The sequence below is a fragment of the Heteronotia binoei genome, chromosome 8 (assembly GCF_032191835.1).
Source record: "Heteronotia binoei isolate CCM8104 ecotype False Entrance Well chromosome 8, APGP_CSIRO_Hbin_v1, whole genome shotgun sequence".
NCBI classification, from domain to species: domain Eukaryota; kingdom Metazoa; phylum Chordata; class Lepidosauria; order Squamata; family Gekkonidae; genus Heteronotia; species Heteronotia binoei.
In genome coordinates, this window is record NC_083230.1 from 119,421,527 (window position 1) to 119,484,553 (window position 63,027).

The 63,027-nt window shown below is 47.6% G+C and overlaps 1 protein-coding gene across 2 annotated transcripts; it reads right to left on the reverse strand.

Moving 5' to 3' along the window:
• Window positions 1-11,955: 11,955 nt before the first annotated feature.
• Window positions 11,956-59,614, reverse strand: RBM17 (RNA binding motif protein 17). Of its 2 annotated transcripts, none has more exons than XM_060245997.1 (12): window positions 59,393-59,614; window positions 52,961-53,101; window positions 50,877-50,993; window positions 50,185-50,351; window positions 44,975-45,072; window positions 40,694-40,750; window positions 36,175-36,316; window positions 34,853-35,004; window positions 21,599-21,672; window positions 19,763-19,861; window positions 15,762-15,834; window positions 11,956-12,280 (listed from the first exon to the last, which is right to left on the reverse strand). In XM_060245997.1, the coding sequence occupies exons 2-12, from the start codon at window positions 53,081-53,083 to the stop codon at window positions 12,177-12,179; spliced, it is 1,206 nt and encodes a 401-aa protein (XP_060101980.1). In that variant the 5' UTR covers window positions 53,084-53,101; window positions 59,393-59,614; the 3' UTR covers window positions 11,956-12,176. The 2 variants fall into 2 exon arrangements, with proteins under 2 accessions (XP_060101980.1, XP_060101979.1); XM_060245996.1 differs by having other exon boundaries at window positions 21,599-21,675.
• Between the last annotated feature and the right edge of the window lie 3,413 nt (window positions 59,615-63,027).

The following is a 63,027-nucleotide window of genomic DNA, read 5'->3' on the forward strand; positions in this document are numbered from 1 at the left end:
GCCTCCTGTCTGCGGCATGCAAAGGGTTACTTTTTGCATAGGGTTTCTAAATCCCCAGGTGCAATCGGGATTCTCCAGTTTGGAGGCCCTCTCCGCCTTCAGGGTCATCAGAAAGCGGCAGGGGGGGGGGCGGAGGGAAATATCTGCTGGGAACTCTATTATTCCCTGTGGAGACATTCCCATAGGAATTAATGGAGAATTGATCCACGGGTAACTGGGGGGGCCTGTATTTTGAGGTAGGGGTATCAAATTTGCAGCATAGCATCCAGTGCCTCTCCCCAAAATAACCTCCAAGTTTCAAAAAGATTGGACCAGGGAGTCCAATTCTATGAGCCTCAAAAGACGATGCCCCTATCCTTCATTATTTCCAATGGAGGGTAGGCATTTAAAAGGTGTGCGATCCCTTTTAATGTGATAGCCAGAACTCCCTTTGGAGTTCAAGCATGCTTGTCACAAAAAAAAAAATTAAAAAAGCAATTGCCCTCAGTCGATTGCTTAGGTTCCTCCCTTTTTTTGCAAAAAAAAAAAAGTTAGAAAAAGACTGGACCTCGAGGGCATGCAGTTAAGCTGATGGGCAGTAGGTTCAGGCTGGACCAAAGGAAAGACTTCTTTACGCATTCAGGGGGCTAGCCGTGTTGGTATGAAGCAATGAGTCCACCCAACACCTTTAAGACCAACGAAGTTTAATTCTGGGTATAAGCTTTCGTGTGCATGCTCGCTTCTTCAGATATCGGTATAGTTTCAGATAGCCTCTGAAAAGGGATTGCTGACCAAGTATCCCTAATGACAGCTTTCTTTGCCCAGAAATAAAATAATGGACTCAGAAGGGACCTCCAGCTTATAGGGTTGCCAAGTCCAATTCAAGAAAAATCTAGGGATTTTGAGGGTGGAGCCAGGAGACTTTGGGGGTGGAGCCAGGAGCAAGGTTGTGGCAAGCATAATTGTACTCCAAGGGGAGTTCTGGCCATCACCTTTTAAATGCCTTCCCTCCATTGGAAATAATGAAGGATTTCATTTTATTCGATTTATATCCCGCCCTCCCCACCGAGGTGGCTCAGGGCAGCTCACAACATAAAATTCTAACAATAAGATTAATGAATATTAAAATACATTAAATAGTTTACAGCAGTTAAAACAAGAAAACGATCTATCGATGTGCTATCCTACAACCTTCCTTTGGGGTTTTTCAGGTACCGGTCAGTTATATGCCAACCGGAAGAGGACTGTCTTACAGGCCCTGCAGAACTGCCCAAGGTCCCACAGGGCCCTCAGCTCTTCCGGTAGCTGGTTCCACCAGCAAGGGGCTGTAATCGAAAAGGCCCTGTCCCGGGTTGACTTCAGAAGGGCCTCCTTTGGCCCGGGGATTGTTAGTAGATTTTGAGAACCAGATCTAAGCACTCTCTGGGGAACATGTGGGGAGAGACGGTCCCTAAGGTAGGCAGGTCCTAGGCCATATAGGGCTTTAAAGATAATAACCAGCACCTTGAACCGAACCCGGTATATTATTGGCAGCCAGTGCAGTCCCCAGAGCCCCGGCTGAATGTGCTCCCACCTGGGGAGCCCTAATAACAGCCGGGCGGCGGCATTCTGCACTAGCTGCAACTTCCGGGTTCGGCACAGGGGCAGCCCCATGTAGAGGGCATTACAGTAGTCCAACCTTGAGGTGACCGTTGCATGGATCACTGTTGCCAGATCCTCGTGTTCCAGCAAAGGGGCCAGCTGCCTTGCCCACCTAAGATGAAAGAATGCGGACTTAGCAGTGGCTGCTATTTGGGCCTCCAGTGTCAGAGCAGGCTTTACTAGTACCCCCAAGCTCTTGACCCTGTGTGCCATTGTCAGTGGCACACCGTCAAAGGCTGGTAGGGGAATTTCCCTCCCCAGACCACGGCGACCCAAGCAAAGGACCTCTGTCTTCGCTGGGTTTAGTTTCAATCTACTCAGCCTCAGCCATCTAGCCACGGCTTGTAACACCAGGTCCAAATTTTCTGGGACACAGTCAGGCCGTCCATCCATGAGTAGATAGAGCTGGGTGTCATCAGCATATTGGTGACAACCCAACCCATACCTCCCGGCAATCTGGGCAAGGGGGCCCATGTAGATGTCGAACAACATCGGGGAAAGCACCACCTCCTGAGGCACCCCACAATCAAGCGTGTGCCTCCAGGACAGTTCACCCCCAATCACCACCCTTTGCCCCCAACCATCGAGGAAAGAGGAAAGCCATTGTAAAGCCAGCCCCTGAATCCCCGTGTCGGCAAGTCAGCAACCGATGGTCAACCGTATCGAACGCTGCCGATAGGTCTGACATCAGTACCACCAAGCCGCCTCAGTCCAGATGCCGCTGAAGGTCATCCACCAGAGCAACCAGCACTGTCTCCGTCCCCTGACCCGGGCGAAAGCCGGACTGATAGGGATCGAGAATGGAAGCATCCTCCAGAAAACTCTGTAACTGCAACGCCACTGCCCTCTCAATGAGTTTACCCAAAAAGGGTAGATTCGAGACCGGCCGATAGTGTGCCAATTCGATGGGGAACCTACTTTGGGGGCTCATAGAATTGGACCCCCTGGCCCAATCCTTTTGAAACTTGGAGGGTATTCTGGGGAGCGGCACCTCAAAAAAACAGCCCCCCCCAGAGCCCTAGATACCTGCAGATCAATTCTCCATTATACCCTATGGGAATCTGTCTCCACAGGGAATAATGGAGTGCCCAGCAGACATTTCCCTCCCCCCCCTGCTTTCTGATGACCCTGAAGTGGGGGGTAGGGCCTCTAAAGGGCCGCTGACCAGTACTGGTCCACGGCTTGGGGGTTGGTAACCTGCTCTAGAAGGTTCCGCTGGTCTCAAACTTTGATCTGCTGCTTCAGACCAACACGGTTGCCCCCCTGATCTATCTTAATGGATGCTATGCCTTATGCTGACAAGGGGAAATGGCACGGAGAGGTGAAAGGTTCAATACTCCCATGGGGCTGGGTGCAAACAAACACACCTCACCCCACCTGTTATTTAACCAAAAACACCATGCAGGAAAGCCGTATCAGGTGGAACCCGATTCTTAGCTAAACCAGCTAAGAACTTGAAGAAAACGTTGCAGTGTGTACGCATGACGTGTGATGTGTTGTCATGCCGACTTCTAGTAACCCAGGGGAGGTTTTCAAGGCAAGAGACATTGAGAATTGCTTTGCCCTTGCCTGCCCTGGACTTCCTTGGTGGTTTTCCATCCACATACTCAGGGGTCGTTTTGTAAAAAAATAAGTGGTGGAGCTCATTAGCATAACTTATTAGCATATGCTGCCCCCCCACCAGCCAAAAGCAATCTGACGCAAGAAAGGAGAGCCCGGGGCGAGTGAGGCCTGCTTGGGCTGGCTCACTCACCTGGGGCTCTCCTTGGCCATTCCCACTCCTCAAAGGGCCAGCAAATCACATAAGAAGTGGAGAAAGGGTGGCGTGGGCTTCTCCAGGGGTTAATGAGGGCTGCTGGGGGTGTGGCAAAGCCCCTGGTGGCTGGCTGGCTGCCCGCTCTCCTAATCCAGGGATTGTTATGCAGCTGCACCTACTATTCAATGGACAAGGTAGGTGGGGGAGGAGGAGGGGGAACCCTCAGAAAGGTTCAGGTGCTGTGCTCCTGTGAGCTCCTGCTGAATTCAAGGCCTGCACATACTAACCAGGGCTGATTAAACTTGGTTTCCAAGATCTGAGGAGATCAGGCTAGCCGGGGCCCGCCAGGTCAGTGAGAGACGTTCAGAGATGGTTTGCCGTTGCCTGCCTTTGTGTAACCAGCCTGCCCATATAGATCAGAGGTCCATCAGTGGCTTTTGGGCACAAGGTATAGATCAGGGGCGGGGAACCTTTTTTCTGCCAAGGGCCATTTGGATATTTATAACATCATTCATGGGCCATACAAAATTATCAACTTAAAAAACAGTGCTCCGCCAAGGGAGAATAATTCAGGCTGACACAATTAATGCAAATATTTGGGTTTTTTTATTTGAAGTCATGTGGGGAGAGCCTAATTTGGCGCGCACACACACACAGCCTGCTGCCCTAGGCAAATGCCTATGTCCAGGGCTTTTTTTGTAGAAAAAGCCGAGAGGGAGGAAGGAAGGGAGAAAGAGGAACAAAGGGAAAGAAAGGAATGGGGGAAGAAAGGGAAATGAAATGGTGGGAAGAAAGGATAATAAAGGAAAATAAAGACACGGGAAGAAGAAAGAGAAATAAATGGAAATAAAGAAATGGGGGGAAGAAAGGGGCCAGAAATCCCTGAGGGCCAAACCAAGTGATCTCGAGGGCCGTAAACAGCCCTCGGGCCGGATGCTCCTCCCCCCGGGTATAGATGGAACACTCTGTCTGGGGCAAGTGATGCTCTTTCTTCTTGGTGCTTGGGGGGCAACAGTAGGAGGGCTTTTGGAGTTCTGGGTTTTGGCCAGTGTGTGACATAAAGTGTTGGAAGTGGATGGGCCATTGGCCTGATCCAACATGGCTTCTCTTATGTCCTTATGGATAAGCTGCATACCCATTACGGTTTTCAAGACAAGAGATGTTCAGTGATGGTTTCCCACTACCTGTCCTTGCCTAATGATCCTGGATTTGCTTCCTGGTCTCCTAGCCGTAGGATTGCCAATCCCTAGCTTGGAGGTCCTCCCCCCGCTTCAGGTTCATCAGAAAATGGGGGGGGGGATGTCTGCTGGGCACTCCATTATTCCCTATGGAGACCGATCCCCATAGGGTGTAATGGAGAATTGATCTGTGAGTATCTGGGGCTCTGGAGGGGCTATTTTTTGAGTTAAAGACACAACATTTTCAGCATAGCATCTGGTGCTACTCCTCAAAACACCCTCCAAGTTTCAAAAGGATTGGACCAGGGGGTCCAATTCTATGAGCCCCCAAAAGAAGGTGCCCCTAGTCTTCGTTATTTTCCAGTGGAGGGAAGGCATTCAAAAGGTGAGCTGTCCCTTTAAATGTGATGGCCAGAACTCCCTTTGAAGTTCCATTATGCTTGTCACAGCCTTGTTCCTGCCTCCACCCCTAAAGGTCTGAGATATTTCTTGAATTGGACTTGGCAACCGTAAAACCACTTACATAGTGGAAAGACAAAGGGGGCATTTGAAGAGAGCAGTTGTGTGGATAGGAGCATGAAAGAAGCCAGGTAGGGCCAATGGCCCATCCAGTCCAGCACTCTCACACTGTGGTCAAAACCCAGGTGCCATCAGGAGGTCTTCTAGTGGGGCCAGAGCTCCAGAAGCTCTCCCACTGTCCCCCCCCCCCGCCCCAGCACCAAGAATACAGAGTATCAGATAGGGTTGCCAAGTCCAATTCATGAAATATCTGGGGACTTTGGGGGTGGAGCCAGGAGACTTTGGGGGTGGAGCCAGGAGCAAGGGTGTGACAAGCATCATTGAACTCCAAAGGGAGTTCTGGCCATCACATTTAAAGGGACCGCGCACCTTTTAAATGCCTTCCTCCCATAGGAAATAATGAAGGATAGGGGCACCTTCTTTTGGGGCCCATAGAATTGGACTCCCTGGTCCAATCCTTTTGAAACTTAGGGAGTATATTGAGGAGAGCCATGGGATGCTATACTGAAAATCTGGTGCCTCTACCTCAAAAAACAGCCCCCCCCCAGAGCCCCAGATACCCGCGGATCAATTCTCCATGATTTTCTATGGGAATAAATCTCCATAGGGAATAACAGAGTTCCCAGCAGACATTTCCCTCCCCTCCCCCCGCTTTCTGATTACCCTGAAGCAGGGGGAGGGTCTCCAAACCGGGGGATCCCCTGCCCCCACCCAGGGATTGGCAACCCTAGCATCAGAGCCCCAGACAGAGCGTTCCATCTATATCTTGTGGCTAAATTTTAATAGGTACCAATGGACCTCTGCTCAGAATATTTATCCAATCCCCTCTTGAAATTGTCTATTCGTGCAGCCGCCACCACTTCCTGCAACAGTGAATTCCATACTCTTTGGGTGAAGAAATACTTCCCTTCATCTGTTGTAGGGTTGCCAAGTCCAATTTAAGAAATATCTGGGGACTTTGGGGGTGGAGCCAGGAGACTTTGGGGGTGGAGCCAAGATCAAGGCTGTGACAAGCATAATTGAACTCCGAAGGGAGTTCTGGCCATCACACCTTTTCAATGCCTTCCTTCCATAGGAAATGATGACCCTTCTTTTGAGATTCATAGAATTGGACCCCTTGGTCCAATCTTTTTGAAACATGGGGGGTATTTTGGGTAGAGGCACTAGATGCTATACTAATAATTTGGTGCCTCTACTCCAAAAAGCAGCCCCCCCCAGAGCCCCAGATACCCACGGATCAATTCTCCATTATTTTCTATGGGAATAAATCTCCATAGGGAATAATGGGGTTCCCAGCAGACATTTCCCTCCCCTCCCCCCACTTTCTGACGACCCTGAAGCAGGGGGAGGGCCTCCAAACCGGGGATCCCCTGCCCCCACCTGGGGATTGGCAGCCCTAATCTGTTGAGTGCCAACCAGTTCTGGCGTTGTTATGAAAAGTACTTCTTTCTCTTATCTCCTCCCTCACTCCCATGCAAAATTTTGTAAACATGTCGTATCACCACTCAGTCATTGTTTATGCAAGCTAAAGAGCTCTAACCTCTTTAACGTCTCCTTATAGCGGTGTTCCATCCTCTTACAGAGCCCCGTGGCACAGAGTGGTAAAGCTGCGGTACTGCAGCCCAAGCGCTGCTCACAACCTGAGTTGGATCCCGGCAAAACCTGGGTTCAGGTAACTGGCTCCAGGCTGACTCAGCCTTCCATCCTTCTGAGGTGGGTAAAATGAGTACCCAGCTTGCTGTGGGGAAAGGGTAGATGACTGGGGAAGGCAAGGGCAAACCATCCCATAAAAAGTCTGCCATGAAAACGTGTTGTAACGTCACCCCAGAGTTGGAAATAACTGGTGCTTGCTCGGGGGACTTACCTTTACCTTTTCCATCCCCTTAAGAGCCAGTTTGGTGTAGTGGTTAAGTGTACAGACTCTTATCTGGAAGAACCAGGTTTGATTCCCCACTCCTCCACTTGCACCTGCTGGAGTGGCCTTGGGTCAACCGTAGCTTTCACAGAATTGTCCTTGAAAGGGCAGCTGCTGTGAGAACCATCTCAGACCGACCCACCTCACGGGGTGTCTGTTGTGGAGGAAGAACATAAGAAGCATATGAACATATGAAGCTGCCTTATACTGAATCAGACCCTCGGTCCATCAAAGTCAGTATTGTCTTCTCAGACTGGCAGCAGCTTTCCAGGGTCTCAAGCTGAGGTTTTTCACACCTATTTGCCTGGACCCTTTTTTGGAGATGCCAGGGATTGAACCTGGGACCTTCTGCTTCCCAAGCAGATGCTCTACCACTGAGCCACCGTCCCTCCCCCAATAAGGTAAAGGAGATTGTGAGCTGCTCTGAGTCTCTGATTCAGAGAGAAGGGCAGGGTATAAATATGCCGTCTTCTTCTTCCTAATCATTTTAGTTGCCCTTTTCTGCACCTTTTCCAGCGCTAAAAGATCTTTTTTTGAGGTGCAGTGACCAGAACTGCACATGCTACTCCGAACGAGGCCGCTCCATAGATTTATACAGGGCCATTATGATACTGGCTGATTTGTTTTCTGTCCCCTTCCTAATAACCCCTGCACAGCATTTACCTTTTTTTTTAGTGCAGTCAAACACAGTACATCCCTATTCATCTGAGGGGCCAAAGTTCGTCTCCACCTTCCAGACGGTACTGCCTCTTTGCTTGCTGCAAACAGTTTATTTTAAAAAAAAAAGTTTATGGATGCAATAAACTAAACAGGGGTTTTTAAGAACCACTCTCTATTCTACTTCCTGGTGTGATGTTTTGGGAGTGAGGGAACGGAACCCTGGGATGACTTCCTGCATTCCATGTGACCGCAGCATGCACCCGGATCAAGAACTTCCGGTTATTCAAATTTCCCCTTTTGGGAAAAGGCACTTTCTAGTCCATAGAATCATAGAGTTGGAAGGGACCTCTGGGGTCGTCACTCAGCACAGTCACTCCAGCCTTAAGCCCGCATGACCAGAGTAACTCTGGCTGGCGCATGTGGAGAGTGTCATAAAGTTGCCGGAGACTTAAGGTAACCAATGGATTAATGCAGGGGTGTCAAATATGCAGCCTGGGGGGCCGAATCAGGCCCCTGGAGGGCTCCTACCATGCCCCCGAGCAACTGGCTCTTATCTGCTTCCTTCTGCATCGCAGCTTGCTTTGCCAGGCTTGCTCAATCGCACTGGAGCTGCAGAGCAACACCTCTGTTTTCTCCATTGTCTGAGATTTCTCCCTTGGGGAGGGGGAGGCAGAGATTGTTTTTCCAGGCTCTCTCTATCGCACAGCAGAGCTACTGAGCCAAGCCTCTCTTCCTTCTATTGGCTGAAACTCCTCCCCCACCGGTTCCCTGGGGAAGGAATGAAAGAGCCAGAGCTTCCTTTGCCCAGTTCCCTGGGTCCCATGGGAGAAATACAAGGAAAGCAGCTTTAAGACCAATGAGTGCTAACGTTTTAAGCATGTTTTATTTTAAGGTTGTTTTTAAAAAAAAAAAAATCTTTAGTCATGTTTATCTGTGTTCTTTTAAAAGTTTATACCTCTGCTACCTAATCTTAAATAGGTACACACATGGCCTGGCCTGACAAGATCTCATTTATGTCAGATCCAGCCCTCATAACAAATGAGTTCGACACCCCTGGATTAAAGTGCTCCAAAATATCCTATTGTTAACAGCCTGGCTTAGCTTCAGGCTGGGGCTTCCTTTAGAGCAGGGGTGGTCCCCAACCTTTTGGGCCCTGTGGACACGTTTGGAATTCTGACCTGGCCTGGCAGGGACAGCCGCAAAATGGCTGCCGCAGGAGGCAGAGCCAGCCGCAAAATGGCCGCCGCAGCTTAACTTCAGTCGCGCAGTGCAGATCTTTCTGCTGTGGTGACAGCTGCCGTCAAAGCTACGTTTTAAAAAAACCGTTTAGCCAATCAAATCTCCGAGTCAATCAGAACCCTTTCTTTGAAAAGCTCGACCCGCTTTCTAAAAACACCTGGTGGGCTCCAGAAGAGGTGTCAGCGGTGTCCTGGTGCCCATAGTAACTACGCTGAGACCCCTGTTTTATAGAGACAATCCAGCTCAGGAACACACATGGAGCTGTCCTGGGAATTGAACTCGGGACCTTCAGCTTGCAAAGTGGAGGCTCTTCCTCTGCGCCACAGCCCTTCCATGTTGGGTCTTCCTCTTTTCCTCTGCACTGCCAGCGGAAGGGATACTGAAGAGCAGAACAAAGCAAGGGGGATGAAAACCCTACAGCTTGTCCTCCTTACAGTGTGGAAGGCCCAGAATATAGCCACAAGAGGCAGGAAATGCACGAGTGATCTTGAGCGCGCGGAAAGAATGCATTGGCTGCGATCACACACACTCTGTAACGATTATATATTTTTCAGTTCCAAACATTCTTAAGGATGTTTCCTGCTGACATTTTGCCGATAGAAACGGGGGGGGGGGGGGGGGAATAAACAGGTTGCTTACCTGTAACTGATGATCTTCGAGTGGTCATCTGTGCAGTCACTGCATAGAGACCACGAAAAAGATCTTGCCTAATTCTCTTCTTCACTTTTGATGCCTGACAATCTTCTTTATGTCCACGAGGGTCATGCCACCCAGCATTAGCTTTTGGGGACTGCATGACGAAAAGCAAGAACTGAGTCCCTTCTGCTGTTGGAAAGGTGACAGAATGCTATCCCTTTACAATATTTTGGCTGTCATATCATCACTTAAACTGAAGATGGACCACTGGTCTGATCCAGCAGGACTCTTCTGATGTTGTTAGGATGCTGGACTAGATGGACCCCTGGTCTGATCCAGCAGGGCTCTTCTGATGTTGTTAGGATGCTGGACTAGATGGACCCCTGGTCTGATCCAGCAGGGCTCTTCTGATGTTCTGAGGATACTGGACTAGATGGACCACCGGTCAGATCCAGCAAGGCTTTTCTGATGTTCTTAGGATGCTGGACTAGATGGACCCCGGTCTGATCCAGCAGGGCTCTTCTGATGTTCTGAGGATGCTGGACTAGATGGACCACTGGTCTGATCCAGCAAGGCTTTTCTGATGTTCTGAGGATGCTGGACTAGATGGACCCCTGGTCTGATCCAGCAGGGCTCTTCTGATGTTGTTAGGATGCTGGACTAGATGGACCCCTGGTCTGATCCAGCAGGGCTCTTCTGATGTTGTTAGGATGCTGGACTAGATGGACCCCTGGTCTGATCCAGCAGGGCTCTTCTGATGTTGTTAGGATGCTGGACTAGATGGACCCCTGGTCTGATCCAGCAGGGCTCTTCTGATGTTGTTAGGATGCTGGACTAGATGGACCCCTGGTCTGATCCAGCAGGGCTCTTCTGATGTTGTTAGGATGCTGGACTAGATGGACCCCTGGTCTGATCCAGCAGGGCTCTTCTGATGTTGTTAGGATGCTGGACTAGATGGACCCCTGGTCTGATCCAGCAGGGCTCTTCTGATGTTCTGAGGATACTGGACTAGATGGACCACCGGTCTGATCCAGCAAGGCTTTTCTGATGTTCTTAGGATGCTGGACTAGATGGACCACTGATCTGATCCAGCAGGACTCTTCTGATGTTCTTAGGATGCTGGACTAGATGGACCCCTGGTCTGATCCAGCAGGGCTCTTCTGATGTTCTGAGGATACTGGACTAGATGGACCACCGGTCAGATCCAGCAAGGCTTTTCTGATGTTGTTAGGATGCTGGACTAGATGGACCCCGGTCTGATCCAGCAGGGCTCTTCTGATGTTCTGAGGATGCTGGACTAGATGGACCACCGGTCTGATCCAGCAAGGCTTTTCTGATGTTCTTAGGATGCTGGACTAGATGGACCCCTGGTCTGATCCAGCAGGGCTCTTCTGATGTTCTGAGGATGCTGGACTAGATGGACCACCGGTCTGATCCAGCAAGGCTTTTCTGATGTTCTTAGGATGCTGGACTAGATGGACCCCTGGTCTGAACCAGCAGGGCTCTTCTGATGTTCTGAGGATGCTGGACTAGATGGACCACCGGTCTGATCCAGCAAGGCTTTTCTGATGTTCTTAGGATGCTGGACTAGATGGACCCCTGGTCTGAACCAGCAGGGCTCTTCTGATGTTCTGAGGATGCTGGACTAGATGGACCACTGGTCTGATCCAGCAGGGCTCTTCTGATGTTCTTATGACGGGGACTGAACCTGAGACCCTCAACATGGAAAGTTCTCCCCCCCACCCCGAATCCGAAAGGGACTGTGATAATGTTGCAGACTTCTGTAGGGCCAGGCCTCAGATTCAGCAGGAGTTCACAGGGGCACAGCTCCTGAACCTTTCTGATGGCCCCCCTCCTTCTCCCTCCCACCTCGTCCCTTGAATAGTAGGTGCAGCTGCATAACAATCCCTGGATGAGGAGAGCGGGCAGCCAGCCAGCCAGCAGGAGCTTTGCCACACCCCCAGCAGCCCTCATTAACCCCTGAAGAAGCCCACACCACCCTTTCCCCACTTCTTATGTGATTTTGGGTGGCAGGCAGCTTGCTGGCCTTTTGACTGGGAGGAGGCAGCCCAGGAGAGCCCCAGGCGAGTGAGGCCTGCTTGGGCTGGTTGGATCTCTAGTCAGCCCAAGCAGGTCTCGCTTGACTGGGGCTATCTTTTCTTGGATTGGGTTGCCTTTGGCTGGGGGGGGGGCTTATATTAATGAGTTCTGCTAATGAGCTCCTTCACCTATTTTTCTACAAAACGACCCCTGTCTAGGGCCAAAACCAAATTCCCATCAGCTTTCATTCCTGCTGCACCGATGTTGCCAGTAGGAACAGAGAAAGAAAACAGGGGACCGAGATAAACCACTCCCTCATCAATACACTGCAGAGAACATTCCGAAGCCGCCGAGCAAAATTCGCCAGATCCTCAAGAACACAGAAGAGGCCGTACTTTAAAGGAGGTTTATAGTACAGTGTAAAAAAAAAAAAAACCCGTGTCCATCACAACAAATAGGAAAAAATCCATTCAGGGGTTTCTTTTCAGTTTTTAGGAGAGAAGCCGCCCCCTTGCTCTGTTCTCAGCACGGCAGATAGGGGGTAGGGGGAGAGAGAGATTTCCAATAGTGATGTGTCCTTGTCGGGGCGGAGGCGGGGGAGGGGGAGCGGGACTCAGGCTTGCTCCGCGAGGTCCAACACTCTGAATTTGTCCAGGTTGTAGAAGCAGGCTTTCACCACTCGGCCCCCGAAGTACCTTCCGTTCAGGTCTACCACAGCTAGAAATAAGGCAGAAAACATACCGTTAGACCAGGGGTCCCCAACTTTTTTGAGCTCACGGTGGTGGCTTCGGCCACAAAATGGCTGCTGCAGGGGGCGGAGCTAACCGCAAAAATGGCTGCCTCAGCTTCCCTTCAGTCACACCGTGGAGATGCTTGCGCTGCGGTGGCGAATACACAAGGACGGACCGTGGCTGAATGACTAGAGAGTCGACTTTGAACTGTTTCCAAAAATATATTTGGAAATAGTTAAAAGTCAAATCTTTAGTCATTCAACCACAGTCTGTAATTGTGTATTCGCTGATCATCCTGGGGTTCTCTGTGCTGTGGTGGCGGCTGCTACTGAAGTATTTAATTTAATTTTTGGATTTATATCCCGCCCTATCCCGCAAGCGGGCTCACGGCGGCTTACAGCAGCAAATTTCAAAACATATTACAGATTAAAAATTAACATCATAAAAACAGATAATATAAAATCTATGGCAATACAGTATCTCAGACACAAGCAGCAGACACAAGCAGCAGAACCATAGTGTATAGGCTGATGACTATCGACACAGCACAGTCACCACGACGGTGAGATGATGGGGAGACCAGTAAGTATCAAAAGGATGCCCGCCGGACCAATTAAAAGCCCAGCAGAAGAGCTCCGTCTGGCAGGCCCTGCGAAACCTTGATAAGAGAACCCATGTTGAATCAGGCCAATGACTCATCCAGTCCAACACTCTGTGTCACACAGTGGCCAAAACAGGTGCCATCAGGAGGTCCATCAGTGGGGCCATCAGAACACAAGAGAAGCCAATGGCCCATCCAGTCCAACATTCTGTGTCACATAAGAACATAAGAGAAGCCATGTTGGGTCAGGCCAATGACTCATCCAGTCCAACACTCGGTGTCACACAGTGGCCAAAACAGGTGCCATCAGGAGGTCCATCAGTGGGGCCATCAGAACACAAGAGAAGCCAATGCCCCTTCCAGTCCAATACTCTGTGTCACATAAGAACATAAGAGAAGCCCTGTTGGATCAGGCCAATGCCCCTTCCAGTCCAATACTCTGTGTCACATAAGAACATAAGAGAAGCCATGTTGGATCAGGCCAATGGCCCCTCCAGTCCAACACTCTGTGTCACATAAGAACATAAGAGAAGCCATGTTGGATCAGGCCAATGGCCCATCCAGTCCAACACTCTGTGTCACATAAGAACATAAGAGAAGCCATGTTGGATCAGGCCAGTGGCCCATCCAGTCCAACACTCTGTGTCACACAGTGGCCAAAACAGGTGCTATCAGGAGGTCCATCAGTGGAGCCAGGACACTAGAAGCCCTCCCCGTGCCCCCCACCGAAGCACCAAAAATACAGAGCATCATTTGTGTCTAAGTGTGCAGACTCTCATCTGGGAGAACCGGGTTTGATTCCCCACTCTTCCACTTGCCCCTGCTGGAATGGCCATAGCTCTTGCAGAGGTTGTCCTTGAAAGGGCAGCTTCTGGGAGAGCTCTCTCAGCCCCACCCACCTCACGGGTGTCTGTTGTGGGGGGAGAAGATATAGGAGATTGTAAGCCGCTCTGAGTTTCTGGTTCAGAGAGAAGGGCGGGGTATAAATCTGCAGTCATCTTTTTCTTCTTGCCCCAGACAGAGAGTTCCGACGATATGCTATGGCTAATAGCCACTGATGGACCTCTGCTCCAGATGTTTATCCAAAAAACAAACCTATTGTGTCAAAAAACAAACAGACAACTTACAAAAAATCAATGCATTATATTATGAAAAACATCCAGACTTAATACCAACATTTAGACATTAAAGAACAATATCCCATATAAACAATATCAAAGGATGACTCCGAAAACCAGTCTTCATAAAGTCTATAAGGAGTGACAGGAATAATGATATCCTGAATGCGCTGTGAGAGATATTGGTCTGAGGACCTTTTCAAAGTTGGCTTATGAAGAAGCTGTAAAGGCAGCGGAACGCAATTCAAACCGGTGGTTGCGTGAAGGAAAGAATTTCTCCTTTGAAGCCGACGCTGTGGAAGGACTCCGTTTGAAACTTTACACTGGAGTCATGGCACTCCTTACAGACTTTATGAAGACTGGTTTTCGGAGTCGTCCTTTGATATTGTTTATATGGGATACTGTTCTTTGTTCTTTAATGTCTGAATGTTGGTATTAAGTCTGGATGTTTTTCATAATACAATGCATTAATTTTTTGTAAGTTGTCTTATTTGTTTTTTGACACAATAAGTTAGTTTTTTGGATTTTGGCTTATATTGTGTCGCCATTGTTCAATTGCTTTTCCAGATGTTTATCCAGATTGAAGCTGGCTATGTCTGTAGTCCCCGCGGTGCCTGGGTCACCAAGGTAATAAGCAGCGCTTTTGGGGTAGAAAAAGCCCAGTAGGAACTCATTTGGATATTAGGCCACACCCCCTGATGGAAGCATTGTTTCACATAGGGCTTTTCTGTAGAAAAAGCCCAACAGGAATTCATTTGCATTTAGGCCACACATCCTGACAACAAGCCATTCGGAACTGCATTCCCGTTCATTCCTGCCCCCCCAAAAGCCCTGGTAACAAGTGTTACGTGTCTACCCCAGTCTAGATCAAGGAGGGCAGAAAAAAGACGCAGGCCTCATTTGGGGCAGGCGCTCACAGGAGTGGCGCTCCGGAGCCTCTCGATTCGATTGTGCTCTTTCTTTCCTAAACCCTCCCCCCCCCATAAAAAAAACCACTTGCTTCTGAGCTCCATTGTTCAAACCCCCCCCCTGTGAGAATTTTGCTGAACTCTTAAGATTGGACACACTTTCTAATATTTTCCCTCACAAAAAAGAAAGGGAAAAGAACCAAAACGTATCAAGCGGACCGATGGAAATCTTCCTCATGCCGCTGGGGCCGTACAGGAGAAAGCACTTCAGAAAGTATGATGGGAGTCAGGTTTTATGATGACCGTTCTAATTCAAGAAGCATTTTAAGGTGGCTGCTGAGCTGATATAATTTAGTCCACCTTCCGGTGATGTCAGGGTGTGTGTGGCATAGGCAAATGAGTCGTGCTAATGAGCTCCAGCGCCTCTTTTTCTACAAAATGACCCCTGGACAGAAGCTACATTCTTAAGAAGAAGAATTGCAGATTTATACCCCGCCCTTCTCTCTGAATCAGAGACTCAGAGCGGCTTACAATCTCCTATATCTTCTTCCCCCACAACAGACACCCTGTGAGGTAGGTGGGGCTGAGAGGGCTCTCACAGCGGCTGCCCTTTCAGGGACAACCTCTGCCAGAGCTATGGCTGACCCAAGGCCATTCCAGCAGATGCAAGTGGAGAAGTGGGGAATCAAACCCGGTTCTCCCAGATAAGAGCCCGCGCACTTAACCACTACACCAAACTGGCTCTCCAGTTAAGAATTACATTTCCCAGAAAACAGCAACCACATAAACCTTCTGGCCCCAAGGTTTTTGAAACCAAGAGCTTTATCGTCGGCCGCTTACCTTTAATTGCCGATTCCACTCTCTCGAACTCTAAAAATATCCTCACCGCCTCATCGTCGGGAGCGCCTGGAATCTAAAACCAGATGCACAAATCAGTATGGAGGACCGCTTGGATTAGAGAGACGGCAAACAAAAGCAGACTCGGCCTGAAGCTGCCTAAGTTCTTTCCCTACCAGGAAGGACCCCAGGATTGCAAGAATCGCTGCTAAGGAGCATTAAATCAGCGGCTGGCCCCCAACATTTCCGAGCCTGTGGGTGCAACCATAAAATGGCTACCGCAGGAGGCGGAGCCAAAATACGCAGGGAGCCCAGGCGCAAGGGAGGAGAGGAGCAATTTAAAAAAAATACGCTGGGGAAGAGGAAATAAAACCGGTGGACAGCTGCCACTGAAACTTCATTCATTCAATCTGCATAGCCAATCAAATCTTTAGGGGTGATACAGAAGCCCCTACTACTGGGCAAGAGTCCTGCCTGACCCCACCCACTTTCTATAAACATTTAGCGGGTGCCAAGAAAAGAATGGCACCCACTTGAAATACCTGCATCATCACATGCAGGAGAATGAGGGGATAGAATGGACTGGACTAGTCCAGATGGCAGGTGGTAGAGTCCAGCTCTGAACGGTCTTGTGTTAAGAACTCCCCGCAAGCAGAAAATAAACAAAGCAAGGGAAAAGATTATCTTGCCCCCCCCCCTTTTTTTTGTTGCGATGGTTTTGTTCCCGGGGTGTTTTAAACCTAGCGTCGAATTTCAAAAATGCGTTCATGGGATGCCTTTGTTCCCCTGCATAGGTGAACTGGGCCTAAAACCAAAAGCAGCGCAGGTGATCTCAATAAACAAGGAACAGAAAGGATGATTCACGGTTAGGAATACACAAGCCTGAAGGGGCTGGGGCAGGTTATAGGATCGCACTATATAAAATGGTTCACTAACTCACTTGGATAAATAACTAGGGACTGCGGTTAATACTCCCTCTAAGCTGTGGATTCTTGTGAGCAAAAATTCTACTTTGTGAGCTACTGGCATTAAAGTTGTGAGCCACTGCGTAAATTGTTGTGCTCTGGGGCCAGTTTTCCTGAGCCGAGACAAAAATGTGTGAGCTGGAGGTTAAAGAACTGTGAGCTAGCTCACGCTAACTCAGCTTAGAGGGAACACGGACTGTGGTTTATACTTCTGTGTATAGCTTCTAGTAAGGTGCCTTCTTTAAGTTAACAGCAGTGGTTCGGAGCAGCAGACGCTAACCTGGAGAACCGGGTTGGATTCCCCACTCCTCCCCATGCAGCCTGCTGGGTGACCTTGGGCTAGTCCCAGTTCTCTCAGAACTCTCTCAGCCAGTCCCCACCCCCCCTCACAAAGCGCCTGCTGGTGGGAGAGGAAGGGAAGGTGATTGTAAGCAGCTTTGAGAATCCTTAAGGCAGAGAAAAGTATATTAAAAACCCTTATTCTTCTACCTCTTTGAGATTGTTCCATTCGAAACATAAATCTGATCCTTTGTGTCGGGAGGGTGGTAAACGAATAGGTTCGGTTCAGTTTGCTTTATTACGGTCCATGACCAAATACACAGCACAACGCAACGAATAGGTTCCTTTAAGCACTGCTGGTGGGATTGTCCCACGATTCAAAACGTTTGGAATACAATTCTCCCAATTATTGATGATATTCTCAAAATACTTTTCTCAAGAATGCCTGAATTCGTTCGATTAAACTACTAGTCTCACTTAAAATTATTAGGAAGGGAATTGAAAACAAATCAGCCAGTATCCTAATGCCCCTGTATAAATCGATGGTGTGGTTTCATTTGGAATACTGTATGCAATTCTAGTCACCGCACCTCAAAAAGGATATTATAGCATTTGAAAAAGTCCAGAAAAGGGCAACTAGAATGATTAAAGGGTTGGAACACTTTCCCTGTGAAGAAAGGTTGAAACGCTTGGGACTCTTTAGCTTGGAGAAACATCGACTGCTTGGGACTCTTTAGCTTGGAGAAACATCGACTGCGGGGTGACATGATAGAGGTTTACAAGATTATGCATGGGATGGAGAAAGGAGAGAAAGAAGTCCTTTTCTCCCTTTCTCACAATACAAGAACTCATGGGCATTCAATGAAATTGCTGAGCAGTCAGGTTAAAACGGATAAAAGGAGGTACTTCTTCACCCAAAGGGTGATTAACGTGTGGCATTCAATGCCACATGAGGTGGCAGCGGCTACAAGCATAGCCAGCTTCAAGAGGGGATTGGATAAAAATATGGAGCAGAGGTTATATATATATATATATATATATATATATATTGGCTACTGTGTGATACAGAGTGTTGGACTGGATGGGCCATTGGCCTGATCCAACATGGCTTCTCTTACGTTCTTATGTTCTAAAGCTCGTTTCAAATAAAAGGGAACTAGCTTTTTTGCTCCAAATCTTCCCAATTTTATTGGGAAAACACTACAAACGTCACTTTGAATAAATGGTTTTTAAAGGTATGGGATGTTTTAATTCTAGACAAGCTGGCATACCAAATCCTACAACAGGAGGTGGCATTAACTAAAAATAATGTTGTTGGAAAAAAGGTTTTTTAAAATTATTATTATTATATAAAAACACTCTAATAGGGAATACTGTAAGGTACCAAAGTACCTTTTTTTTGAAGCGTGGTGATGAGTAAACAGTATTCCAAATAAGGCCACAACGTCAATTTAATACAGGGGCATTACTATACTGGCTGATTTGTTTATAATCCCCAACACGGCATTTGCCTTCTTTATTATTGCAGTTGCACAATGGAACACATTTCTGAGGAAGGAAGAACAGGAAGGAAACTTCCCCAGGAAATGCTTGTTGCAAGAAGCCTGGATGCTGCTCCCGCTTCAGACTGGTTGCTCCCAGCACTAAATTCCCACCTGCTGACTCACCGGTGTCACAGCCAAGCTAATGCGGGGACCAGACCCTGACTCATCCGACCCTTGGAGGAAACTGATAAAGAGCACCCGCTCTGGGCATGTCTGAGAAGCTTCAGGCGCTGTAGGAAGTCATCGATTAGGGCACTGTTAATGCCAGGAGGGTTCACCTGTGAGCAAATATGGGTCCAATGGATGCTTTCTCAGGTAGAGCTTTCCACTTAGGTTCCTGATTGCTTGGCCCGGGTGACTCCATCTTTGTTACATGCTGGCGCTCAGTCGCCCTGAGAGAGCCAGTTTGGTGTAGTGGTTAAGTGCGCGGACTCTTGTCTGGGAGAACCAGGTTTGATTTCCCCCTCCTCCACTTGCAGCTGCTGGAATGGCCTTAGGTCAGCCATAGCTCTCGCAGAGTTGTCCTTGAAAGGGCAGCTTGTGGGAGAGCTCTCTCAGCCCCACCCACCTCACAGGGTGTCTGTTGTGGGGGAGAAGATATAGAAGATATAGGAGATTGTAAGCCACTCTGAGTCTCTGATTCAGAGAGAAGGGCGGAGTATAAATCTGCAGTCGTCTTCTTCTTTTAAAAATCACAGTTACAGCCATTAGTGAACTTTAAGAACTTAAGGAACCAGTGTAGAAAAAGATGATATTGGATTTATATCCCACCCTCCACTCTGAATCTCAGAGTCTCAGAGCAGCTCACAGTCTCCTATATCTTCTCTCACAGCAGCTGCCCTTTCAAGGACAACCTCTGCCAGAGCGATGGCTGACCCAAGGCCATGCCAGCAGGTGCAAGTGGAGGAGGGGGGAATCAAACCCGGTTCTCCCATATAAGAGTCCGCACACTTAACCACTACACCAAACTGGCTCTCCTAGTGTCGTGCTGTGGTTAAGAGCGCTGGACTAATATCTGGGAGACCTGGGTTCAAATCCACACTCACGCCATGAAAGCTCACTGGGTTGTCGTGAGAATAAAACAGAGGAGAGGAGAACAATGTCAGTGTTGCTCCCCCCGGGGAGAAGGGTGGAGAATAAATGAATTAAATCAACCTGTAAAATTAATAAGGCACACGAGCACATGCTGGGAGACAACGCTGCTGGTGTTTCTTACCTCGAAGATGACACACTTTCCAACTTTGCCGTATTTTTCACACTCCTCCTTGGTTTCCCCTTCAAGTTCCTCGTCGACCTCCCCAGCCCCCACCATGTTCTGCGAGAAAGATAAGAGAATTCGACCGTGGATTCTGAAGCTGAAAGCAAAGCTGAAGTCATATGCTGTCGAAGGCTGAAAGCCGAAGCTGAAAGCAAAGCTGAAGCCTTTGAAAGGTCGTCACGCTTAGAGGAGGGCAGGGAGCTGTTCCTGCTAGCAGCAGAGAAGACTTGCAGGAATGGGCTTGAATTATGGGCAGAAAGACACCGGCTGGATATCAAGGAGAACTTTTTTTTCCCCAGTCAGTTGTTCAGCCACCTAGGGAGGTGGTGAGCTCCCCCTCATGGGCAGTCTTTAAGCGGGGTTTGGAGAAGATGGCCTTTAAGACCCCTTCCAACTCTGTGGTTCTATGAGCTACAGGCAGCTGCCCAGACCCCCAAGAGGAAAGCAGATGGTGCAAAGCTGGAGCTCAGACATTACATCTGCCAGGTATGGCCACCTCCCCCCATTCTGCGAAGTACCCCGGACGTCCCTTTCTGCCCACTTTCTGGAATCTTCTTCTGTTCCATCGTTTGGCCCCCAGATCAGGAGAAAGGAGAAATCCAACAAAATGCATGAGCTCTTCCTTCCAGTCTACAAACTAGGCCAGGGGTGGCCAATCTGCAGCTCCGGAGCAACGCATGGCTCTTTCATACATATTGTGCAGCTCTCAAATCCCCCATCATCCCATCGGCCAGCTTGGAGAAGGCATTCGTCTCTTTCAATCACTTCTCCAAGGTAAGCCAGTCGGCGACTTGGGAAATGCATTTTAAGTTGCTTTCTTTCCACCTCTCCCTTCCCTATTTGCCTTCCTTAGAATCATAGAGTTGGAAGAGACCTCCAGAATCATCTAGTCCAACCCCCTGCACAATGCAGGAAACTCACAAATACCTCCCCCCAAATTCAAAGGATCCTCATTGCTGTCAGATGGCCATCTAGCCTCTGCTGAAAAACCTCCAAGGAAGGAGAGCCCACCACCTCCCAAGGAGGAAGCCTTTTCCACTGAGGAACCGCTCTAACGGTCAGGAAGTTCTTCCTCATGTTGAGCTGGAAACTCTTTTGATTTAATTTCAACCCACTGGTTCTGGCCATACCTTCCGGGGCCACAGAAAACAATTCCACACCATCCTCTATGTGACAGCCCTTCAAGTACTTGAAGATGGTGATCATATCACCTCTCAGCCGCCTCCTTTCCAGGCTAAACATGCCCAGCTCCTTCAACCTTTCCTCATAGGACTTGGTCTCCAGACCCCTCACCATCTTTGTCGCCTTCCTTTGGACCTGTTCCAGTTTGTCGATATCCTTCTTAAAATGTGCCCAAAACTGAACACAATACTTCCTTCCCTCAAATATTTGATATTCATGTCTTGTGGCTCTCAAACATCTGATGTTTATTCCATGTGGCTCTTACATTGAGCAAGTGTGGCCACCCCTGAACTAGGACTTTACTGGATTCGTGAACTGTTTGCGCCACGACAGTCAGGAGTGATGCAGAGGTGAAGGGTGTCAGACTAGTCTCTGGGAGACCGTTCGAATCTCCCGCACAGCCATGGAAGCTCATTGGGTGACCACGGGCCAGTCACACACCCTCAGCCTAACCTACCTCACAGGGCTGTTGTGGGGATAAAACAGAGAGACGAATCACTTTGGGTCTCCATTGGAGAGAAAGGCAGGGCACAAATGAATTAAACAAACACATTATCAGACCAGCGGGAAGCTTCAAGACTCAGGAAGTGACATTTGAGCTGAGAAACTTACCCTTAGCAAGACCACTTTGGTGGGGCACTTCAGTATCTCCGTTAAGGGGTTCGAGTCCGATTTCTTGGATGAATCTGCTGTTCGGGAAAAGCAGCAAATGGTTCCAAGTTAAATCCTAAATCATTATTTCATTCCAGTGACATTAGGCTAGCTCGCCGTACACTGAACCGGATGCATTCCACGCTAGCTGTGAGGAAAAGCCCCCTACTTTTCATACATGTGAACATCATGATCACCAGCATGGTTGCCAGGGTGCCTGGAGATTTGACTCTCACACCTCTGCTCTAAGAAGTGGACTTTGCTTGCAGTTTCTGGCTTATGTGGATACCATAAGCCTCAGCTTTGCATTCTACGTCTCTGAAGACATGCTCCAGCTGCTCCTTGTGTGCCCAGTCTTGGCCACTGCAGTGGAAGAAGCCACCATGTTTCCAGCCTGGCTCCATGGACCTAGAGCTAACAACAGCAGAATCCAGCTTGCTTTCCTGACCCAAGCTTACCCTGCCAGGCTGAACTCATTCCTTCTTAGTGGGAAAGTCACACGTACACACCCTGAGCCTGCAAGCAACCCATCTGTTTTAAGAATGGATTAATAGCTCCACTGTTGATCCTAATTGCTCAGCAATGCCAGAACAATAAATCTTGCCCAGCAGAAGATGAGAAAGAGGAAGGACATCTCCTGTCTTCATCAAGTCTTTTGTCTAACCCGGGTGGTACCTAGGCCAGCATTTGATTACCTATTGTCACCCTCCTAGTTAATCCCATTTAAACTTAAGTATCCAGCCATTCCCATTCTTACTCCAGTCTAAGTACCCTGGGGCCAACCCAGGCAACATTGCAGCTTGGAAATTTCCAGGTTCACTGGACTAAGGTGAAGTTCATTGGCCAAAGCAGGCATCCAATTAGGTGTCAGTAAGGAATGTCCAGCCTTCTTGAACCTCCCATCTCTCCTCCCTTGGACCTCCCAGCACCTGAGGGGTCTAAGAGAGTCTATTTAACCTCTGACCCAACTCCACTCATGTGTGCTTTCTATTCAGCAACCCCTATTACCCGCTGTCTAGATCCATCCCCAATTCTGGCCACAGTGTTGGGTCCATTTCCCCTGTCCTCTTAAGTCGCCATTGGAAACCTTCCTGGAAGACTACGATGGTAAATATTACCCTGTCTGTTTATCCATATATGTTCCCCTATTGATCTATCTATATTTCCTAGACCTGTGTGAATGTGTGAGTGTTTTGTATTTTTACCTTGTATGAAAGAAATATTATTCTAAATAAATTACAATTGATTTTTACTAAATTAGAGTCTCTTATTGAGCATTGACCATCTGAACGGTTGAGCCTCGTATACAATTGATAACAAAGATTCCTTTTTGGGGCTAACTGTCTCTCAATCTAATTCCCCAATCTCATTTTGAGAGCAGTTTCCCTAACAGAAATTGGTGGAGAAAGCTTGGGCAGTATCCTGTTTGTAGGAACACACGCGAGCCGACACGCGTGTCTTCATACAGACAGACGTAGGGTTGCACCGTTCAAACAGTCTTGCTAGGGAGGCTATTGTGTGAGTGATTGAGTGAATGAGTTCTGTGTGAACGGCTCTAGCGAGCATCTCTATATAATTGTGGGTTGGGCTACTCCCATTTCTACCATTCAGCGTTGGACTTCTCAGCCGCCCCGAGGAGGCCAGACACCTCGCAAGAGGACTGAGCCCGATCGAATGCAAGGGGGAAGTCCCGTGAAGCCTGGCCGCCGTCCCGAGGCCTTTCTAAACGCGTCTATCGTGGGAGGGAATGTCAGGATAGGTCAGAGCTGTTAAGATCTGGATAGAGCACCCTTCCCTTCTCCCTTTTCTTTAGAGCGTAGTGCACACACACTACATACACACTCAGACACTTGCACACACACACCCAAGTCCTTACACGAGTCTAGGCCAAGGCTAGTCTAAGGCACCCGACAGTCAAGAAGGCAGGTGGGTCGTAGGACCGCTGCAATCTGACTGCTGGGCAACTTTTTATTTTGTTTGCCCGAAGACGCGACCGTTGGGTCGGCTCGTGGCTCCCTTTTGCCCGAGACGCGATCGTTGGGTCGGCTCGTGGCCCCCTTTTGCCCGAAGACGCGACCGTTGGGTCGGCTCGTGGCTCCCTTTCGCCCGAAGACGCGATCGTTGGGTCGGCTCGTGGCCCCCTTTTGCCCGAAGACGCGATCGTTGGGTCGGCTCGTGGCTCCCTTTTCTGGCCGAGACGCGATCGTTGGGTCGGCTCGTTGCCTAAAACTGCGCCCGAGACGCGATCGTTGGGTCGGCTCGTGGCTCCCTTTTCTGGCCGAGACGCAATCATAGGATTGGCTCGCTGCCCCCTAAACCCAAGCCGAAGCGCAATCAGAGATTGGCAGTAGGCAAAACAAAAAAAAGGAACATAAGTAAAGTTGTCAGCCCAAGTGTAAAATAGCACATAGGAGCCAGGAAGCATCTGGAAATATGCTGCTAGTTCTTACACTTGGCTGTGCCTTTAAGAGAATTTACTGGAAGGAGCAAGAAGCTCTCCTTTAGGGTTAAAAAAAAATTTGTCCCGGGTCTGAGGAGATAGGCAATCTTCCCAGCCGAAAAATTTCCTTTTTGCTTAGGGCCAACAGAGGAAAAGCTCAGGCTCTGAGACTTTTAAAACTTTTGATTTGTTTGGAGGCAGAGGCTAGAGAAAAGCCCCTCCTGAGGAGCTCAACAATGTGTCCAAGGCCATAAGCCCATGCCACAAACATTTGTTAGTGTTGCAGAGAACTAAGGAAGGTCCTGCAACTCTCTCCTTTACTTGTGAGACACACAGAGGTGTCCTGCAAGTTCTTTGCTCCCCAATAAGCAGGAAAAGTGCCAGGGAAGGCTCCTGCATCAGTTAATTTTGGTGGCCTGTGGTTAGGCACCTAATAGTGCAGGAAAACCAGCCCTGCAAGTAAAGTTAGAACTTTGAAAAGAACTAAATTGTAAGATATGGAAATCCTTGCCCAGAAGGAAGAGATCCCCAAGTTGGAGAAATGGTTGATAAAGAAAGGGGACAACCCCTGGAAAAAGGGACTCTTTAACCAAGGCTCTGATCCCCTCCAATCCCTCAGGGACATTTTTGAAGAGGGTTGTAGCAACAAAACAATTAGCACCGGCAAGAGAGATCTTTTTGCCACGTGGGGCTTGTTTGAAGCCCTACGGGATAGCACTACCCTGATTAAACAATTCAGGGAACAGCTTACCCAAAGGGAAAAGCAAATAGAACAGCAAGAGGTGCAGATAGAAAAAAAGGAACAAGAATTTGAGGAAATTCTTAAGAGACATGCAGAGGTGCTGGGGGATGAGTTCCGGAAGCATACAGCGGAAAAGGAACTCTTACTCCAGTCCCATGCAGCAGAGATAGATACAATTCGGCAATACCATGAGGCAGAAAAAGCAGAATTTCGGCAAAACCATGAGGCAGAAAAAGCAGAAGTCTGGCAAAACCATGAGGCAGAGAAAACAGAATTGCATAGAAAACACGCCGCAGAGATAAATAGACTGGCGGAGGAAAACAATAGCTTGGACCTCGACTTGCAGCAGGCAAGTCGAACCATAGAAGAGGTCAAGATAGAGAAAAATACCCTAAACTTAGCCTACCAGAGTACAGTGTCCGCTCTAAATAAGGCCCAATCGCAAATAAAGGCATTGGGAAAAGAGCTGGAACAAACAAAAGACCGAAATAATAAATTGCAACATGCTGCTGAATACGCTGCGGAAAAAAACCGCAAAGCGAGAGAAGCAGCCAACCATGAGGCATGTAAAAAGAAGATTGCCGCTCTACAAAAGAAGTTGGCCCTTAAAAGTGCTTTCATAGCTGCCGTCTCACCCCCTGGCCTCTATGAGTTTTCATCAGACGAGGAGAGTGAGGATGAAGAGGTGGTAGACGGAAATAAAAGCAGGTCAGCCCCAGTCCGTCCTGTGGTCACTAAAAAGACCACAGCCAGAAAACAGAATGGAGCTGAATCTGTAAAAGTAGTGAAGGAAACCAGATCTTGGGGAGCAGAGGACATTAAAATGGCTGCCAGCTTCCTTGGCCCCTATAACATAGACACCTCAGTGTTGTGGATGGCCAGCGCTAGAATTCACTACAAAGAAGCCTCCTTAACTGAATTAAACCATGTGCTGAGATTATGCGCCTCAGGCCCTGAACTAGACAAAGTAAGAAATGTAATGTATCGCCTGAACCTGTCTAATGCCACCATCTTAGAATGGATGGCTGAGGTACTATTTGCCACCTGGGATGGAGAGGATATAAAAGATCTCTACCATCAGACCTTACAAGGTCATGATGAGCGTCCAGTGAGCTATCTAATAAGGAAGAAATTCCTAGCAGAAGCAGCTAAGGTAGTATCACCCAAAGACAATGGGGAACCAGATTATGAGAATCAAAATTTCATATCCGATGTGATCAGAGGTCTCAATATACCCACCTTGAGGTGCTATGGCATAACAGCCCTGGTAAACACCACCTGGAAAGATCTAGAGGCTAATCTTGACAGAGTTGGCAATTTTATGGAAAGAGAGAGTAGAATGAAAGCTGACTATGCAAAAAGGGAAATAGTTCATGAGGACTACACAGCTAGATTAAGTGCGCATGAGAAGGAGATAGCAAATTTAACCCACTCTCTCCATGAGGTCAAATGGAGACTGGAGAATGCTTTAAAGCATGCCCAAGTCTCTGAACAAAGAGTTGCTGTTTTAGAAACACAGCTCACTCAGGCACAATATAATCAAGAGCAGGGTGGGCATGGAAAAGAGAGCCAGAACTGGAAGTTCCAAAACAATGGCCTTGGTTCCAGCTCTTCTTGCCATCCCCAGCTTGCCCCAAAGGTTCCCCTTCACAAGCAGGCTTATGCTCCTAGGCAGACACAGTCAGCCTCTGGGCAACCCTGGCCTCAGCGGACTCCTCGAGACAAAGTCAGAATGGCAGCTTGGTCCCAGCTTAGAGCCACTGGAGCAGACATGAGGCAGTTTGATAAGCAGCCCACACATGTGCTACTTGCTGCACTTTCAGAAGCCATGAAGCCACCAGGGCACATGGTTCCCAAAGCCCCAGGGTTTGCAGAAAATGGAGACAGCCTCCCCAAAGCTACTGCTTTGGAAAATTTCCCTAATAAGGAAAGGGTAGGGAAACTTACAAATCCTACTCAGGAAAAAGATTTAGAAATCCAAAAGCTTGCTGAGAAAAATCAGGAACTTCAGCAAAGGTTAGAAGCTAGGAAAGAAAAGGAAACTGCCAGTCTCCTTCAAAATGTTCTGGAGTCTTGCAGGGCCACAGAGAGGAGACTAGAAATTCTGGAAGTGCAGGACAAAAGGAAATATGGCGGGGCAAACCCAGCTGTGCAGCCCCAGACTTCTTTCCCCCATGAAAATGAGAAAACAGTCCCTATTTCAGTTCTCTTACCCCAGAATCATGAAGGAAATGTGGTCTCTGAGCCTATGCAGAGTTCCACAATCATGGCACAAGGTATTCATTTTAGCAAGGACTTGCTCCAGACCCTCCTACATGAGCAAGTCTCAGCCCTTCTGGCTAGAAATTTACTGTCTTTATCTCATCCCATTTGGGGAATTTGAAAGCCAGAATTCTGTGGAACTTCAGAGAATGGTAGTCCCACATGGGCAGGCAAGGTTCCTTTGTCTCTGAACCTCCCCCCACCCAAAGGAAAATCTAACTCCTAGGCTTGAATGCCTCTTAATACAGAGAAACCTGGTTTTGTAGGGTTTAAAGGTAACAAGGGCACCTTTTCCCTTGACTAAATAAGAAAACATACAAGCAATGACTTGGACTACAATTAGACCAGGCCATTTCTCCAGGTAAGGCCTGGAGATCTCCTGGAATCCCAGCAAGGGTTCCAGCCTGCAGAGTTAGTTTTCTCTGCAGGGTAATGGGAGCTTGATGTAATATCTTCAGTTTAACCCTTTAAGAATGCCAGCATCAAGCACCTGAGAAAGAGAGGTTGAACTAATTTTTGTTAATTCAAAGCATTCAGAGCAAAATGTAAGAAACTGACTGTTTTTAACTTTCAAATTGGCTGAATGAAAATCTGTGAAACTCCCAAGTTCATCTTCCTCTCTCTTGCTTATAAAGTCAGAAAATATTTATTTCCTCAGTTCTGTGAATTTAAATGGTATAGCCTCTGAGCTTGTACAGAGTGCCTGCAGATTAGCCCAAATAGAACTGGCTAAAGTATTGCAAATGCTCAGCACTCTTGCTATCAGGAAGAAATGCTAATTGTTCTCCCTCTTGCTCAATGGAAATCTGTAGCAGTAAAGATTTGATAAGTAACTAAGGCAAAGGAATAGAATTTTAAATGCATTGCCCTGAGAAATTAAATTTTTGTTTATCTCAGGTCTCCTTAAGGTACAAGCAACTCAGTGTCTTTGAGAGAGAGAGCCTCATTGTCTTGTAAGAAGTGTTGCCTCTCCTTCTCAAAGGTCACAGCAACACAAGACAGCTAACCTCAAATGGGCAAGTCTGTCATTTAAATCTGAAAGTACAGAAAGGAGAACCTCCAGCTGCAAGAGCAGCAACAACTAATGTAGTACTGATTGGCAAATCTCCTGCAGACCCTCTTGAAAATAAAATCAGCCAAATTCAGCTTGAGTCAAGGAAACTGGGAAAAGAGTTACAATTTTGAGCCCCACCCAGGCAGAAAGCTCATTATTTTCCTCCTCCACCTTTCTTTGTAAAAACTTATCAGGGTCAGATAAGAGAGTACTGGCCAGATCCATTGTGTCTGTTTTAGCCTTTTGTTAAGCTAAACTTCATGCAAGAGGGAAGGAATTTTTGGTTTGTCTGTTAAAACCCTCCCCGCCTTCTTCATCTAGGGGGGGTGGAAATACAGTTGAGGTATTTTTGTGCTATTTTGAATTCTCATCTCCTGATTTTGGGTCTAAAAAGATATAATTTCAAAAGTTTTTCATTACAAAACTTTTTTTTTATATTGCAGTCTCTCACAGAGACAGCCTCTTCCCAGCCAGAGAAATACCTGGATGGAAGATGTGCATACTACTGTGTTTTTGTAAGGTTGCCTGTCTCCAGGTGGGACCTGGAGGTCTCTCCCAAAATCATAGCCTTTTCCCCAGTGCGGTGAGGCTAGCGCCTCTGGAGGAAATAAGTGTCCAAGGAAATGGACTGCATGCCTTGTGATTTTCAAATTTGATTCAAAGTTTCAGGAATCTCCAGCCTGGAGCTGGCATCCCAAAGCTCTACTTACAGCCAGTCCTTCTCTGCTAGAGAAAATCCCCTGCCTGTAAACTGCCCTAATACTAAGAGATCTCCTAGATTAGAAGCTTGCTTTCTGTTACTTATTTTTGTTGTACCTTTTAGGTCTTAAAATATTTTTTTTCTAGTGACTGGTACCAATCTCTCCTATACTTAGATTTTGTAGCCTTAATTTTAAGGGAAACACTTTTAGGAAATTGCTCCTCAAAGTCTATTGGGCATTCCCAGTGCTTTGTAGTAAAAGGAAAGTGCTTTGCAATCTATGGGCCCTTTGCTGGGCATTAGAGCTAAGAAAATTTTATCTCACAAATTTTGGTTCCTACAAGAAGTATAGGACATCTGTACACTTCCTTGGGGTAAAATTACCCTCTCCCTGTGCTTTTTCTCTCTTAAGCCTCAAGAACTAATACTCTTGTTTTGGCAGAATTCCTGAAAGTTTTTGGTCTCCATTAGAAATTTGGATTCCTCAAATGTACTTCAACTATTGATATCTTCATTTTCTCTCTGAATGCCATTTGCATCATCAATCTTCCCTTTTAGCTATTTGGTGAAGCTTGAGTTTTAATTTTAGTTTAATCCAGTCTGCCTGTGGAAAGAGGTATCCACATGTTCTTAAGAGGCCCCAACTTGTGGGCTCAGTATCTTTGTTTGGTCTTAAGCAATATAATGACCAATGGATGGTTCTGCCTCCACCTATAATATATATCTTGTTAGAGCTAGACTTTTTCTGAGTGAAAACCCTTTTCTATTTTCCATGTTCTCAAGGAAATGAGCAATAACCTATTAGATTCTTAATGTAGATTCCTCAGGGTTCATTTCTAATCATGATTTTCTTCTTGCTACTAAATGTCTTTTGTGTTATTTCTGCATCTATAACCAGTTGGCTGAGCCTATTAATGCTCCCCAATTCAAGTCTTGTTGTATCATGTTCAAATGTTGGTCTACTTGGTATTCCTGACAGCATGTTGCCTTCCAGCAACACATTCTTTGCACTCTGTGCATGCACAGAGGAAAATCGTTCTCTGGCACAAGCCTTAAACCTGGAGCATTGTGCCATCATCCTAGTTTTGCCTTTTACTCCATAAAAGGTTTCTTCTTCAAGGGATATGCTTTCGTGCTTCAAGTCTTTCTTTTGACTTGTCCTTGCAACAACTCAGCATTTTTCTCTTGGTACCACAGATGCCTTGCCCCATCTTTTCTCTTTTTATGAATTGCTTAATTTGTTTGTCAAGGTGAATTAACCATAATTTGATTTCTAGGATTTTGTAACTGTTTTGTTAAGTTTGCTCATCTTTTCTTTCAATATAGATGTGCAGGGAATCTGGACCTGCAAGTCAAGTCTAATGCATGCTCAGTAGTTCTAAGAGTTGTTGATAGTCCTGTTAAGAATTGTTTTATGTATGAGTGACCATTATGTTGCTTTTCAGAATTCTTGTTTTGTTAAGTTTTTGTTGAAATCTGTGCTCACATGTGAGATCGTTTTAGCTGAACTAGCCCAGAGAAAAACTGGATTTAGTGGGACCTGATCAGCTCACTAATGTCCAGGTTTTTAATTTCTCTGCTCTAGCTCACCTGCCATTTTGGGTATGATCCCTCTCATATAAAGCTAGCTAGCATTGTTCTATTGAGGCCTCAGTTTTTGTTTTTGAAGTTTTTATATTGTTTTGACAATTCATTATATTCCAGAGCTATAGCAAAGGTTTTATTTTGTCTCCCCTCTTCTTTGTGAACTATTTTCATCATATGGGGGACGCCCCAACTATGGTCATTTCCCTTGTGCACAATGTTTTGTTTTAAGTTTTATGTTGCAACAAAGTATATTTGGGGTTGTGTTTTCTGAATTGTGTATGTTACTTCCCTTCCTTGACAAGGGAAAAGCCTCCTAAAGTCCTGAATGATTAGTGTAATAGGCAAACCTGCCCAATGCAGGCCCCTAACATGACATATGTAAGCTTGTGACGTAAAAGCTCACTGGTCACCATACTCTGGACAGGAGGACACTTCACTAATAGCTTTTTAAAACTCCTTTCTTCATGGTTGAATGTATGCATTTTTGATCTGCTGTCACTGCTCCCTACTCTGGTACAGAATCATCCCCCATGTTGTCATGTGTGAATGTTTTTGGTTCCTTTTCGGTTCTTTCCTCAAAGCCCACTGTTGCTCTATGGACCATCGGTGATACAGGCAGAAAAGCACCATTGCCAAGTCCATGCTGGGTTACAGGAAGAATTCCCTTTTAGCAACAATAAAGACAGATTTTGCTGGGGGCTAGGGGGGGTGGGAAGACTCTTTAGTTCACCCTCCACTAGGACTTTCACATACCCAATAGGTACCTGGAAGAAGATCCTCTTCAAACCCCAGTATAAGAAGCTTATCAAGGGGGGGAGAAGAAGAAAAGAAGACTCAAGATTAAGATATGGATTCACTTGTAACCATGAACTCTAATGTACCTGTGTGTTTTCCTAATCAATTATTGTCATGATTGTGTGTGATTTATAGATCAATTCTTGTTATTTATCTGGTTTAAATAGCAGTAATGATTTTATGAACTCAACTTTTATTTCAATGATTGTAACCCTGTGTTTTAATACTGTATGCCCTACAACGTTGCCAATGCCTGTTATCCCTGCATCGTAGTATTCAAAGGAAGGAACCTTTGGCCTATTGGAATATTTTTCCAAATTGATTTTTGAGTAGTTTAGATAGTGGCTCCAACCTTTTTAGATAGACGGTACACCCCGGTAGACAATTGAAGCTACGTGGACTCGCCGCCTGTCAACTACAGATATGGACATTGTGTTATTGCAAGACCTCGCCACCAGATGGTGACATAGGTCTTGAGGGGGGGAACTGTGAGGAAAAGCCCCCTACTTTTCATACATGTGAACATCATGATCACCAGCATGGTTGCCAGGGTGCCTGGAGATTTGACTCTCACACCTCTGCTCTAAGAAGTGGACTTTGCTTGCAGTTTCTGGCTTATGTGGATACCATAAGCCTCAGCTTTGCATTCTACGTCTCTGAAGACATGCTCCAGCTGCTCCTTGTGTGCCCAGTCTTGGCCACTGCAGTGGAAGAAGCCACCATGTTTCCAGCCTGGCTCCATGGACCTAGAGCTAACAACAGCAGAATCCAGCTTGCTTTCCTGACCCAAGCTTACCCTGCCAGGCTGAACTCATTCCTTCTTAGTGGGAAAGTCACACGTACACACCCTGAGCCTGCAAGCAACCCATCTGTTTTAAGAATGGATTAATAGCTCCACTGTTGATCCTAATTGCTCAGCAATGCCAGAACAATAAATCTTGCCCAGCAGAAGATGAGAAAGAGGAAGGACATCTCCTGTCTTCATCAAGTCTTTTGTCTAACCCGGGTGGTACCTAGGCCAGCATTTGATTACCTATTGTCACCCTCCTAGTTAATCCCATTTAAACTTAAGTATCCAGCCATTCCCATTCTTACTCCAGTCTAAGTACCCTGGGGCCAACCCAGGCAACATTGCAGCTTGGAAATTTCCAGGTTCACTGGACTAAGGTGAAGTTCATTGGCCAAAGCAGGCATCCAATTAGGTGTCAGTAAGGAATGTCCAGCCTTCTTGAACCTCCCATCTCTCCTCCCTTGGACCTCCCAGCACCTGAGGGGTCTAAGAGAGTCTATTTAACCTCTGACCCAACTCCACTCATGTGTGCTTTCTATTCAGCAACCCCTATTACCCGCTGTCTAGATCCATCCCCAATTCTGGCCACAGTGTTGGGTCCATTTCCCCTGTCCTCTTAAGTCGCCATTGGAAACCTTCCTGGAAGACTACGATGGTAAATATTACCCTGTCTGTTTATCCATATATGTTCCCCTATTGATCTATCTATATTTCCTAGACCTGTGTGAATGTGTGAGTGTTTTGTATTTTTACCTTGTATGAAAGAAATATTATTCTAAATAAATTACAATTGATTTTTACTAAATTAGAGTCTCTTATTGAGCATTGACTCTCTGAACGGTTGAGCCTGGTATACAATTGATAACAAAGATTCCTTTTTGGGGCTAACTGTCTCTCAATCTAATTCCCCAATCTCATTTTGAGAGCAGTTTCCCTAACATAGCAAAGAATTGATACAGGATCCAGGGTTCAATATCCTAGAAATCTACCTTTCTGTAAGAATCTAGACTAGTCGCCACCTTGAACATGACCCTAAGAGCCACCTTTCTATGGAACATCCGGCTGGAATAACAAATAGAACGTTTAAAGATCATTATAGCACCTGAAACGGTTTTACGTTTTGATATCTTAATGTGGTTTTATGTCCCATGTATTTACATGGGTGTGAGAGCCGCCCTGAGCCTGCTTCCGCGGGGAGGGCGGGATAGAAATAGGAAGGAAGGAAGGAAGGAAGGAAGGAAGGAAGGAAGGAAGGAAGGAAGGAAGGAAGGAAGGAAGGAAGGAAGGAAGGAAGGAAGGGAGGGAGGGAGGGAGGGAGGGAGGGAGGGAGGAAGAGAAAGAAAGAAAGAAAGAAAGAAAGAAAGAAAGAAAGAAAGAAAGAAAGAAAGAAAGAAAGAAAGAAAGAAAGAAAGAAAGAAAGAAAGAAAGAAAGAAATGGGAAGGGGAAAAGCGACTGCGCTTCAGCATTACTGAGGCAGAGGTATGCGCTCTGAAACCTAAGCATGCTCAGCCAAATTGCCCCAATGGGATTTGCAGCCATGTCAAAAGCATTACTCAGACAGCAGGCTCTGATTCTGCAATGGTGAAACGGAAGAGGGCTTTAGGGACAAACAATCTGTCTCAGTAGGAAGCAGCTTCCTATGCCCGCATGGAAAGTCTTCCACCAATTCCACCTCAGTGCCGCCAGGAAGCACGCCTCCCCGTTTTCAAGAGAAGCGTTCCCACAGGAACACACGAAGCTGCCTTTTGCTGAACCAGACCCTGGGTTCATCAAGGTCAGTATTGTCTACTCAGACGGGCAGCTGCTCTCCAGGTCTCAGGCTGAGGTCTTTCCCATCACCTGCTGCCTGGAGATGCCGGGGATTGAACCTGAGACCTTCTGCATCCCAAGCACATGCACTAGCAATGAGCCACAGTCAAGATCCTGTGAATTTAGGGGGAGGTATTTGTGAGTTTCCTGCATTGTGCAGGGGGTTGGACTAGATGACCCTGGAGGTCCCAACTCTATGATTCAAGAATCATAGAGTTGGGACCTCCAGGGTCATCTAATCAAATTCCCTGCACAATGCAAGAAACTCACAAATACCTCCCCCTAAATTTGCAAGTTCTTCATTGCTGTCAGATGGCCATCCAGCCTCTGTTGAAAAACCTCCAAGGAAGGAGAGCCCACCACCTCCCTAGGAAGCCTGTTCCACTGAGGAAACCCTCTAACAGTCTGGAAGTTCTTCCTAATGTTGAGCCGGAAACTCTTTTGATTTAATTTCAACCCATTGGTTCTGGTCCTACCTTCTGGGGCCACAGAAAACAATTCCACGCCATCCTCTATAGGACAGCCCTTCAAGTACTTGAAGATGGTGATCGTATCACACCTCACCTGCCTCCTCTCCAGGCTAAACATGCCCAGCTCCTTCAACCTTTCTTCATAGGACTTGGTCTCCAGACCCCGCACCATCTTCGTCACCCTCCAGACCCCTCACCTTTTCGATGCCCAAATGAAGGTGCCTTATACTGAACCAGACCCTTGGTCCGTCAAGGTTATTTTTGTCTACTCAGACTGGCAGCGCGTCCCCAAGGTTTCAGGCTGAGGTCTTTCCCATCATCTACTGCCTGGTTCTTTTTAAGTGGAGATGTCGGGGATTGAACCTGGGACCTCCTGCATGCTGAGCAGATGCTCTACCACTGAGCCACAGCCCCACTTCATGGCTCTCCGGGGTCTCAGGCTGCGGTCTTTCCCATCATCTACTGCCTGGTTCTTTTTAAGTGGAGATGTCAGGGATTGAACCTGGGACCTCCTGCATGCCGAGCAGACGCTCTACCACTGCGCCGCAGCCACTCTCCAACTTACCTTTATCGGCAGCATCGCCGATGATGATTTTGCCACCCCTCTTGCTGGTTTTCTCTACGGACAGAGCAGTGCTCAGGCCCTGTTCGTGCTTCCCGAGCCCCTGGCCCTCCCGGAAGCCGTATTTTTGCATTATCTTGTGCGCCACAGTGCCTCTGCGGGTAGAGAAAGGACAGATGTGAACTCTGGCGACTGTCAGAAATGGGATATTCCGAGGCACAGATGTTCCAGGAGACCAAGAGGACCGTAAGGGGAGCTCTGCTGGAACAGACCAACGGTCTGTCTATTCTAGCATCCTGTCTCACACAGTGGTTCTAGAGCAGGGGTCCCGGTCTGTGGCCTGTTGGCAACCGGGCCGTGAGTGGTATAATTATTTCATTATATATTACAATGTTGTTGTAGTAGTAGTAATAATAACAACAACTACAACAATAATAATACATTGGATTTATATCCTGCCCTCCACTCCGAATCTCAGAGTGGCTCACAATCCCCTTTATCTCCTTCCTCCACAACAGACACCCTGTGAGGTGGGTGGGGCTGAGAGGGCTCTCACAGCAGCTGCCCTTTCAAGGACAACCTCTGCCAGAGCTATGGCTGGCCCAAGGCCATTCCAGCAGCTGCAAGTGGAGGAGTGGGGAATCAAACCCGGTTCTCCCAGATAAGGAGTCCACACACTTAACCACTACACCAAACTGGCTCTCTTAGAAAGTGGGTGGGGCCAGGTAAACAGGGCTTCTGATTGGCTGTGAGGATTAAAAGGCAACCTCTTAAAAAAGCATTTTTGATTGAAATGTAAGAGTACTACCCATTAGAGCGATACATTAACTTTGGCAAACATATTTGATTCCCCACTCCTTCACTTGCACCTGCTGAAATGGCCTTGGGTCAGCCATAGTTCTTGCAGAGTTGTCCTTGAGAGGGCAGCTTCTGGGAGAGCCCTCTCAGCCCCACCCACCTCACAGGGTGCCTGTTGTGGGGGAGGAAGATAAAGGAGATTGTGAGCCGCTCTGAGACTGTGTCCTTGAAAGAGCAGCTACTGTGAGAGCCCTCTCAGCCCCACCCACCTCACAGGGTGTCTGTTGTAGGGGAAGAAGATAAGGGAGATTGTGAGCCGCTCTGAGACTCTGAGATTCAGGGTGGAGGGTGGGATATAAATCCGATACCATCATCAATCTTTATCCGCAACGTACCTCTCAAGTTACAATTAACATTCTGCCTACGCAAAGGCACCGCGACCAGTTACTGCCCTTAAACCAGACGTGTCTTTTCTCAGTCCTCCATTGGCATCTCCCACAAAAAGTCGGCCTGCCACAAGCACTCACCCCATGTTAGCGAGGAAGGAATTGCTGGGGCCCGTTGGTGACCGCGGCCGCTCAGGCTCATCATACATTGGAGGAGGGATGGCCGCTTTGGAGGACGAACCGCGCGGCCGCGACTCTTCTTCATACGGGAAATTTGACACAGCTGGAAGGGAGAAGAGATATTTACCACGCGGGCAAAACTATCTGAGTGCACCAAAATGGGCAGCAATGACTGTGAAGCTAAAATAATACCCTAGACTTCAGAATCAGGAAAGAGCTATGAATCTGTTCAATCTTCAGAAGCACCCTTAAATCTTTAGGCAGTCGAAAATAAGGGTGGCCAAACTGAGACTCGGGAGCCACGTGTGGCTCTTTCACACACATTGTGTGGCTCTCGGAGAGCCATTTTGGTGTAGTGATTAAGCGTGCGGACTCTTATCTGGAAGAACCGGGTTTGATTCCCCACTCCTCCACTTGCAGCTGCTGGAATGGCATTGGGTCAGCCATAGCTCTGGCAGAGGTTGTCCTTGAAAGGGCAGCTGCTGTGGGAGCCCTCTCCAGCCCCACCCACCTCACAGGGTGTCTGTTGTGGGGGGAGAAGATAAAGGAGATTGTAAGCCGCTCTGAGTGATTCAGAGAGAAGGGCAGGGTATAAATCTTCAGTCTTCTTTGATTTAAAGTTGCTTTATTTCCACTTCTCCCTCTCCCATCTATTTGCCTTCTTTCCTTCCTTCCTTCCTTCTTTTGCGGCTCTCAAGCATCCTATGTTTATTCTATGTCGCTTAAGCGAGTTTAAGTCCCCCTGGCCTAAACTAAGAACACAGGCTGAAAGACGTAAGCTCAAAGTCAGCAAAAACTGCTGCTGAGCCAGTTCTTGCTCTTAGAAAGTACTGTTTGCCCAACATTTTAATTAAACGGCTCATCTTTTATAGAGGGGTGGCCAGCGGCAGCTCTCCAGATGTTTTTTTTGCCTACAACTCCCATCAGCCCCAGCCAGCATGGCCGATGGCTGGGGCTGATGGGAGTTGTAGGCAAAAAAACATCTGGAGAGCTACCGTTGGCCACCCGTTTTATAGCATGCTTTCAGCCTAAAAGCTGCTTTTCATTGTAAACTGGGCTTTATTCATCCCTTTTGACACTTTTATGCTGTTATCATATTTTATTTCGTAAACCGCCTTGGACAGGTTTCCCTCGAGAGGCTGCACGGAAACAAGTAAGTGCCAGGAGTCAAAAGCTCAGACTGCTGGTCTTCTCCCAACAGTTTTGCACCATATAATTCCTTCCTTCCAGACCTGGATAGCCCAGGCTAGCCCCATTTCCTCCGATCTCAGAAGCTAAGCAGGTTCGGCCCTATCTAGTATTTGGATGGGCAACCACCAAGGAATACCAGGGCTGTGCCGCAGAGATGGGCAATGTCAAACCCCATTCTAAAAGCACCACACGGGGTTGCCGTAAGCGGGGTTCTTTTTGTAGCAGGAACTAATTTGCATATTAGGCCACACACCCCTGATGTAGCCAATCCTCCTGGAGCTCTCAGCAGGCCCTGTAAGGAATTCTAGCAGGACCTCCTTTGCATATTAGGCCACACACCCTTGATGTAGCCAATCCTCCTGGAGCTCTCAGCAGGCCCTGTACGAACAGCCCTGTAAGGAATTCTAGCAGGACCTCCTTTGCATATTAGGCCACACATCCCTGATGTAGCCAATCCTCCTGGAGCTTACAGTAGGAGAAAAAGACGACTGCAGATTTATACCCCACCCTTCTCTCTGAATCAGAGTCTCAGAGCGGCTCACAATTTCTTATATCTTCTCTCCCCACAATAGACACCCTGTGAAGTGGGTGGGGCTGAAAGAGCTCTTGCAGCAGCTGCCCTTCTTTCAAGGACAACTCCTGCAAGAGCTTCTTTCAAGGACAACTCCTGCAAGGCCGTTCCAGCAGGTGCAAGTGGAAGATTGGGGAATCAAACCCGGTTCTCCCAGATAAGGATCTGCACACTTAACCACTACACCAAACTGGCTCTCACAGTAGACCCTGTAAGAAGAGCCCTGCAAGCTCTTGGAGGATTGGCGACATCAGGAGGGTGTGGCCTAATATGCAAAGGAGTTCCTGCTACAAAAAAAGCCCTGGCCATAAGTCAGTTGTGACTCAACAGGCACTTTCCACAACCACCACCAGACCAAATGAATTCGCAGCAAGAGAATAAGATAGCTGTAGTGCCCCCAACCAGAAACAGACCTAGTTATACACCTACAACTCGCTTCTCAACAAATTTAGAACTACCAAACAGATGTTCAAAACTGTTGCCCAATCAGGGCACTGGTTTAAACCCCCTGTGGTCTCCTGCCATCTAGTGGACAATCACAGCATTTCTCAGACATCATAAAAGCACCTTTCTTTCTTTTTTTATTTCTGTAATGTGCCCATCCCCAAGTACAAAGAAGTCCTTGTTGTTTTATATGGTGGTCTTTACAGCCTGCACTCTTCGCCCGTAGATCTCTCTAGTTCTCTTCCAGCCAGCTGTCAACCGGGCTCAGAGAACAGAGGAACAGAAGTTCTCATACCTTCTAGGGAATCTCAGTTCTCCAGCACAGCAAAATTCAGTCCAGCCCACCTCAAAGCCCATCAAAATTCCCAGGGCATAAGCCACAGGTGGCCAAACCTGCTTAACGTAAGAGACGTATGGAATAGATGTCAGATGCTTGAGAGCCGCAAGACAGGAAGAAAGGCGAAAAAGATACGGGAAGGAGGGAAAGGTGGAAAGAAAGCAAATTTAACTTTAAATGCATTCTCCAAGCCGCCAGCTGCCTTGCCTTGGAGAAGTGATATAAAAAAGAAGAAGAAGAAGAAGAAGAAGAAGAAGAAGAAGAAGAAGAAGAAGAAGAAGAAGAAGAAGAAGAAGAAGAAGAAGAAGAAGAAGAAGAAGAAGAAGAAGAAGAAGAAGAAGAAGAAGAAGAAGAAAGAGAAGACCGTAGATTTATATCCTGCTCTTCTTTCTGAATCAAGGGTCTCAGAGCGGCTTACAGTCTCTGCACACTTAACCACTACACCAAACCGGCTTTCCAGTTTGGAGAAGACAAATGCCTTCTCCAAGAGCCAGCCAACAGGGCAGCGAGGGCATTGAGGGGCCACACAATATGTGTGAAAGTGCCACATGCGGTTCCCAAGCCATGGTCTGACTACCCCTGGTATAAACTGTTGTAAGTGAAAGGCAAGAGTCCGCGCACTTAACCACTACACCAAACTGGCTCTCCAAGGTCACCGAGCAAGCTTTTGTGACAGAATGGGGATTTGAAGCTGGGTCACCAAGACCTAATCTAACCATCACATCACATGGTCCAGATATAGACAGCCAGGCCTCACTTTGTTGCATCAGAATTTGGCAAAGTTTTCTTTATATATGGAAGAGCAGTCATGCCCGACCCAGAGACTGAAGCATTTATTTACTTAGCTTACACCACCCCACCTTTCTCCCCAATGGAGAGCCAAAGCTGCTCTCCTCTCCTCCACCCTATCCTCCTCCACTCCGCTGAGCCCCCATGGGGGAATGGGCGGAACGTAAATAAACTAATAATAATAATATCCTCACAATAACCCAGTGAAGTAGGACAGGCTGAGACTGAAGAAGATGATGAAGAAGATATTGGATTTATACCCCGCCTTATATTCTGAATCTCAGAGCAGCTCACAGTCTCCTTTCCCCTTCCTCCCCCACAACAGACACCCTGTGAGGTGGGTGGGGCTGAGAGAGCTCTCCCAGAAGCTGCCCTTTCACGGACAGCTCCTGCAATAGCTATAACTGACCCAAGGCCGTTCCAGCAGCTGCAAGTGGAGGAGTGGGGAATCAAACCCGGTTCTCCCAGATAAGAGAGCGCTGGCTGACCCAAGGCCATTCCAGCAGCTGCAAGTGGAGGAGTGGGGAATCAAACCCGGTTCTCCCAGATAAGAGAGCTATGGCTGACCCAAGGCCATTCCAGCAGGTGCAAGTGGAGGAGTGGGGAATCAAACCCGGTTCTCCCAGATAAGAGAGCTCTGGCTGACCCAAGGCCATTCCAGCAGGTGCAAGTGGAGAAGGGGGGAATCAAACCCTGTTCTCCCAGATAAGAGAGCTCTGGCTGACCCAAGGCCATTCCAGCAGCTGCAAGTGGAGGAGTGGGGAATCAAACCCGGTTCTCCCATGCACTTAACCACTACACCAAACTGGCTCTCCAAGGTCACCGAGCAAGCTTTTCTGACAGAATGGGGATTCGAAGCTGGGTCACCAAGGCCTAATCTAACCATCACATCACATGGTCCAGATACAGACAGCCAGGCCTCAGTTTGCACAGGGGGGTGGCCTGGCCACTGCTCTGAAAGGCCAGTGCCCTCTAGAACCCTCTGAAACACACTGTGGGTCTGTGAGCAGAGTTACAGCCTAAGCCAGCTAACTTCAGTGGACTTCGGAGGGCATGACTGTGCTTAGGGCACTCAAAGCAGTGCCCCAGATGGACGTTCCGAGCACAACTGATCGAACATGTTGGAAGGGAACTGAAGGCTGACGTACGTTCTTTGTCCTTTTCAACCAAAGACGTAGGCGGCGCAATAGCTGCTCCTCCCATACCTGCAAAAGAAACCAACAAACGTGCGAAAAAGGAAATCAGCAGAAGGTACCAAAAAAAGTAGGATTACAGTTAAACATCAAGGCGACAGCTGTAACGACTACTGGGAAATGACACAATTTCAATGCAGCCAATGAACAAACTGAAACTGGCATTTTCTACTGCTTGGCCCCTTGGTGGAGTCACCTTAAACTGGACGCTAAGAAGCGTTGGCACCTGGATGGGAGACCACCAAGGAAGGCTCTGCGGAGAGCAATGGCCAGCCACCTCTGCTTCTCCCTTGCCTTGAAAGCCCCTTGCTGGGGTCGCCATAAGGCTTGGATGGGAGACCACCAATGAAGGTTCTGCAGAGGAAGGCAATGGCCGACCACCTCTGCTTCTCCCTTGCCCTGAAAGCCCCTTGCTGGGGTCGCCATAAGGCTTGGATGAGAGACCACCAAGGAAGGCTCTGCAGAGGAAGGCCATGGCCAACCACCTCTGCTTCTCCCTTGCCCTGAAAGCCCCTTGCTGATGTCACCATAAGGCTTGGATGAGAGACCACCAAGGAAGGTTCTGCAGAGGAAGGCCATGGCCAACCACCTCTGCTTCTCCCTTGCCCTGAAAGCCCCTTGCTGGGGTCACCATACAGCTTGGATGAGAGACCACCAAGGAAGGCTCTGCAGAGGAAGGCAATGGCCAACCACCTCTGTTTCGCACTTGCCTTGAAAGCCCCTTGCTGGGCCACCAAACACCAGCGCAACTTGATGGCACTTCACACACACCCACCCACCACAGTTATCTTACGCAGCATTTGTCAGCATCGGTCCCAGTGACTACTTATGCAGTCACTCTGACAACAGCAATGAAAAGCAAGAGGATAACTGAAGGAGAAAAGCCGGAAGCCTGGCGGCTCAGAGATTCCCGGCTTTGAAATTAACCGGAGGTTCGAGCAGAGGGGCTGCCAGGAATGCAGACGATGTCGCTTGCTTTCATCAAGCGGAGTCCTCTGCAGCTGTGTGTCGGAAGACAGAGGAGCAAACCGTTTCCTGCTTCCACAGCCAATGAAAAGCAGATGGGCTTTTTACCGGCCTTAAGTAATCAGAGATGACTTGGGAGGCACTGATGCGCAGCTCGCTCGGCAAGCTTTCCATCCTGTCTCCTGATATCAATCGTACTAACAGCATCTTTTAAGTTTTTGGACCTTTTCACACTCGTGCGCTACTATTTCCAGTTTACAGATTCAGAACAGGGGCAGAAGTAAGATTCTCCCCTGTATCCAACCCCAAAGCACGACATCAGCGGTTATTAGCCACAGCGTATTGTTGGAATTCTCTGTCTGGGGCAAGTGATGCTCTGTCTTCTTGGTGCTTGTGGGGGCACTGTGGGAGGGCTTCTGGCCCCACTGATGGCACTTGTTTTTTTTGGCCGCTGTGTGACAGTGTGTTGGACTGGATGGGCCACTGGCCTGATCCAACATGGCTTCTCTTATGCTCTTATGTGACACTGAGTATTGGACTGGATGGGCGATTGGCCTGATCCAACATGGCTTCTCTTACGTTCTTATGTGACACAGAGTGTTGGACTGGAGGGGCCATTGGCCTGATCCAACATGGCTTCTCTTACGCTCTTATGTGACACTGAGTATTGGACTGGATGGGCCATTGGCCTGATCCAACATGGCTTCTCTTATGTTCTTATGTGACACAGAGTGTTGGACTGGAGGGGCCATTGGCCTGATCCAACATGGCTTCTCTTATGTTCTTATGTGACACAGAGTGTTGGACTGGATGGGCCATTGGCCTGATCCAACATGGCTTCTCTTACGTTCTTATGTGACACAGAGTGTTGGACTGGATGGGCCATTGGCCTGATCCAACAGGGCTTCTCTTATGTTCTTATGTGACACAGAGTGTTGGACTGGATAGGCCATTGGCCTGATCCAACATGGCTTCTCTTATGTTCTTATGTGACACAGAGTGTTGGACTGGATGGGCCATTGGCCTGATCCAACATGGCTTCTCTTATGTTCTTATGTGACACAGAGTGTTGGACTGGATGGACCATTGGCCTGATCCAACATGGCTTCTCTTATGTTCTTATGTGACACAGAGTGTTGGACTGGATGGACCACTGGCCTGATCCAACATGGCTTCTCTGATGTTCTTATGTGACACAGAGTGTTGGACTGGATGGGCCATTGGCCTGATCCAACATGGCTTCTCTTATGTTCTTATGTGACACAGAGTGTTGGACTGGATGGACCACTGGCCTGATCCAACATGGCTTCTCTTATGTTCTTATGTGACACAGAGTGTTGGACTGGATGGGCAATTGGCCTGATCCAACATGGCTTCTCTTATGTTCTTATGTGACACAGAGTGTTGGACTGGATGGGCAATTGGCCTGATCCAACATGGCTTCTCTTATGTTCTTATGTGACACAGAGTGTTGGACTGGATGGGCCATAGGCCTGATCCAACATGGCTTCTCTTATGTCCTTATGTGACACAGAGTGTTGGACTAGATGGCTCATTGGCCTGATCCAACATGGCTTCTCTTATGTCCTTATGTGACACAGAGTGTTGGACTGGATGGGCAATTGGCCTGATCCAACATGGCTTCTCTTATGTTCTTATGTGACACAGAGTGTTGGACTAGATGGCTCATTGGCCTGATCCAACATGGCTTCTCTTATGTTCTTATGTGACACAGAGTGTTGGACTGGATGGGCCATAGGCCTGATCCAACATGGCTTCTCTTATGTCCTTATGTGACACAGAGTGTTGGACTAGATGGCTCATTGGCCTGATCCAACATGGCTTCTCTTATGTCCTTATGTGACACAGAGTGTTGGACTAGATGGCTCATTGGCCTGATCCAACATGGCTTCTCTTATGTTCTTATGTGACACAGAGTGTTGGACTGGATGGGCCATTGGCCTGATCCAACATGGCTTCTCTTATGTTCTTATGTGACACAGAGTGTTGGACTGGAGGGGCCACTGGCCTGATCCAACATGGCTTCTCTTATATTCCTATGTGACACAGAGTGTTGGACTGGATGGGCCACTGGCCTGATCCAACATGGCTTCTCTTATGTTCTTATGTGACACAGAGTGTTGGACTAGATGGCTCATTGGCCTGATCCAACATGGCTTCTCTTATGTTCTTATGTGACACAGAGTGTTGGACTGGATGGGCAATTGGCCTGATCCAACATGGCTTCTCTTATATTCCTATGTGACACAGATTGTTGGACTGGATGGGCCATAGGCCTGATCCAACATGGCTTCTCTTATGTTCTTATGTGACACAGAGTGTTGGACTGGATGGGCCGTTGGTTTGATCCAGCAGGGCTTCTCTTATGTTCTTATGTGACACAGAGTGTTGGACTGGATGGGCCATTGGTTTGATCCAGCAGGGCTTCTCTTATGTTCTTATGTGACACAGAGTGTTGGACTGGATGGGCCGTTGGTCTTATCCAGCAGGGCTTCTCTTATGTTCTTATGTGACACAGAGTGTTGGACTAGATGGGCCGTTGGTCTGATCCAACATGGCTTCTCTTATGTTCTTATGTGACACAGAGTGTTGGACTGGATGGGCCATTGGCCTGATCCAACATGGCTTCTCTTATGTCCTTATGTGACACAGAGTGTTGGACTAGATGGCTCATTGGCCTGATCCAACATGGCTTCTCTTATGTTCTTCTGTGACACAGAGTGTTGGACTGGAGGGGCCATTGGCCTGATCCAACATGGCTTCTCTTATGTTCTTATGTGACACAGAGTGTTGGACTGGATGGGCCATTGGCCTGATCCAACATGGCTTCTCTTATGTTCTTATGTGACACAGAGTGTTGGACTGGATGGGCCATTGGCCTGATCCAACATGGCTTCTCTTATGTTCTTTTGACACCAGCATTATCGCTGAAACCTCTGGGATATCCTCTCACTTAGCCTGGGATGGGCTTTTCATCCAAGAAGGCCAGATTCCCTCAAAGAACCCCCAAACACACACACACACACACAATAAAAAAGCAGGGAGGAGGAAGTCTGACTCGCAAATGTCTTAGTTAGGGAAGACCCAGCCTATCCCATCCACTCAAATCTGACCACCCCCTGAACACTAAACAAATCAAAGAGAATAAATTTTGACGCAAAGAAGGGGGAAGACCCCATGTGCTGTCAAACAGGGTGGGGTTTTTAGCAGTGTCATATTCTATGTTTTCATCAGTGGGGCGTCTCTTACTTCGTTTCCTCCTTTCCCTTTCGTAGTCCTCGTCTTCATCGGAATCTGGATCCGGCCGTCTCGAGAAGCCGCTCGCCTCGTGCCTGTCTTTGCGCCTCCTGGGAGTTAGAACAGAAATTAAGAGGACAGTCCCTTGGCAGGAAGACAGCTAAGAACCTAAGAGAAGCCATGTTGGATCAGGCCAATGGCCCATCCAGTCCAACAATCTGTGTCACAGAAGAACATAAGAAAAGCCCTGTTGGATCAGGCCAATGGCCCCCCCAGTCCAACACTCTGTGTCACACAGTGGCCAAAAAAACCACAGGTGCCATCAGGAGGTTCACAAGTGGGTCTAGAAGCCCTTCCACTTTGCTGCCCCCCCCCCAGCACCAAGAATACAGAGCATCACTGTCCCAGACAGTTCCAATAAAATGCTGTGGCTAATAGCCACTGATGGACTTCTACTCCATATTTTTATCCAAACCCCCTCTCGAAGCTGGCTATGCTTGTAGCTGCCACCATGTCCAGTTCCAAGCGGGTTGCCGGGTTGGCCTGCAGCAGAAGAGTTAGATTCGAACCCAGCTCAGCCAGATTTCCAGGGCACAAGCGCTCATGAGTCAAAGCTCCCTTTTGCAGAGAAGCAGCTGACAAAGAGAGATTTGACTCTCAAAAGCTTCTAACCTGGAAATCCTGTTATATCTTTAAGGGGCTGCCAGCCTCAAATCTTGCTCCCTTTAGCATGAATACTTTCCCGGTACAATTATGTCTTACCTCAAAGAGCTACATAAGATAAAAACCGTAATTTGGTCCCGATTTGAATTAATGACCACCCTCCTCTGACCCAGGTTAATATTTGCTGAGGTAAGAGCTGGGAAGGGGGGGGGTCAAGATTCAGTTTTAATGGCACCTGAAGCTACATTGTGTATACCAGGGGTGGCCAAACTTGATTAACATAAGAGCCACGTAGAATAAATGCCAGATGTTTGAGAGCCGCAAGCACAAACACCAGATATTTGAGAGCCACGTGACAGGGAGGGAGGGAGGGAGGGAGGGAGGGAGGGAGGGAGGGAGGGAAGGAAGGAAGGAAGGAAGGAAGGAAGGAAGGAAGGAAGGAAGGAAGGAAGGAAGGAAGGAAGGAAGGAAGGAAGGAAGGAAGGAAGGAAGGAAGGAAGGAAGGAAGGAAGGAAGGAAGGAAGGAAGGAAGGAGGGAGGGAGGGAGGGAGGGAGGGAGGGAGGGAGGGAGGGAAGGGTGGGAAGGAAGGAAGGAAGGAAGGAAGGAAGGAAGGAAGGAAGGAAGGAAGGAAGGAAGGAAGGAAGGAAGGAAGGAAGGAAGGAAGGAAGGAAGGAAGGAAAGGAGAGGAAGAGAGGGAGGAAGGAAGGAGGGAAGGGAAGGGAAGGGAGGAAGGAACTTTTAAAATGCATTCTCCAAGCTGCTGACTGGCTTGGCTTGGAGAAGCAATTTAAAGAGACAAATGCCTCCTCCAAGCCAGCTGATGGGGTGGTGGGGTCTTCAAAAGCCACACAACATGTGTGGAAGAGCCACATGTGCCTCCCGAGCCACAGCGAACAGATCTATGTTGAAAGATCTCATGGAGGCTTTTGAGTCATGCCCTCGTATTCAGATATTCTGGCACTTCAACACCACACGAATATAATAGTATCAGTCTCGGGATATCAACGAAGGATGTCATCAACAACACATTTACAGCTTGTCTGCGCTTTAAGTGCTGCCCAGCTGATTCCAGCTTATGGCAGCTTCCAAAACATTCTGTCATTAACAGCCTTGCTCAGGTTCAGCTGTGGAATCAGCTACCAAAGGAGGTGGTGAGCTCCCCCCTCAGTGGCACTTTAAGCAACGACTGGACAAACCCGTCTCAGGAACGCTTTCGGCGGATCCTGCATTGAGCAGGGGTTGGACTAGATGGCCTCTATGGCGCCATTCAATCTATGGTTCTAGGACTTGCAAACTTGAGGGTTGCGGCTTCCTTGGCGGAAGAAGAGCTGGATCTATACCCCGCCCTGCACTCAGAGTCTCAGACCTGCTTACCATCTCCATCCCTTCCTCTGCCCACAACAGACACCCTGTGAAGCAGGTGGGGCTGAGTGAGAGAAATGGAACTGGTCCAAGGTCACCCAGCTGGCTGCATGTGGGGGGAGGGGAGTGGGGAATCAAACCCGCTTCTCCAGATTAGGTTCTGCCGCTCCTAACCGCTATATCAAACTGGATTGAGTGAATCCATTTTACAAAAGGTATTTCAAGGGTGTCAAACGGGCAGCCCGGGGGCCGAATTAGGCCCTCGGAGAGCTCTTATCAGGCCCCTGAGCAATTGGCTGTCATCTGCTTTCTTCTCCCTCTCTCTTGCTTCCTTCTGCATCACAGCTTGCTCTGCAAGGCTTGCTCAATCGCACAGGAGCTACAGAGCAAAGTCTCTTTTTTCTCCATTGGTTGAGGCTCCTCCCTTGGGGAGGAAAGGGGGAGAGAGAGCTTGTTTTGCCAGGAAAGAATACCAAAACATTCTCCTGAAACCTGTTTGTTTCAAAATATGATAAAACTTGTCCATTTAAATCAGGGATGTCAAACATGCGGCCCGGGGGCAAAATCAGGTCCCTGGAGGGCTATCAGGCCCCCAAGCAATTGGCTATCATCTGCTTCCTTCTCCCTCTCTCTTGCTTCCTTCTGCACAAGGCTTGCTCAATTAATAGGATCTACAGAGCAAAGCCTCTATTTTCATGGGCTGAGGCTCATCCCTCAGGGAGGAAAGGGGGAGGGAGAGCTTGTTTTGCCAGGCTCTCTCAATTGCACAGCAGAGTTACTAAGCCAAGCCTCTCTTCCTTCTATTGGCTGAGGCTCCTCCCCTTCCCGGTCCCCTGGGGAGGGAGGAAAAGAGCCAGAGCTTCTTTTGCCCAGTTCCCTGGATCCCATGGGAGAGATACAAAGAAACCACCTTTAAGACCAACGAGAGCTAATGTTTTAAGCACATTTTATTTTAAGGATTTTTTAAAAAAATCTTTAATTGTGTTTGTCTGTGTCTTTTATAAAGTTTATATATCTGCTACCTAATCTTAAATAGATACACATATGGCCCGGCCCGACACGGCTCAGCCCCAACAAAGTCTCATTTATGTAAGATCCGGCCCTCATAACAAATGATTTTGACACCCCTGGGGTATTCCTTTTTCCTGCTGCCTTCCACTTTCTCTAGCATTAGAAGAAGACTGCAGATGTATACCCCGCCCTTCTCGCCGAATCAGAGACTCAGAGCGGCTCACAATCTCCTATATCTCCTTCCCCCACAACAGACACCCTGTGAGGTGGGTGGGGCTGAGAGGGCTCTCCCAGCAGCTGTCCTTTCAAGGACAACTCCTATGAGAGCTCTGGCTGACCCAAGGCCATTCCAGCAGGTGCAAGTGGAGGAGTGGGGAATCCAACCTGGTTCTCCCAGATAAAGAAGAAGAATTGCAGATTTATACTCCGCCCTTCTCCCTGAATCAGAGACTCAGAGCGGCTTACAATCTCCTGTATCTTCTCCCCCCACAACAGACACCCTGTGAGGTGGGTGGGGCTGGAGAGGGCTCTCACAGCAGCTACCCTTTCAAGGACAACTCCTGCCAGAGCTATGGCTGACCCCAGGCTATACTAGCAGGTGCAAGTGGAGGAGCTGGGAATCAAACCCGGTTCTCCCAGGTAGGAGTCCGCGCACTTCACCACTACACCAGCGAGTCTTGTCTTCTCATAATGTGACCAAAGTACAGTAGCCTCAGTTTTGTCACTTTGGCTTCCAGAGAGAGTTCAGGCTTGATTTGATCTGGAACCCACTTTTTTTTGGTGGTCCATGATATCCGTAACTCCATATTTAAAATGAATCAACTGTAATGAACAGGAGCTAAAATGTGCACTGTGCCTTTCTGGCAAATATTTTTAATTGTAGCTATGTTCCGCAGCATTTGGGAAACCGCTTTAATGGCTACAATGTAATGGACTATATCAGAAGTCAAGTAGAGAAACAGATAGATGATAGACAGACAGACAAAGATATGTATTTAGATGGACAAGTTTTATATTTTGAAACAAACAGGTTTCAGGAGAATGTTTTGGTATCCTTTCCTGTAGTGCAATTTTTCCGCTTTAATAAAAACTGATGTGTTTTGCAATATGTTCGACAGGCCCTTAATACCTAAGTGGGTCGTGAGGAGTTATGATCACCAGAGGATCACTGTCAGAAGAAAGAAAAGTTATGATCCCACCTATGCTGACATCCTGATTAGCACCATGAAATGTATTTTAATTGTTAATTTAATTGTTTTTAAACCTTAAATTTAGAAAACTAAAATAATAATAATAAGAAGATGGATGATAGATGATAGATAGATAATAGATAGATGATAGATAGACAGATGATAGATCGATGGATGATAGATGATAGATAGATGGATGATAGATGATAGATAGATGGACGGCAGATAGATGGATGATAGATGATAGATGGATGGTAGATAGATGGATGATAGATGGACGGTAGATAGATGGATGATAGATGATAGATAGATGGATGGTAGATAGATGGATGATAGATAGATAGATAGATAGATAGATAGATAGATAGATAGATAGATAGATAGATAGATAGATGGACGGTAGATAGATGGATGATAGATAGATAGATGACAGATGGATGATAGATTGATAGACCGATTGACAGATAGATATAGATAGATGATTGATATAGATAGAAGATAGATAGATGACAGACAGACTGACAGACAAATAGATTTAGATGGACAAGTTTTATCATATTTTGAAACAAATATATTTCAGGAGAATGTTTTGGTATTCTTTCCTACAGTGTAATTGTTTCTGATTTAATAAAAATGTCTGTGCTTTACAAAATGTTCTCTACTTATTCTGAGATGGTCACGTTTCTTTTAGTACACTGGTTCCAATGAACTCTGCTACTGAATTATTTCATTACAATATGTTCCTCCTCTTATCAGATCCCTTGGAATGAGTACGTCTTGCTACAGCTGTTAAGGAGTGGTCCGTAATACCTGAAAACTCATCCTGTGGTGAACATGTGAATAACAAATAGCAACATAAAACGGGATGGACAAGATAAAAAAACTATTCATGCTGGCCTTTGCATGACGAACTCCTTCGCTCCCAATGTCTTCACTACAACCCAAACAGTTTAAGACAACAACAGTTTTAACGGCCTGTGGCCCAAATGACTTACTTTTCTCTTTCTTCGATCTCTTTCTGCCTCTCCAGCTCTCGCTGCCTCTGCCGTTCTTCCCGCTGGCGTTTCACTACTTTCTCGTAGTCGTTGGGGAACATGGGATCGTACTCGTCGGCCAGAGGGATCAACACATCACCGGCAGAAAAGCCACTGGGAACGGGGTCCTGGAATCAAACGAGCAAGATATGTCAATTATTTTTTAAAAAAATACCTGTCAGCAAAACCAATGTGCTTTGGAGCACACTTGATCCTTCTTCCCAATGTCAAGAGGGTCTCTTGCCATGGATGTGGGCCTGCTGTATGCACTGTAATAGCCTTAAACATTGTTTTGCTTATTTCCTCCAGGACAGGATCACGGAAGAAAAACCATCCAGGCCTTTTCCCTTAACCTGCACTAGTTGCTTTCTGCCTAGGACTCCTCAGCTCTCCTCTTCTCTCCGAATCAGAGTCTCAGAGCGGCTCACAATCTCCTTTATCTTCTTCCCCTACAACAGACACCCTGTGAGTTGGGTGGGGCTGAGAGGGCTCTCACAGCAGCTGCCCTTTCAAGGACAACCTCTGCCAGAGCTGTGGCTAACCCAAGGCCATGCCAGCAGGTGCAAGTGGAGGAGTGGGGAACCAAACCCGGTTCTCCCAGATAAGGGCCCGCACACTTAACCACTACACCAACACGGCTCTCCAAATCTCACCTTGAGGCCAGCTGCCGCGTGCGGTGGGGTGTCTGCAATCTGCCTCTCATCGGAAGCGTTGCCTCGTTTCAGGTCAATCACCGGAGCCAGGACTGTGCTCTGCTTTGTTCTCTGACTCTAAAATTAATAAAACCATAAAATGAGTTAGAAGGCCACGCTGATCCCAATTGCAGACGATGCTGCGGCAGAAAAGTCTCAGTACACTTTTTGCACACACACACAAATAAGCCAGCGTGGGTCAGTTCAGTCAGCCGGTGATGCACGAGTGCGTGCAAAGACATTTTCCAAAAGCACACAAGACACGACAGATGCTAGTTTTCGCCCCCCTGGCATTTCTCCTCTGCTCTAATCATGCTGGTTACAATATGCATTGCATTTCTGCATCCTTTACAAGCATTCTTTCCCACACACCCCTCGCCTTTTGACAAAGATGGGGTCCTCAATCTTTTGGAGCCTGCGGGCATATTTGGAATTCTGAAACAGCGGCATGGGCGGGGTCACAAAACGGCTGCTCCGGGAAGGTGAAGCCGTCTACAAAATGGCTGCCACAGCTCACCTTCAGTCACACGCTGAAGATACTTGTGCCAAGGGAGCAGCTGTCACCAAAGCAAGCTTTTTTTTAAAAAAAAAACCACGCAGCCGATCAAATCTCCAGTAGCCAATCAGAAGCCCAGCTGGGCAAAAGTTCCACCTGGTCTTACCTACTTTCTAAAAAAAAAAAAACACTTGGTGGGCACCAGGAAAGGTGTTGGTGAGCCGCATTGGCACCCTGCTGGGAATCCCTGAATGAGGATAAAAGGACTGAAAACCTACATTTCTGCTCTCCTGTGCCTAATGAAGGGAGCTTGGTCAAACTGGACTTGAATCTTTTAACTGTTCCACTGTAGGCCAACGCGACGACTCTCTGAAAAAAGACACATTTGCTCTTCTACAATGAAATGCAATTAATGTTCCCTCTAAACTGTGGAGTCTTGTGAGCAAAAATTCTACTCCCTGAGCTACTGGCATTAAAGCTGTGAGCTATTGCGTCAATTAGTTGGCTCTGGGGCCATCCTTCCTGAGCAAAGACAAAAATGCACAAGCCGGAGGCTAAAAAAACCTGTGAGCTAGCTCACACTAACTCAGCTTAGAGCAGAGGTGGCTAAACTGTGGCTCGGGAACCACACGTGGCTCTTTCACACATATGGTGTGGCTCTTGAAGGCCCCACTGCCCTGTCAGCCGACTTGGAGAAGGCATTTCTCTCTTTAAATCATTTCTTCAAGCCACGCCAGCTAGAATAATGTATTCAAAGTTGCTTTCTTTCCACCTCTCCCTCCCTCCCCCATCTTCCTTCCTTCCTGTCTTGTGGCTCTCAAAACATATGACATCCATGTGTTGCAGCTCTCAGACACCTGACATTTATTCTACGCGGCTCTTATGCTAAGCACGTTTGGCCACCCTTGGTTTTAGAGGGTGTGATGCAGAATGATAAATTTATATCTCACTTTATATGATCTTTTATTCTAAGGTGACAAGCCGGCAATAAAACAACAGAACAAAGCAGTAGACAAGTGCACTTAAAGGTGCACTTGTCTACAGCTTTGTTCACAAGATAGATGAACTATTCCCATGATAGATGAATTAACAGATCCCAGTAGGCAGCCGTGTTGGTCTGAAGCAATAGAACAAAGCAGTAGACAAGAGCACCTTTAAGACCAACTAAGTTTTATTCAGAGTGTAAGCTTTCATATGCTCTTCAGCAGGCTTCATCCGACAAAATGGGAATGGCAAGCAGCAGTTCTTAATAGAAGTGGGAATTCTTAATATAGAATCCTGGGAATATTTTTAGCAGATTAAAAGAATCACAAACAGGGATCTGTGTTTGTTAGTGTTAGAACACAGCAGGGCTGAAACAACACTGGAGGGCGATAAAAAGCAGACTGCTGTTGCAGGTGCGAAGTGCCATAATTCTGGCTTTGTTAGTTTAATTAGAGGGCATGGTTTCTCAAGAGGTTATAACATCTATTATAGTTTGCTACACATTCTACTGGGATCTAAGCCGGCAATAAGAGGAGGAAGATATCTGACCAAACCGCTACGCTACCTTTGCTTGGGTGAGCGCCGCTTTTTTGACTTGCAGCTGTGACTGCAACAGTTTGAAGTTTTTGGACCAGCCTTCGGTCTTGGAATCGCTGGTCTCTACTCCCAGGTCGTCGTAGAGAGACATTTTCGTCCCGGTTCAGAACTGTAAGGCAAAAAAGACGTGGTGAGTCGAGGGGGCAGCTATAGCACTCCGATTCATTGGGGCCCCCCCAACACTTTGTGTTTACCGTGTATTTAAAGATTTTTTTAAACAATAAGCACACAGTTGGACCCTCAGCTATTCCCCACCTCCCAGGACTTGTGTGCCAAGTGCCGTCAAATCGTCGCTGACTTATGGTGACCCCAGCAAGGGGTTTTCGAGGCAAGGGAGAAGCAGAGGTGGTTGGCCATGGCCTTCCTCTGCAGAGCCTTCCTTGGTGGTCTCCCATCCAAGCCTTATGGTGATCCCAGCAAGGGGCTTTCAAGGCAAGAGAGAAGCAGAGGTGGTTGGCCATGGCCTTCCTCTGCAGAGCCTTCCTTGGTGGTCTCCCATCCAAGCCTTATGGTGATCCCAGCAAGGGGCTTTCGAGGCAAGTGAGAAGCAGAGGTGGTTGGCCATGGCCTTCCTCTGCAGAGCCTTCCTTGGTGGTCTCTCATCCAAGCCTTATGGTGACCCCAGCAAGGGGCTTTCGAGGCAAGGGAGAAGCGGAGGTGGTTGGCCATGGCCTTCCTCTGCAGAGCCTTCCTTGGTGGTCTCTCCTCCAAGCCTTATGGTGATCCCAGCAAGGGGCTTTCGAGGCAAGGGAGAAGCGGAGGTGGTTGGCCATGGCCTTCCTCTGCAGAGCCTTCCTTGGTGGTCTCTCCTCCAAGCCTTATGGTGACCCCAGCAAGGGGCTTTCGAGGCAAGGGAGAAGCAGAGGTGGTTGGCCATGGCCTTCCTCTGCAGAGCCTTCCTTGGTGGTCTCCCATCCAAGCCTTATGGTGACCCCAGCAAGGGGCTTTCGAGGCAAGGGAGAAGCAGAGGTGGTTGGCCATGGCCTTCCTCTGCAGAGCCTTCCTTGGTGGTCTCCCATCCAAGCCTTATGGTGACCCCAGCAAGGGGCTTTCAAGGCAAGGGAGAAGCAGAGGTGGTTGGCCATGGCCTTCCTCTGCAGAGCCTTCCTTGGTGGTCTCTCATCCAAGCCTTATGGTGACCCCAGCAAGGGGCTTTCGAGGCAAGTGAGAAGCAGAGGTGGTTGGCCATGGCCTTCCTCTGCAGAGCCTTCCCTGGTGGTCTCTCATCCAAGCCTTATGGTGATCCCAGCAAGGGGCTTTCAAGGCAAGAGAGAAGCAGAGGTGGTTGGCCATGGCCTTCCTCTACAGAGCCTTCCTTGGTGGTCTCTCATCCAAGCCTTATGGTGATCGCAGCAAGGGGCTTTCAAGGCAAGTGAGAAGCAGAGGTGGTTGGCCATGGCCTTCCTCTGCAGAGCCTTCCTTGGTGGTCTCTCATCCAAGCCTTATGGTGACCCCAGCAAGGGGCTTTCAAGGCAAGTGAGAAGCAGAGGTGGTTGGCCATGGCCTTCCTCTGCAGAGCCTTCCTTGGTGGTCTCTCATCCAAGCCTTATGGTACCCCCAGCAAGGGGCTTTCAAGGCAAGGGAGAAGCAGAGGTGGTTGGCCATGGCCTTCCTCTGCAGGGCCTTGCTTGGTGGTCTCTCATCCAAGCCTTATGGTGACCCCAGCAAGGGGCTTTCAAGGCAAGGGAGAAGCAGAGGTGGTTGGCCATGGCCTTCCTCTGCAGGGCCTTGCTTGGTGGTCTCTCATCCAAGCCTTATGGTGACTCCAGCAAGGGGCTTTCAAGGCAAGGGAGAAGCAGAGGTGGTTGGCCATGGCCTTCCTCTGCAGAGCCTTCCTTGGTGGTCTCTCATCCAAGCCTTATGGTGACTCCAGCAAGGGGCTTTCAAGGCAAGGGAGAAGCAGAGGTGGTTGGCCATGGCCTTCCTCTGCAGAGCCTTCCTTGGTGGTCTCTCATCCAAGCCTTATGGTGACTCCAGCAAGGGGCTTTCAAGGCAAGGGAGAAGCAGAGGTGGTTGGCCATGGCCTTCCTCTGCAGAGCCTTCCTTGGTGGTCTCTCATCCAAGCCTTATGGTGATCCCAGCAAGGGGCTTTCAAGGCAAGGGAGAAGCAGAGGTGGTTGGCCATGGCCTTCCTCTGCAGAGCCTTCCTTGGTGGTCTCTCATCCAAGCCTTATGGTGACTCCAGCAAGGGGCTTTCAAGGCAAGGGAGAAGCAGAGGTGGTTGGCCATGGCCTTCCTCTGCAGAGCCTTCCTTGGAGGTCTCCCTTCCAAGCACCATCTCTGCTTAGTTTCCAAGTTCTTAGCTGCCTTCCTGCCCTCTCTGTTTGTAATTTGAGATAAACAACTGTGTCCAGTATTTTGCTAAAGCAGCAGACCTTAAGAAGGCTATAAAGTAACTCTCTCTTACTATACATATTATCCTATTATGTAATTCCTGCATCATTTAACATGTCACAATAATATTTATGCTTTGTTTCAGCTTTGTTCCAGATTTTCACTTAGTTATTAATTTCCACAGCCTAATCCAACTACACCGGTAATTAGATGTTTTACCCTGTCCACTGCAGTGACTTACACCATGTAATCTCCCTTTACTCTCAGTGAGAAAGGTGGACAAACAGATAATATAAATAATTGTTCTCTCTGATTGACCTAAAGAGCATAGTTTCAGCTTCCAACGAGGCATTTGAAACTGGATATGCGGATCACATCTCAATTGATTTGAAATCACTCCAGTGTTTTTGTATATTCAGTAACAGGTAGCACAATCTGGAATTTGTTCCAGCTGATATATCACTAGTAAAGTGTAAAATGATAAACACACAATAAAATCCAGTAAGGATGAACCCAGGCAGGACTAGGTTATTAAAAGTATATACATTTGAAATGGTTCCACCATCACAGTCTGAAATTACCAAATAATCCACAATAACCGGCCATACCAGAACTGTACGTTATTACACCTATATCCCAATGTTTTTAACTAACTTTATTCAAAATATGTATATAGCCCGTCCGCAACATCTGCTCAAGATAGTTCCTTCCTTCCTTCCTTGAGCCAGTTTGGTGTAGTGGTGAAGTGTGCGGACTCTTATCTGGGAGAACCGGGTTTGATTCCCCACTCCTCCACTTGCAGCTGCTGGAATGGCCTTGGGTCAGCCATTGCTCTCTTCTCTGGGAGAACCGGGTTTGATTCCCCCCTCCTCCACTTGCAGCTGCTGGAATGGCCTTGGGTCAGCCAGAGCTCTCTTATCTGGGAGAACCGGGTTTGATTCCCCACTCCTCCACTTGCACCTGCTGGAATGGCCTTGGGTCAGCCAGAGCTCTCTTATCTGGGAGAACCGGGTTTGATTCTCCACTCCTCCACTTGCAGCTGCTGGAATGGCCTTGGTTCAGCCAGAGCTCTCTTATCTGGGAGAACCGGGTTTGATTCCCCACTCCTCCACTTGCACCTGCTGGAATGGCCTTGGGTTAGCCAGAGCTCTCTTATCTGGGAGAACCGGTTTTGATTCCCCCCTCCTCCACTTGCACCTGCTGGAATGGCCTTGGGTCAGCCATAGCTCTGGCAGAGGTTGTCCTTGAAAGGGCAGCTGCTGTGAGAGCCCTCTCCAGCCCCACCCACCTCACAGGGTGTCTGCTGTGGGGGAGGGAGATAAAGGAAATTGTGAGCCACTCTGAGACTCTTGAGTGGAGGGCGGGATATAAATCCTTTATCTTCATCTACCTCAAAGGGTGTCTGTTGTGGGGGAGGAAGGTAAAGGAGATTGTGAGCCACTCTGAGACTCTTGAGTGGAGGGCGGAATATAAATCCAATGTCATCTTCTTCTTCAAAGAGAATAGTTTTTAAGCTGCAAAATAACCAAGAGATAGTGCCTGACCAAAGAATATCTAATAAGGTTTGCAGCAGAATCGACATTTGAATTAGAGTTGCCAGGCTTCCGGCAAGGTATGAGGGCTACAATTGCCAGACCCAGGTTGGGAAACTCCTGAAGGTTTGGGGATGGACCCTGGGAAGGACAGGGACTCAGAAGGGTCCCAATGCCGCAGAGTTCACCTTTCAAAGCATCCATTTTCTCCAGGGGAACTGATCTCTGTAGTCTGTAGATGAGCTGTAATTCTGGAGGATCCCCAGGTCCCACCTGGAGGCTGGCATACCTGATTTGAACCCAGGTTTCTCTCCACTATATGACACCAGCTGAACATTTGCGCCTACCCTAGCTAGATCTGACAAAAGATGTAGCTGTGATGGATCAGGCCAATAGTCCATCAGCATCCTGCTTCCAATTGGAACCAAAGAGATGCTACAGGAAGGCCCACGACTCTCTTATGAAACTATTATGAAACTTGAAACAAACACTTCCCCATGACTGAACAGAGATGTTGTTGTTTTTTTTAATCTCATTACATATGCTAAACCCACTTTCACCAAGAATGGCGATATATCCACAGTATTCCAATGTATTTCTTTTTTAGGATAGTGTATCAGAATAATGCTTTTGTATTGACATACTCAGACAAGGGATATCGGCTGGTTATCTCATTACATATACTAAACCCTTCTTCCATTATATTTTAATGTATTTTTTCCTAATGGCAAACTACAATGATGTATATATTTATGTTACATGTTAAAAGGTAAATTAGTTGGACAGGAAAAACTTCTGGGAAAGTAATGCCCTCATTTTGACCCAGGTTTATTAGCAATAGAATAATTAGGGTTTGTAGAATCTTTCGGGATCAAGTGCCGTGTTCTACTGGAGAAAGTTTTCCTTCCAGACGTTTCGTTCTCAGCTGCGGAGAACATCCTTAGTGGCGTTGCAGCCGGAGCAGGCGCTCAGACCTTCTTGGCTGACCTTCATTCTTCACTCAATGCACAGCAGCCAAGAAGGTCTGAGCGCCTGCTCCGGCTGCAACGCCACTGAGGATGTTCTCCGCAGCTGAGAACGAAACGTCTGAAAGGAAAACTTTCTCCAGTAGAACACGGCACTTGATCCTGAAAGATTCTACAAACCCTAATGATGTTACCAGCCGTGAAAATAAAATAATTAACAGGAATTCTCACATTCTGACATGTTACTGTTTTACAGTTTCCCATGCTGATGCAGCCCAGATCAAAGGTTTTCTGAATTTGTTAATTTTACTGTTCTGCTATTGAATTTTAACTTTGTGCCACTTTGCATTCCAAACCCCACCAGCTATATGTGGCTCTGCTTACTGTACCTCATTCCTCGTCTGAAGAAGTGTGCATGCACACAAAAGCTTATGTTCTGAATAAAGCTAAGTTGGTCTTAAAGGTGCAATCAACTCCTATTTTGTTTGACTCTCCCCAAGTTATTTTTTCTAAGCTAAAAAGATTAACCCCAGAGCATGGGTGGCCAAACTTGCTTAATATGTGCCACTTAGAATAAACATCAGATGTTTTGAGAACTGCAAGACATGAATGTCAGATGTTTGAGGGAGGGAGATATTGGGTTTATATCCCACCCTATACTCTGAATCTCAGAGTGGTCACAATCTCCTTTACCTCCCCCCCCAACAGACACCCTGTGAGGTGGGTGGGGCTGAGAGAGCTCCTGCAGTAGCTGCCCTTTCAAGGACAACTCCCACCAGAGCTATGGCTGACCCAAGGCCATTCCAGCAGCTGCAAGTGGAGGAGTGGGGAATCAAACCCGGTTTTCCCAGATAAGAGTCCGCGCACTTAACTACTACACCAAACTGGCTCAGGAAGGAAGGAAATAGATGGGAGAGGTAGAAATAAAGCAACTTTAACTTTAAATGCATTCTGCAAGCTGGCTTGGCAAAGTGATTTAAAGAGACAAATGCTTCCTCCAAGTCAGCCAATGGGGTGGTGGGGGCTTCGAGAGCCACACAATATGTGTGAAAGAGCCACAAGTGGCTCCCGAGCCACAGTTTGCACCCCCCCCCCGCCCCAGAGCATCACGTATAGCCCCCCTCCCAAAGTGGAAGGAAGGCAGCGACCCCATTTACATAACCCTCCAACATAAGAAGTTTATGTGGTTGGGGGGACGGTTATGGCTGTTATTTTTCGCTGGCATGCGAAAGGCACTCTGCACGTGCTCAGGATAACTGTTCACTCCAGATATTTCAAACATACACAAAACATTTAAAACCTAGGAAAATTCACCACCACGCTTTTTATAGAGCTGGATTCTTTCCGTGCTTTGCAAGTATGGGCGGGGGTAGGCAAACAAGATGAACTAAAATAAGAATAAATTCTTAATTTCCTTCCTCAACCGGCTCAGCTCCCCCCCCCCGCCCCACCTTTCCACTAAAGCACCCTCAAGACTAGTGCCCCTACTCTCCGTCGTCCTCATGGCCCTCTCTGAAACCTCCCTGCCCTCTACAACTCCGCTTCGCAAGCTATGAAGGCGCCTCTCACCCTTCCGAACTAGGCCTCAAGCCGGGCCGCCGCGTAGTTCCCGAAGCCCCGCAAGGCGCCTCCTCTTCGGCCACGGCAGACCCTGCACGTCACCAACAGCGCCCACCAATCAGCCTCATCGAGCGGAGCGCAGGCGAAATGCGTCTGACTTGTCCCGCGCGTATTGGGAAGGAGGGCCACCGCTACGCCAACAACGTACCGGCCCGATGGGAGGAGCTAAGCGGGAGCCTTCGCGACCGCCAAAGATGTAACCAGGCCAGGCGGGATTCTACGGAAAGGGATACGTAAACTCCGCGCTACAAGAGATTGACCGTTCCTTCCGCGTGGAAAAGTCTAGGCAAAATCCGTAACGGTCCCTTCGTTAGGCGGAGAGGAAAGCTCTATACTGACGCCTAAAGGCGCCCGGTGGGAAGTACAGGCAAAAAGCATGTAGATGTTATTGTTGAATTAGATGTTTTATATTCTGAGCATTAAGTTTTGCGTTAAAATGTAATGGAGTAAATTGCATCTTACTTTCTTTTTTCACGTTGCCTATTTACTATTTTTCCCTTCTAAGTATATTTACAGGCACATTCTCACATGTACTTTATGCATCCGATGAAGTGCGTTCTAGTCCAGGCAAGCTGATAAAAGATACATGCGTTCTCTTTGTTTTGGCTGCAACAGACTTACACGACTCTCCTGCAGATGGGGGTGGCTGGAGACCTTCCAAACTACAACAGCTCTCCAGGTGACAGAGATCGGTTCACCTGGAGAAAATGGCCACTTTGGAAGGTGGACTGTATGACATTATATCCAATTGAAGATAAGAACATAAGAGAAGCCGTGTTGGAGCAGGCCAATGGGCTGTCCAGTGTGACACTCTGCCACACAGTGGCCAAAAACCAGGTGCCATCAAGAAATTCATGGTGAACATCTTCTATAGAGCCGATAGCAGATGTTGAGAGCGTGCGTTGATTCGTGCCATAGAAAAAAGAACTGTGGCTCTGAAACGTCAGGAGGAAAGGCTGAAGAAGAACTTGATAAGTGAAACTGTGAGGATTCCTTCAATAAGCGGTTCCTTATTCTCTCCGTAGAAACCACGAGCGGAACACTAAAAGACTCAACCCATATTCACACACAGTTCATTTGGAAGAGGCATTGCCCTTAAGAGACTGACGATGTAGTGACTTTGTGGGGGTTTTCTAATATTAAGTGTTCCTTTGTCTTATTTTGTTTTACACTAAATAAGAACTGATAGTGTGATAGTATTATTGTTTCCGGTGGTCACTTGCAGATTTCTCCATATACACCGGCACCAGTTGCTTTAATTTTCTCCAGGGGAGCTGATCTCTGCCAACTGGAGATCAGTTGTAAAAGTGGGAGATATCCCCCCCCCCCGGAGGCTGTCAACCCTAGGAGTTCAGGTTCATGTGTGGCTATTAGCCACAAGTTAGAGATGGAACACTGTGTCATGCTCTGTATTCTTGGTGCTTGGGGGGCAACAGTGGGAGGGCTCCTGAAATTCTGGCCCCACTGGTTGCCCCCCTGAGAGCACCTGGGTTTTGGCCACTGTGTGAGAGTGTTGGATTGGATGGGCCATTGGCCTGATCCAGCATGGCTTCTTTTATGTTCTTATGTTTTGGGCAGGGATGCTCTGTATTCTTGGTGCTTGGGGGGGCAATATAGGGAGGGCTCCTGGAGTTCTGGCCACACTGGTGGACCCCCTGAGGGCACCTGGTTTTTTGGCCATTGTATGACACAGGGTGTTGGATTGGAGGGACCACTGGCCTGATCCAGCATGGCTTCTCTTGTGCTCTTGGATATCCATGGCCAGATATAATTTCTGTGCACATCAGTAGAGAGTGAGACAAGTGTGCATTATCAGTAGAAAGAGTACTAAGAATGAGCAAGGAGTCAGATAGATCCAAGTGGGCAGCTGTGTTGGTCTGAAGCAATAGAATAAAGCAGTAGACAAGTTTCACTTTTAAGACCAACTAAGTTTTATTCAGAATGTAAGCTTTCGTATGTGTAGCAGGAAAATAACAGAGCCGCACACTTACTGGTATGAAATGAAGTATTTTACTACTGGTACCATTAGCAGGGTCCACTTGAGCATCATTGCTCCAAAAATACTGAACCTCCCCCCCCCCCCGCCGATCCTCAGACCATCTTTTTAAGCACAAAGCAAGCTTAGCAGGCAGGCCCTACAAATTATCTGATTCAACATTCCCCCACCCCCTTCATTCCCCCCTTTCAAACTCTGAAAGCTTATTTGAGTCTGAAAGCTTATTTGAGTCTGAAAGAGTCTGACCATTATTACAAAAATTAATGAAATATTGTTTCCTTTCCTCTGGAGACATGTACAAGATGCTGACATTTTTTTCAAAGGGAGTAAGTGCCTTTACAGCATTATTAATACTGTACCTTATAACAGGAATTAAACATGGCAATAGCCCTAAACCTCCTAAGGAAATACCAATTAAGAATAAAATACACTTCCAATCTCCCATAATTTGTCCAAACCGTGATGCATCCAAATTTTTCCATATTTGGACTGGTACATGAGCAATTTTACGAATTTCAGATGCTATATTCTGCACAGCCTCTCCATTATCATCTATATTAAGACAGTAATTTGAAAGATTAAACTTCCCATGGACACCACCTTCTTCAGCCAGCAAATAATCCATAGCCAAACGGTTCTGATGTAACTTTAAAAGGGGTAAATTCTCTGAGATGAGGAGGCATGTGAAAAGGAAACTGAAAGGAAAGGTAAATACAGTCAAAATCCTTGGGGAAGCTTGGAGGCTATTTAAAACTACAATCCTAGAAGCTCAGATAAAATATATACCACAAGTTAGGAAAGGTACAAACAGGTATAAGAGAAGGCCTGCATGGTTAACAAACAAACTAACGGAAGCTGTAAAAGGTAAGAAGGACTCCTTTAAGCGGTGGAAAGCTAGTCCAAGTGAGATTAATAAAAGGGAACACAGGCAGTGGCAAATCAAATGCAAGACTGTGATCAGGCAGGCAAAAAGGGACTATGAGGAGCATATTGCAAAAAACATAAAGACCAACAATAAAAATTTCTTCAAATATATTAGAAGCAGGAAACCAGCCAGGGAGGCAGTGGGGCCCTTGGATGACCAAGGGGTCAAAGGATTACTGAAGGAGGATAGGGAAATGGCTGAGAAGCTGAATGCATTTTTTGCCTCTGTTTTCACTGTGGAAGATGAGAAGTGTTTGCCTGCTCCAGAATCACTTATATTGGAAGGGGTGCTGAAAGACCTGAGTCAGATTGAGGCGACAAGAGAGAAGGTCCTACAACTGATAGACGAACCGTGGAAAACTGATAGAAGAACCGTGGAAAAGAGCCACGTGTGGCTCTTTTACACATATTGTGTGGCTCTCAGAACCCCCACTGCTCCATTGGCCAGCAGCTCGGAGAATGCATTTAAAGTTATAGTTGCTTTCTTTCCCCTCCCTCCGAGAGCCCCAGATAACTACAGGTCAATTCCCCATTATTCCCTATGAGAACTGAGTGCCCAGCAGACATTTCCTTCCCCCCTCCCCCGTTTTCTGATGACCCTGAAGCGGGGGGAGGGCCTCCAAACTGGGGGATCCCCTGTCCCCACCTGGGGATTGGCAGCCCT

What these genes read in the sequence shown, in the direction of transcription:
- RBM17 (XM_060245996.1), bottom strand. Translation starts at nt 53,083, where the DNA reads ATGTCTCTCTACGACGACCTGGGAGTAGAGACCAGCGATTCCAAGACC. An exon ending in ACGCGGCAGCTGGCCTCAAG is followed by an intron (nt 50,352 to 50,876) that starts GTGAGATTTGGA and finishes GTTTGATTCCAG; the next exon opens with GACCCCGTTCCCAGTGGCTT. An exon ending in GGTTGAAAAGGACAAAGAAC is followed by an intron (nt 36,317 to 40,693) that starts GTACGTCAGCCT and finishes TCTCCCTTCCAG; the next exon opens with CTGTGTCAAATTTCCCGTAT.